Below are 72,089 nucleotides of genomic sequence, written 5' to 3'. Positions count from 1 at the left end.
ATCCGATAACGTGTTCTTCCCCAAGTCGTAAGTACAATTTACTACACGATAAGATTATAACAATAATAAAACATATATTTTACATGATTAATGATGGGTATTTTATTGAAGTGTATTCACTGACAATGGTATCACAGTTTCAGAAACCAGCGGGTACATCTCGGGGTATGACAGTGAGGCGGTCTCCTCGGAATGTCCCTCTGTGGAAGAGGCGAGCGAGGGGGAGAGAGACGGTGGCCAACGACGTGTGCGTACTAGGTTCACACCGGAGCAGATAGAAAAGCTGGGGAAGATTTTCAACAAACACAAATATCCAGATGCTGGAGAAAGAGTCAAAACGGCACTGAAGTTGAAACTCTCTGAAACTCAAGTAAGAACATAAACTAAATATAAACTACCCACTGGACACAGATGTCAATTAAACGTCTATTCCACGTCTATTGGTTCAAACAACGTTGACTCAACCCGTTTGTGCTCAGTGGTTATGCACATTATTGTCATTAGGCCTATACAACGTGTATGTATATTTCATTCGATTACATTAGTGTTCATTTGGTTCTAATCCATTTTCATGTTATGTTTCAGGTGAGAACTTGGTTTCAGAACAGGAGGATGAAACTGAAAAGGGAGCTCCATGAGTATCCAGTTCAGTCTCAGATGATGTTCCAGCCCATTCGACCATTTCAGTACCACGGCTTCGGTGAACAGCAACTCTCCCCCGCTGCAAACCACGTGATATACCATCCCATGGTGCAACAGATCCCCATGGAACAGATGGTTTCTCATCAACACCCTTACGCATATTTATACTAAGGACATTAAAAGCTACAGACTGAACTTTCCACTCTAACACTAAATTGTGTGTGAAATCTCGTTGTTTGTTTTCTCTTGGACGTGACGTGACATGTTTTATATTTCTTTAAAGATGTACAGATGTTAAAATTATATTTATCATTCAATAAAGTCTATCTTATATCACAACCTTACTTTTCTACTTTCGTATGCAATGTCAACGTCAACATTTTCACGTTTGACAGCGGCAATAGTTGCTGTCAAGGGCCATATGGACAGATTAAATCAATTCTGTTAAATGTAGGATAATCGCATTATTTTGATTACATGATTAGGGGTACCATGAATAGATCACATTGATCTATCGTTCAAGAATAGATGCTCCAGGGTCATGAAACGCAGTGTGGTTGGGGATCAGTTGATTGGCTCTTGGGCCTGAGTTGTCAATCTGGTAGCTTCCCTGATCAAATAAAAGCAAACTTTTTTGTCACATGCGGCTGAATACAAAACCTTACCGTGAAATGTTTACTTACATTAAACCAACAGTGATATTTGTATGTTTTGTAAGGATCCCCATGAACTCCGTCTTGTCAGGTACAGCCTCCTACTTGCCCATCTAAGAATTCAATTATTTAGGCATTTAAATTATTTTAAAAGTATGACTTCATTATAGGCCTTTATGGGATTAGCGTAGACGCTGTTGAACAAAACTGCCAAGGCTCCTCTCCCTGATGTTGGCCCATGACTACCAGGTAACACATCTTAGGCCTACAAAACGAATTATATATTGGCCTTTGCATATAGCGATCTCAGGTTTGATGTTGTGCCTGGGGTAACAATGGGATTATGTGATACGATTGCTGAGACACTATGTTTTGAAGTAGGAAATAGATATAACTTTGTCTATATAAATACATGTGAAAACCAGTCATTGTCCAGTTGGCCGTAAACAATCATTTGAAGCGTGATCATTTAAAGGTGGTAGACTAGATCACAAAACCACCCATACAGACAGATACTGACAGATACGACATAGAGGGTAACTACTGTAGGCTATATTATGCAATTAAATCAAATCAAAGTTTATTGGTCGTGTACATATATTTGCAGATGTTATCACAGGTGAAGCGAAATGCTTGTGTTTCTAGCTCCAACCAGTGCAGGTATTATGAAGAAGTGCAGTGATGTTGATGTGCTGAATGAAATATAGGAACTGCATTGAGACCTGCTATGGAACATGGTTGCTTGAGATTCATGATTCGCCAGGGGCCTAAAGCAAAATGCCCTTTCAAATTCACAAGTAAACAGAGATCAAATGTGGTTCTCTCATTTTCCGTTTAGGCATGCTTGACAGCATTCACACCCACTGTGTCAGACATACAATTGGTCCTCATCAGCAATCAGCTTCATGTTGGTGAGCAGACAGCTGGGCGCTTCTGTCTACGTCTGGAACAATGGTCTCACAAATGCTAGTTACAGTAGCCTGACCCCATAGAATATCAGCGCAATAGAGAATTTTACGTATAGAAAAAGGCCGTATGCCATCATACATTTTGGGGTAATATTTGCATTGCATGGATATATAGGGCCTATATATTTCCCCGTTAGATTATTGTAGGCTATCAATAAATCATGTCGATGCTATTGACATAAAAAAAAGTATTTACTTTTCCAAATGACATAATGTAATATAACCAAAGCAGTGGCCTACAATTGAGTTTAACCCCGTCTACTCTAATCTCATAATGGCCTATCATAAAGTCATACTCTTTAGTAATTGACATACCTAAATAATTTCATTCTGAGATGGGCAACTAGGACTAGGACCTGACTAGACCGAGTTTCATAGCCTACTCAGACATGGTGGCGCTGGGACACATCAACGATTGCAACATCTATTAATATCCATTACACAGACCATCACGGTTTGTATCGTTCGGTTGAGAGACCTTTGCATATGCAAATACAGTGGGGTGTCTCCTATATAGAGCGAGGACCCGAGGTTCGAGGCCTTACATACAATAGACCACCAGATCGCACCAACAAGAGGGCACACCATGGCGAACTTCTCAGTCGAATGGCTATCTCAAAGTTTTTACAACACTTCAACGGACCAAGTGGACATCGAAGAAGACACAACACATGACAGGACAAGGTCCAGCATGCCTTGTGTAGTTGTTCCCCGGGCTCCATCAACGTATAATCAAGTTGCAGTTGAGCCAAAAGGACCTACTGAAGTGATCCTTCATGTCGACATGAACGAGCTTGCTGCTAAAGACGACTACACTCCATCATCTCCAAACAGTTCGTGTATAATTTCCCCCCTCAAAACAATCGATTTGAGCATTTGATGTTGGAGTGTGTTACATATACGCCTACTTGTGATTTCTGGATGAATGACTTGACTATTTTGTTTGTTTACCTTTCCAGATAGCTGTGGCTACACGTCGGGCTCTGAGAGCGAGGTGGGGGACGATAGCGACGGCGAGTATGCACTACACCGCAGGATGAGAACCAAGTTCACCTCTGATCAGATTTGCAGACTAGAACGAACATTCAACAAACACAAATACCTCGGTACAACTCAGAGGAGAAAGATTGCTGAGAAAATGAAGCTCTCTGAAACTCAGGTAAGGACACAAGCCATAGCCTAAGCTACGACATGTCTTCTCGACTTGGATTTAGTGGTTTGATCAAGAAACACCATTACAACGTTAGCATTCATTAATATATAATATATTTCATTTCAGGTGAAAACATGGTTTCAAAACAGAAGGATGAAGCTGAAACGCGAGGTCCAAGACCTGCGACCAGAATTATTTTCTACTCCAGCATCTCTGCTGCCTCCACTGGTCTTCGCCGCTCCGTCATTTCAGCACCAAGCGCCTGGTGGACAGCTCCACAACTTCGCCCAGAGAACACAAGCGCTCTGCCCACATCACATCCCTTTGCAACAGATGATTCATGGAAAACCAATTCTCCCCATGATGTTGGCGCCCTGTTACTACTGACTGGACAGCAATCCTAAAGACGGTTTCTTAAAGTATAACTTCTGTTTTAATAGTGAACTTCTGTTTAATTATTTGACTCGCAACTGGTTGATTACAATTGGGGAATTTGTATCTAGAATCTAGATCTGTCTCCATCGTTGTCTGTTTTGAGGCTATTGTAGACATTTTAATTACTTGCAAAGTACTACGTTTGATGTATATATAAATAAATATATAAATAAATAAACATTTGAATATTACGTTTTTCACAAATAAAATGTGTAATTGTCACCGGCTTCTTGCTTTTTACCTTGTGCTTGTTTTTGCCATTATGCATGTACTATTCCATAATAGTTTCGGTTCAGTCCTTGGAATAATTGTCTTTTAATCAGACAGTTCCCCCACAATCAGGGGCACATTTCATTCACACTTGCGTCCACTAATCTTCCAAACACTGGATTGTCGCTGACAATCGGTCTGTTCTGCCCCTGAAAAAGGCAGTTAACCCACTGTTCATAGGCGTCATTTAAAATAAAGTTGGTTTGTTCTTAAACTGAATTACCTAGTTGAATAAATCAATACATAAAAACATAACATAAAAACCACTATAAGTGGTTATATAGCTATGAGACGAGTTATTGACACGGGACGTTAGCGTGGCTTGTGTATGCTTGGTGTTTAAACACCTGTCATATGGTCACGCAACAAGCGGTATAATTCCAGAAAACTTATGGCAATAACTTGTCGTTGATTCCTCGTTGGTGCTTATTTTGCCCATTCCTTCTATAGGTTTAGCAAATATTCCGTAGGTGTCAGTGGTACGTTTCTTCAACCCAACCCAACCCTTTACATTGTGAACATGATCACAATTGATCGTATCTAGGGTTAGGGCGGCAAGGTAGCCTAGTGGTTAGAGCGTTGGACCGCAAGTTCAAGCCCCCGAGCTGACAAGGTACGAATCTGTCGTTCTGCCCCTGAACAGGCAGTTAACCCATTGTTCCTCGGCCGTCATTGAAAATAAGATTTTGTTTTTAACTGACTTGCCTAGTTAAATAAAGGTTAATATATATATATATATATCAGTAGGCAGTATAGGCCACTGGAATCTGTCTGCAGCAACATGTAGTGGCATACAGATATATACGTCTGTATGCAGTTAGATACGTCTGTCTGTATGCCGGCTGCTGTCGACAAATATTTCCGATGGCGTCCGGTGGTATGGTGTGGCTCCGAGCCTTGCCTGCACTCCGCTAGCAGGAGATTTGCATCTTCAAAGAGGTTGAAAGAGACATCAAAGAAGAGGTATCTACAAGATCATTGAGCTCTATTGTCTCTCAATCGAAGGATTCGCACTTACTCGAGAGGTGCGAGGGAACGGCGCCCTAAAGTCTGCTAGAGGTGTATATTAACTCAAGTTAAAGTCATTAGTTGATACCAGCCAAATAGGTGGCTGATTGAGTAATTCCGAATTTCCGTCATAAACAATTCTGGAGTCATTTAAGGGTCCATCCCATTTACCAATGGGACATTTATGTGGAAACTAGTCTATTTATGTCCCCTCTAATCGGATGATATGCTCACTCTATCTCAACCAGTTCTGAGTGAAGTTGTTTCTGAAAAACAGAACATCTGACACAACACTCAGGGCAGTGCATCTGAGGTCAAATATGCCCAGATATTATCGAGGAGTAGTATGAAATGTACATGCATGCACTCACTACAGTATGGAAATGTATGTTCTCACTACTGTAAATCGCTCTGGATAAGAGCATCTGCTAAATGACTCAAATGTAAATGTCAAAAAATGTAGCCAGTCCAGCAAAATCACAGCTCTGGTATTGAGTCACTGACTGTGCACTCTATTAAACAAAGACATTTAGAGTTTCACGTTTCCAAACAATAGGCCTAAATGATATATTATATTTTATATCTATGGTTTATGCAAAATCTAAGGGATACTGACACCTATTGCTGTTGGTATTGGTCTATTGAATACAGGACTGGTATTGGGCTCTGCAAAAAAAATCCTCATGATTTGTTTTGCTTCTTGCATTAAGTTTGGTAAGGCACAGATAACAACCAATAGTTAAACATGTTATTGCTATTCCCACTTGTCTGTAGACTGAGAGGCAATGTTTTTGCATGACCAAAATGGTGATCTGCATATGAGTGTGGTGTTGGGGACCTAAAGGAACTCAGGGGTAACTGTTTGGCTACTGGAAGTTACTTTGATTGACATTCATTATCAAACATGAAATATTATGGTATTGTCTAAGCTAAATGGAAAGGATAAGTGTTGGCATATTTTTTAAAATATTTTTTAGATTTGTTTAAATCACTGTATTTTTAGTACAACAAAAAATTAAATTCATCATTCCAAACAGTCAATTTCTGAGTGAATAAGCTATTGTTAATATCTAAAGCCAGCTGAATCGGAATCAGTCCATCTGAGTTTGTTTGATCTGAGGGTGGGTATTGGGTAAGAAGGGATTGTCTTTAGGTTGAACCAGATTGTTTCCGGGTGTTGAGGAGACCTGGAAGAAAAACATTTTATTTAACTTATTTTGTAAGTGCTACTCATCCATTTACTGTATGAGTTGTATCATCCATTTACTGTATGAGTTGTATCATCCATTTACTGTATGAGTTGTATCATCCATTTACTGTATGAGTTGTTTACTAAAATTGTGTCAAGAACACAGTTTGTTGTAATTCAATAAATCACAGGATGAAGTAAATCAAAAATACTACAAACTGAGCACCAGACATATCATTTAAATACATTTTCTGTCATTGGTTGACAAAACATTATTCTGGTAATACCCACTAGGAGGCACAACATGAACTGTTATTACAGTATTTAAAAATGAACTGCAGTTTACTTTATGGTTAATGTTAATAATTCACCATTGTGACAAACTAACATGTGTAGTAATGTCAGAATGTGCTAACTGCCCTGCTAAGAGCTGACTGCTCTGTGGCTGAATGGCTACAGACGGAGGGGAGCCGACAGGACTGAGGAGGGTGGGAATAGTAGTCTCAATGGCTGTATTCTGCATAATGAGCACTCATGTTATTCTCACATCACTCACTATTCCAGTTTATTCTTGGCTACAGATGGCTCTGTTACAGGTCGATGTTATTCAAGAAGTACAAGCATCTATTGCAACTGAATTCTCAGAATTAAAGGCAAGATTCTTAGAACCGTGCATAGTTCTTAGAAACCAGCATAGTTTTAAGAACATTGCGTAATTTTGGAAAATCACGGAGATTCCTGTTTTTTGGAAAATGTGTATGATAAGATCAGAAACACACTATTTCAACCCTTTTTCTTTTACCATAACTACTTTATATTCTTCTTTACATCTCATAGGCTTGAGGAAACGCGGCGGTTTAATTATTAAAGTGTAACCTTTTCATAATTAAGCTAATGGGGGACTTTACTGGGATCTAAATCATATTGTGCAATGCCCTTGACCTTATAAAGATGGCCATTCCTCGAAATCTTATTCATTTGTGAATGTTCTGTTAAAATCGTCTTAGTGTCGTCTCTGCATGGTATAAGGTGGTATGGTGTTATTTAAACTATGTCAAAGAATAACTCAAATGTAAATCTATTTAAGATGCGATTGTCTGATTACTCACTAACTATTCATGGTTATCCAATTGAAGGGATACATTTGTCCTGTAACAGAAAATAAGACAATTGAAGATCAATAATTGGTTCTTCATCCCAACATTTTTTTATAGACTGTTACTGAACAACAATTCCACCCACTAGGTGGACAACACATCAATATAGAAAGCAGGCAATAAAACAACAACTTGGATATCGACGAAATATACTATAGTTTTATCATCAAAAATACAAAATAAAGGAAATGGCAATAGAATATTTCAGGACATTGTAAAACCCAGTTTCTCGTGACGAGGTATGGTACAGTCTCTCCACTGAGTTCAGGGTTTCTTGTTGTGGTTTTGTTTTCTGCCGTTCTCTGGTTCAGGTCCAAGATGGGGGAACAGGGAGAACTTAGGGCTGTGCTGGTTGACCAGGGGCAGTCCGGTCGGTGAAATACCTCTGCAGCCCCATTTTCCCATGCCCTATGCCTCTTTAAAGCTAGATCTCAAAGAGGTATATGCATAGGAAAAAGGAACAGCGAGTACAGATACCCCCCTCGAATCGGCCGCTGTGTGGACCTAGAAGGGAGAGACACAGACAACCCCACAGAATTAACTCTTTGGATTTGAAAACTTATGCAATGTCATTCATATAACATCAAAAAACAAAGTGATTCATATTTGATCATGTATCGGCAACTTTGCACAAGTAAATAATACTTTAGAATACGTTGAAAAAAAATCAGGACTTCACTCATTGAATAAGACAATAACTGCAATTAACACATTCTTAATAATTATATGCTTAACAGCACATGTGAAAAACCTAAAATAATAGACTTTATTCTCTGCCTGAGCCTGTAGGATAGAGTTTTAGGTCTATACTATTATCAAGTGAAAATCATCCAAAAGAAGCTGACTTACCCCGTGCAGATCCAGAGCTCTCTCCCCAAAGCAAACACCTTCTCGTGGGCATTTATCCCTCCCCAGAGACCTTGAAGATGTTTGAGAAAGACAGAGTAGCTGTTTTCTGAGCTCCGTCAGCACTTAGCCCACCTCCTTGGTTTCAGGCCATGGCATAACATGCACCTGCAGGGGCCAGAGCAACCCCCTAAAAAAATAGGTACATTACATAAAGTAACCAGCAACAAGAACGACAAAGCCTCAGTGTCTCAGCTAAGGCTGATTGGCTGTCATTGCTCGCCATGGTAGTGGAGGATAAACTTGCTACATAATCTGCTATCTTCCTCACAGACATCAACAGCACAGCGAGGAAGGAGGGAGAGGGTTAGGACACCTCGTTCCTACGGGCTGAAATGTTTCTTATCGGTTCAGGGTCTCTTTCTCTCCCCCTCCCAGGAGAGGCCCCATGCTTTAGTACTCCTCAAGGTCTTCGGACAAGGACTCTCAGGATGTGCTGAGGTGAGACATTCACACACGAGTGTGTGTGCACGCACCAATGTAGTATACCCATGCACACACACAAATGCACACACATTCATACAGTACACACACATGCATTGCACATGCACTGATGTGCTCTCTCTCTTTAGCGCACGCACGCACGCACGCACGCACGCACGCACGCACGCACGCACGCACGCACGCACGCACACACACACACACACACACACACACACACACACACACACACACACACACACACACACACACACACACACACACACACACACACACACACACACACACACACACACAGTGTAGCAGTAGGGGCGTTCTGGTATGTCAAGGCCAGAGGCCAACACATACCCTCTCACCAGACCGAAATGAAACTGTGTGAAACTGCACTCCTCTTCTGGTTTTGTACTAAGGGGTGTTCATGTATCATAGAAGTTGTTATCGGACGTCCTTTCATACATGACCATATCCTCATATGACCATATCCTTACATGACCATATCCTTACATGACCATATCCTTACATGACCATATCCTCACATGACCATATCCTCACATGGCCATATCCTCACATGACCATATCCTCACATGACCATATCCTCACATGGCCATATCCTCACATGACCATATCCTCACATGACCATATCCTCACATGACCATATCCTCACATGGCCATATCCTCACATGACCATATCCTCACATGACCATATCCATATCCTCACATGACCATATCCTCACATGACCATATCCATATCCTTACATGACCATATCCTCACATGACCATATCCTCACATGACCATATCCATATCCTCACATGACCATATCCTCACATGGCCATATCCTCACATGACCATATCCTCACATGACCATATCCTCACATGACCATATCCTCACATGACCATATCCATATCCTCACATGACCATATCCTCACATGACCATATCCATATCCTCACATGACCATATCCTTACATGACCATATCCTCACATGACCATATCCTCACATGACCATATCCTTACATGGCCATATCCTTACATCACCATATCCTCACATGACCATATCCTTACATGACCATATCCTCACATGACCATATCCTCACATGACCTCATGACCATATCCTCACATGACCATATCCTCACATGACCATATCCTCACATGACCATATCCTCACATGACCATATCCTCACATGACCATATCCTCACATGACCATATCCTCACATGACCATATCCATATCCTCACATGACCATATCCTCACATGACCATATCCATATACTCACATGGCCATATCCATACATGACCATATCCTCACATGACCATATCCTCACATGACCATATCCTCACATGACCATATCCTCACATGACCATATCCTCACATGACCATATCCATATACTCACATGGCCATATCCATACATGACCATATCCTCACATGACCATATCCTCACATGACCATATCCATATACTCACATGACCATATCCATACATGACCATATCCATACATGACCATATCCTTACATGACCATATCCTCACATGACCATATCCTCACATGACCATATCCTCACATGACCATATCCTCACATGACCATATCCTCACATGACCATATCCATACATGACCATATCCATATCCATACATGACCATATCCTCACATGACCATATCCTCACATGACCATATCCTCACATGACCATATCCTCACATGACCATATCCTCATATGACCATATCCTCACATGACCATATCCATATATCCTCACATGACCATATCCTCACATGACCATATCCATATCCTTACATGACCATATCCTCACATGACCATATCCTCACATGACCATATCCATATCCTCACATGACCATATCCTCACATGGCCATATCCTCACATGACCATATCCTCACATGACCATATCCTCACATGGCCATATCCTTACATCACCATATCCTTACATGACCATATCCATATCCTCACATGACCATATCCTTACATGACCATATCCTTACATGACCATATCCTCACATGACCATATACTTACATGGCCATATCCTTACATCACCATATCCTCACATGACCATATCCTTACATGACCATATCCTCACATGACCATATCCTTACATGACCATATCCTCACATGACCATATCCTCACATGACCATTTCCTCACATGACCATATCCTCACATGACCATATCCTCACATAACCATATCCTCACATAACCATATCCTCACATGACCATATCCATATCCTCACATGACCATATCCTCACATGACCATATACTCACATGACCATATCCATACATGACCATATCCTCACATGACCATATCCTCACATGACCATATCCTCACATGACCATATCCTCACATGACCATATCCTCACATGACCATATCCATATACTCACATGACCATATCCATACATGACCATATCCTCACATGACCATATCCTCACATGACCATATCCATATACTCACATGACCATATCCATACATGACCATATCCATACATGACCATATCCTCACATGACCATATCCTCACATGACCATATCCATATACTCACATGGCCATATCCATACATGACCATATCCTCACATGACCATATCCTCACATGACCATATCCTCACATGACCATATCCATATACTCACATGACCATATCCATACATGACCATATCCATACATGACCATATCCATACATGACCATATCCTCACATAACCATATCCTCACATGACCATATCCATATCCTCACATGACCATAACCATATCCTCACATAACCATATCCTCACATGACCATATCCATATCCTCACATGACCATATCCTCACATGACCATATCCTCACATGACCATATACTCACATGACCATATCCACACATGACCATATCCTCACATGACCATATCCTCACATGACCATATCCTCACATGACCATATCCTCACATGACCATATCCTCACATGACCATATCCTCACATGACCATATCCATATACTCACATGGCCATATCCATACATGACCATATCCTCACATGACCATATCCTCACATGACCATATCCTCACATGACCATATCCTCACATGACCATATCCTCACATGACCATATCCTCACATGACCATATCCTCACATGACCATATCCATATCCATACATGACCATATCCACACATGACCATATCCATACATGACCATATCCATATCCATACATGACCATATCCTCACATGACCATATCCTCACATGACCATATCCATATCCATACATGACCATATCCTCACATGACCATATACTCACATGACCATATCCTAACCAGGCCAGGAAAATCTGTTCAAGTGTAGCTTTTGAACAGCAGTGTGGGGAACTATTTAGAATGGACTCTGACAGACTAAGAACACGGTTCAAACAGTGATTGGCAAACCCTCAATCAATATGTTTCAGGCTATTCTAGTGATGTATAGATTTATTCGATTTCACCATGGACATGTGTTTGCATCATGACAAGCTGGCAAAATATCCCATATATAACAATACAAGGACATTTGATTTGAATAACTTTGTCAGATGTGAATGTGTCAGCCTAGTCATACCCTTCACAGGACCCTTGATGAGGCACACATACCCTGTTGTGAAAACCACCGCTCTGGACTCTTGTCTCCACCATCCATCATGTTCAAACTTTGACAGCTTTCCACAATCGCCACTGGGAGGCAGCAGATTCAAACGCTGGATGGTAGCAATGCTCTTATGCACAAATCCATGTGGCCTATGGCCTACGGCCTTTCCTTTCCTTTCCTTTCCTTTCCTTTCCTTTCCTTTCCTTTCACCCTCTCTCTCAGTCTCTCTCTCTCCTCTTTCTCTTCCTTTCCATTTCCCACATCCTCTCTCTTTCTGTCTCTCTCGTTCTGTCTCCCACTCCCCCCCCCTCTCTCTTTCCCTGTCTCTTTCTCTCTCTAGTATACTGTACTGTATGAATGCCTGCTAAACAGATTAGTTACCTGTCCTGTTGTTGCTTACAGTTCACTTTGATTGAATACCCTGACTAATTTTACTCCCAGTCCTCAAGAGACCCCTTTGAATTGGCTACCCGTAAACATGCAGCATTTCTCCTTTTGTTTTTGCTGAGTTTTATATTTGATGGAGTTAAGTGAAACTGTCTTCCATCTCAGAATTGGGCAACAAAAGGGGCTTGGCATTATATTTTGAAGGAAGTAACAGTTTGAGATATTAGGTTGGTGACATTACCTTACATTACCTTTAATTACCTTACATAACCTTACATAAACTTATATTACCTTACATAACCTTACATTACCTTACATAACCTTACATTACCTTACATAACCTTACATAAACTTATATTACCTTACATAACCTTACATTACCTTACATAACCTTACATTACTTTACATAACCTTTAATTACCTTACATAACCTTACATAAACTTATATTACCTTACATAACCTTACATTACCTTACATAACCTTACATTACCTTACATAACCTTACTTGCTACACAGCGTAAACATGTTTCTCAGCATTTTTAGAACCCATTTGAAGTGTTTGTTGTGCTCAAATTAACAATGACTACAGAAGTGTTAATTTGCCTAATATACATGTGTTTTGATTGGACCACAGATGATATATCTGCCATTGCTTCAATTCGTGAATTTTTGGGCTTTTTCAAAGCATTTGGTTTATGGCTGACACTGACATGCATTCACTAACTATGTTTTCTTGGTTCATGGTGTTTTTACAGAACAGACCACTTACAATTCCAATGTTGAACTATTTATCTTTAATTCCTGCAGCAATGCTGAGAGGGAAAGGTTGAGATAGGAGAGAGACTAGGTGGCCTGAGTCGAACCTGGTAAACGGTGTTCTTCTTGCTGTTTGAAGTCTTGTAGAGAGAGAGAGAGAGAGAGAGAGAGAGAGAGAGAGAGAGAGAGAGAGAGAGAGAGAGAGAGAGAGAGAGAGAGAGAGAGAGAGAGAGAGAGAGAGAGAGAGAGAGAGAGAGAGAGAGAGAGAGAGAGAGAGAGAGAGAGAGACTAAGCTTCAGAGACCAGCGAGAGAGAGCCAGACAGACTAATCGTCAGTGATCAAGCCTAAACTCGTGACCTCATCAGTTCAAATCATTTCTGTACAGTAAATGAGGAATGAGGGGTAGTAATGTGTTATAGTACAGAGTGCTCATAGCTCGGCCTTTCAAGTGAACCGTGCTTAAACTCATTATACAGTCTGATGAATATGTCACTTATTTAATATGGTAATAATGTAGCTGCTTCCTTGTTTGTAAATACCTTTTTCATGGCCCTTCTCATTGTAGTTCACTGACTGTTTCACTAGCAGTAGCTTTTATGCAAAGCTACTTCCGGAAAGTACATTTTTATTTAGTGTATGTGTTCACTGTGGGAATAATAATACAAGTAATTACAACTGTTTTTATTGTCACATAAAAGGGAAAGGTGCAGTGAAATGTGCCGTTTTACAGGGTCGGCCATAGTAGTGCGGCACCCCTGGATCAAATTAGGATTAAGCTCAAGGGCACATCGACAGACTTTTCACCTTGTCGGCACAGTGTATTTGAACCAGCAACCTTTGGGATACTGGTCCAACAACTATGCTACCTGTCACCAACCGTTGTGTTGCTCTTACCAACTGAGACGCACCAGTTCACTTCATGTTGAAGTGTTGAGGTCGAACCCCCTGCTGTCTCACAGTCAGAAGTGTTCATGATATCAGCAAAACTATATGATACTGTATACTCCCCCTGCTAACATTGCTGACAAGACCTTCTCTCTTCCTGGCTGAGTTAAAGTTACTCCTTTTCCTTCTCCTGTCTTCTCTTACCTTAGTTATCAGATATCATTACCCAAGTCTTAAAGGCACATTACAGATAATACTAATTCAACTAAAGGCCTTGCCTGAGGTCAAAATCATTGCAGGCCCTCATTTAGACAGATCGTGGTCAAGCGTTCTCTCTGGCTCATTCACTTGACTTTGTTCTTCACCAGATTTACCAGACTAAACCAAATCCCTGTCAGTAGCCTACCGGACCGACAGTGTTCAATTTGGTGGAGGATGTTTTGACTTGTGAAATCCGCTCGGCGTCTCTCCTCTCTCCTCACTTCCTGCCCGAAGGTGGTTCAGATAGACAACAACACCTGTCAGTGCTGTCAGTCCCGCGTCAAAGACATTTCAATTTAATCGCATGCCTCCCTCCGGCCTGGGCAAATTACCACTTTAAAGGCAGAGGGTCCCCAGGTTTCCCCTGGAGCGCCAGGCGAGGGACTCTCTCTTTCACCCCACTGTTCAGCAATGCTGATGAGTACCTTGGCGCCCCTGTGGCACGTCTGTCCCCATCCAAAACAAAGGACTCTCAGATGGATACAGGAGCACAGTGAATCAATCTGTATGAATAGAATAACATCTTAATTGCAGTGTGCCGAATGGAATGTTTACAGCAAGAACTATGCAAGTGGAGACAATTTGAATTGTTCAAATTTTTATTACGTGATGGAGCAGCTGGGATTGTTGTAGAAAAGTTACATGCTGACAGTGAAATCCACATGAGGTTTTAGTCACTGTTATCTAACAGGTATCATTCAATCGAAAGCTGTAATGTGCAGTGAGAGTGGACATTTCTGAAGGTACATGACATTGAGTCCACTTCTGGTTCCACACAGTAGATGTTGCATTTTTGAGTAGATGAATTCCAACATGCCTTCTCGTGATTGAACAAGGGCCTCCCCAGCACAGGAGGCTGCTAGGGGAACGGGGACGTCTCATAATAATGGCTGGAATGGAATAAATGGGATCGTTTTTCAACACATGGAAACCCTGTGCAAAATGAGCTTCATTACCATTCCGTGAACGCCGTTCCAGCCAGTACTATGAGCCCGTCCACCCCAATGAAGGTGCAATCAGCCAACTGTGCTCCCCAGTATATACTATAGGGCGAGAGAGATGGGAACAACGTTGACATGACTGTAGTGAAGTGAGAACATCAGGCTACTTGGCGTACTTCTCCACTGTTGCGATAGGTAGAAAGTGAATGCACCCTCTCGTTTGAGACGGCACCATCTGGTCCTTGAGTCCCGATACGTCAGTTTCACGATGATACCTGCGCCGCCTCGCTTAGATGGCTTGACTTCCGCTAATAGTGCTCTAACGCTGCAATTGAAGATCAAACACTGATTAACGAAACATGTAGAGTTCACACATCCTATACGGTCTAGCTTGTTCTTTCCCTCTGTACGCCTTTAAAAGTCTTTGACAGGCAGCATTATATTTATCCTTTCGTGGGCATCGAGGCCCCCACGTTTCCCTCCTCTGCCCTTCTTATGTCATATCCTCACCCCTGTCCTCTGATCTCTCGTTTCCCTCTCCCTGCGCTATATTGAATTTGAATAGTAAGTATTTCAATTGGCTGTTTTAGATGTGTTCAAGGCTCTAAAAGGCATGTGAACTGAGACATGAACAGAACAATTGAGTGGTTGTTGGAAATGGAAATCTTTAATCTCTCTTTCTCACTCCTTTTCTCTCCCTCCCCTCCCGTCGGATTGAAGAGGGGAGATGTGAAGGTCGCTGGCTGTTTCTTGTTATGACATTCCTCCAGTTCTGAGCTTTCTCTTTCTCCAGTTCTCAGTTCTCCAGCCCCCCCCCCCCCTGTGGCCCACAGCGCATTGAGAGCTGTGTGCACCAAGCTCTAGCAGGCAGGCAGCGGATAACTCACGGACATGGGAAACACAGGTGAAGCGTTGTTCAGCGGGACTCCCAACTCCCCCCTTTCCCCCTTCCCCATTCAACCCAGTGCAGTGATAACATACAGTCCTCACCATATGCATTTCGACAGTGAACAAAAACATTTACATTTTGGCTCTATACTCAAAGCAATTTGGATATTCATTTGCTATCAAATGATGAATATGAAGAGACAGCACAACATGTCACCTTTTACTCCGTGTATTAAAGTAGTCAAATGTTGAGTATATGGGCCCGTATACTTTGCATGCTTGTGACTCAGATGCATTTGCAGTTGGTTTTGGCTATGCTTTGGCTCATGTCTCATCCAATAATAACTGTTTTTTGTCAGTGAATATAGAAGATGTTTCTGGTGGATGCTGCCATGATTAGGAATCATGAATGGATCACAAATAATGATGGGTGAGAGAGTTACAGAGCCAGAAAGACCACACTCCTCCCAACATGCTAACCTCCCTTGTCATTGGTGATGGTGAAAGGTTAGCATCTTTTGTTGTAGCCTCTGTAACTGTCTTACCTCGTGTTTTTTCCCCGAATCATGGAATTACCGGAATTCTTTTTGAAATATTCAGAAAGATCTTCTCTCCTCACATTGAAAGAAATGACTCCAGACATCATCCGCCATTCAGTTACTATTGTACAAAACCAAAACATAGACAAAACAAAACTGCCACTGCATCCATCCAACGAGTATGCAGACGCTTGACGCGGGTCGTTGTGTGCAAGAGATATGGGACCAAATACTAAACTTTAGAATGCTTTAGTACAAGGTAGGTGAAAAACTTATTCCAAATACTTATGACTTCTTCAAATGGGGGAGCCGAGATACATAAAGTGAATGCTTTTGTGTCTAAATGGTATGAAACATAATGGTACATATGACATATACTGTATGAAAATACCCGAAAATGAAAGTTGACATTCTGTACTAAAAAAAAAACATTTTTTAAAATCTCAAATACAAAATGCCGGAGTATAGAGCCAACATTTCAATGTTAGTTTCACTGTCCAAATACATATGGTGAGGACTGAAAGCGCTTCTTTCAGTGATGGGAACCCATAGATAAGGTGATGTGGCTGGGTCGTCTCCAGGGAACAGGGCGTTCTAAGACACTGATACTGGTTGAGAAGGAAGGAGGGAGGTCGACTGCCCAGGCTGGGTGGTGACACCATGTACAATGTACTGCTGCTAGTGTGTGTGTGTGTCTGTGTGTGTGTGTTTTTCTTAATTTTTACACTCTTGGTATTCTCTCAACCAGCTTCATGATGTAGTCACCTGGAATGCTTTTCAATTAACACATGTGCCTTGTTAAAAGTTAATTTGTGTAATTTCTTTCCTTCTTAATCCGATTGAGCCAATCAGTTATGTTGTGACAAGGTAGGGTTGGTATACAGAAGATAGCCCTATTTGGTAAAAGACCAAGTCCATATTATGGCAAGAACAGCTCAAATAAGCAAAGAGAAACAACTGTCCATCACTACTTTAAGACATGAAGGTCAGTCAATATGGAAAATATCAAGAACTTTTAAAGTTTCTTCAAGTACAGACTGGCTCTCATGAGGACCGCCACAGAAAAGGAAGAATCAGTTACCTCTGCTGCAGTACATTAGAGTTAACGGCACCTCAGATTGCAGCCCAAATAAATGCTTTGCAGAGTTCAAGTAACAGACACATCTTAACACCAACTGTTCAGAGGAGACTGTGAATCAGGCCTTCATTGTCAAATTGCTGCAAAGAAACCACTACTAAAGGACACCAATAAGAAGAGACTTGCTTGGGTCAAGAAACACAGGCAATGGACATTAGACCAGTGGAAATCTGTTGTTTGGTCTGATGAGTCCAAATCTGATATTTTCGGTTCCAATCACCATGTCTTTGTGAGACGCAGAGTAGGTGAACGGACGATCTCTGTATGTGTGGTTCCCACAGTGAATCATAGAGGAGTTGTGATGGTGCTTTGCTGGTGACACTGTCAGGGATTTATTTAGAATTCAAGGCACACTTAACCAGCATGGCTACCACAGCATTCTGCAGCGATACGTCATCCCATGTGGTTTGCGCTAAGTGGGACTATCTTTTTTTTCTTCAACAGGATAATGACCCAACTCACCTCCAGGCTTTGTTAGGGATATTTGACCAATAAGGAGAGTGATGGAGTGCTGCATTAGATGACCTGGCCTCCACAAATCACCCGACCTCAACCAACTTGTGATGGTTTGGGATGAGTTGGACCGCAGAGTGAAGGAAAAGTAGCCAACAAGTGCTCAGCATATGTGGGAAGTCCTTCAAGACTGTTGGAAAAGCATTCCAGGTGAAGCTGGTTAAGAGAATGCCAAGAGTGTACAAAGCTGTCATCAAGGCAAAGGGTGGATAATTTGAAAAATATAAAATATTTTTTGATTTGTTTAACACTTTTTTGGATACTACATGATTCCATATATGTTATTTCATAGTTTTGATGTCTTCATTATTATTCTACAAGGTAGAAAATAGTAAAAATAAAGAAAAACCTTTGAATGAGTACGTGTGTCCAAACTTTGACTGGTAATGTACTGGTACTGTGACATTTCAGGGCTATTTCACAAGAAACTTGCAACCAGTTGTGATATTACATAACAAATCAAGGATAATCAAAGCATAGGTCAGGATGACCCTGCCCAGAGCAACCTCCCAAGGCCGGCCACAGTGTTATGTTCTCTTTTCATCTATCTCAATAGCCTAGTTTATACATGGCGCGATCACACGTCCTGTGTCTTGATATGCTCCACCATTTGATTGTGGCCCCATTTAAAAAAATGTGTCTACACATGGTATTAAAACTCTTATCCGTCCACTGTGTCTGCACTGTGACCAGACTTCCTGGTTTCTCCCAGTAAGCAAATTATATTGACAGATATTTTCAAAATAATATTTCTTTATTCTAAAGACACATATTGTTGCCATAGGTCAGTAGTGCCACCGGTCAATGATTCTGGAGGACTGTAGAATGATGATTTAAATGGTTTAACTATCCAAATCTGTCTACACTTGTAAGATATCCAGACACAAGGGCTATGTTTCCACAGGCAACTCAATTCTGATATGTCCGCCCAATTACTGGCATTAGAGCGGATCTGATTGTTAAAAAAAGAAGAAAAATATTAGAATTGGGCTGCCTGTATAAACACAGCCAACGCGTGCCTGGCGACCTCTGGAGGAGGTCAGGAAGATCGGATCAAAGTCAGATCACAATGTGTCTTTTAATTGTCTACATCGGTCTAAAAATGTGGGCACAATCAGAATGTGGACAAGATCAGGACAAAGGGTGCATGTTAGAACCAGGTATAAACGGGGCTAAAATGTAGTCCTTCAATGTGTCCCCTGTCACTTTACCACCACCTGGAAGGCATCTGTAAAAACACACACACACACACACACACACACACACACACACAAAAAAAAAAAAAGTGTTACTTTGATTTCAGATACTTTCTCCCTTTCCAAGGTTGTTAATGAGCTGTCAGTCAAATAACCGGTTTGATCCACAGGCTACAGTGTCAGGGACGTGTTACTGCTCTACTAAAACCTGTAACTGGCTCTGTGGCGGCTGACACGACAACAAACAGGCAAATTTGTGTCTCTCTGTTTAGTTGACCTTGAATCTCATATTCCATTTGGAAGGGGGTGTTATTAGCCTTCCCTTATGTGGTTTTGCCACAGGGTTCATTTCGCAGGAGGCCATAACAAAGAGGAGACATTCACAGTGTTTTTATTCGTGGTGCAGGAGAGAAGCTTGGTGAAAATATCTGATTTAACTCTTTGGTGCACGTGGTTTAAAAGGGACCTGGTAAAACTGTCCCACGTTGATATTCAATTAATTTGAACAAATCTTCAATGTGGAAAATGTTTTTTTACATTTTTTAAATCTTCTCAATTCATAAACAAAGGGTCTCCTTTTACTTTGAGCCTGGCGACTTCCCATTGTGCTGTTGTTTTTTTCAGAGTGCCGTCACTCACATGTCCACAAATAACCCTGGCACACAGTTGTTGATACCAAACTCTGAACACTAAAAGGGCTAAAGGGAAGAAACAACCTTTTCTCCTTCCTTCGTTGTCTCCTTTTAAATGTCCTTTTTAACGAGGCAGTGGTCGGGTTGGCCAGATACCACACACAACCGACCGGGCAGGTTTATCTTCCAGATGTGACCCGAGCTGGGGTTATCATTAAATCTGTTATTGTGTGTGTGAGACTGCGTGTGTGGGTGCATGCTCGGATACCAGCTAACAATTCCAGGGAGAGAGAACATTTTTGTAATGTCACCCGTAATGTTCCCATAATGTTTTGGTCCTTTTTTCAATTTAGTTAGGGGGAACATTCTATCAATGTTAGCAAAAGCCTTTTGAGAACATTTTTTTTTAGAATGTGTTGGTGTTAAAGTTAGATTAACATTCCCTTAATGTCAAGCAGAACTGACCTAGAACGTGTTCACACTATTCCCAGCATATACAATTATGTTCTAGACACTTCATGAGAATGTTGCAAGAACACTCCTGTGTCCAGTTTTCAAAAGGTTAGGAGAATACTCCATCATCATTTATGCAATTATTAGTCAATATGTCCTCACCTGGGATTTCAACTCCACAACCTCTCGGTTAACAACATTCAGCTCTTTTTGCAACTCCACTACATCTCTGTCAGTTAGCACTTAATTGGACTATTTTCTCATCATGGATATGACTTACTTCAACAATTTAAGGGCTTTCTGAATAGTTGTCTAATGTTGGTGGGGCATATTAACCTGTTTCAACGATAGCTCCTGAATCACTATGAGCATTAAAAGGTTTTTCTTGAGTTTACTTTTAACAGAGCGGAGATGTACTTTACTTAAAAGTGCATTCAACCTGTTGCTTACACCTATCAAGTTGTTTCAGATCTACAACAAGTAGATAGGGAGCAAGGGTTTAGTGTTTCTTCTGGACAGGGCCTAACTTTACTGGCCCAATAAGCACAGGCCCTAGAGATCCCCGATTGGGACAGTGGTTGGTTTGTTCGTCATTAGTGCTGGTGGCCTGGTAAATATTTCCAAGTGTTCCAACAAAATGTTCATATAAACAATTGAAATGCCTGATCAATGCAATTCAAAATGGCAATAATGACATTAACATATATTGCTAAGAATGGGAAGGTACGGTGACTCCCCTAGCAGGTGTCAAATGCAGGGCAACAATGCCCTAACCAGTATTTTTAGGCCAGTATAGTTAGGCCCTGTCCAGAAGAAACCCTAAATCTTCCTTCCTAGATCTAAAACAACTTGATCGGTGTAAGCAATAGGGTGAATGCTGTCTTAAAAATACACTTAATCAAATATTTTCTTGAGTGTACCTTTAAGAGAGCATTCACCCTCTACACCTATCAAGTTGTTTTAGATCTAGGAAAGAGGGTTTCTGGTTTCTGGACAGGGCCTAACTATACATAGTGATTCAGGAGTATTAATAAAACAGGTTAATATGGCCCATCATTATTTGACAACTATAAAGAAAGCGCTTCAATTGCTGAAATGAATAAATAAAATCAATGATGAGAATAGATTAACTGATACCTGAGACGGACACGGTGGCATAGCAGGAAGCTCGGAGTACTGTGAATCAAGAGGTTGTGAGTTCAAATCCCAGGTGAGGACATGTTAAATAATAATTACTGTATAAACACACAATGTAATATGGTATGCAAAGTTAAAAGCAGTGTCTGTGAGGATCCCTAACTTTGCCAACCGATAAAGAGCTGTGACTGGATCTGTGGTTTACCTTGATTGGCGTGTCAACAGTGACATGTTCAATGAATGTTCTCATTCATTGTGTCGAGAACATGGCAACCATGTTCTGTGTATGTTGGAGTCACATGAATGTTTTAGCAACATTCCCATGAAAGGTGTCTAGAACATTAATGTCTTAAGTTCTGAGAACATGGTAACCATTATTCTGGGTAAGTTATATGACATTAAGAGAATGGTTTCTTGGAAATATTCCTTGAACATCACTGGAATACTCCTATAACAACGTTAGTTAATTAACAAATGAAACTATTAAAAGGGACATTCTTTAAAGTTGTGGGAACGTTTGTTGTTAGCCAAGACGTGTGTGCGCACATTTAGTTACCTAATATGAAATCCCGCTTCTTTCCCCATTGTCTAACAAAACAGGGCAAATCAGTCTGATTTGACAACACGTTTCAAGTCACTGGACACATTTTGGGCAATTCATTTTGTCATGGGAATAGTAAATGGGTCACTGTGAAGGCTACTGGCCTAGTTACAACAGAACACTTTGAGCTCCTTCCCTCCCATCAAGCTCAACACGTTCATCTTTTAGATGACCAAGGAGGTCAATCAGTGCTGGGTTGAATGGACGGTGCAGCCCACACTGAGATCAATTGTTGGTAACACACAGCACATTCATATCTGGGTATGTTTGATGTGTATGTAGACCTGTGCTTTTCCTCCTGTCTGATGTAACGGTATTGACAAATCGTTACAATGGAGGTGACTGTTTGGTGTCTCGTACTTCAGCGGTTGTGCAGTACAGTGGTCAGCTGTTCTGTACTACGCTGAGCTTGAGCTGAGCGGTCTAGCTTTAGAACGTCTCACGTCGGGCTGCTGGAGGTTCCAAGACTCAACACGTCAGTACTGTGCTGTGCCGATCAGTGCTTGGTTAGTGCTCGGACACTCTTTTTTGTCATTTTAGCCCTCAGACATGACTGTAGACTCCCATGGCTTCCAACAACTGTTAAAAAAAAAGAGTCATCGTTACAGTGGAAACGGTTTCAACTACGCATCTCATCTTTTCTGATCTGAATGCCCCGTCTGCAGTTAACTGTTCGACAACACAACATTCTAAAACTGGCTAATTTTGAGTCATCCTATCGGTCCTTATGTCGACTGTTGGATCTGAGGCTGGGCTTAAAAAGGCTAAAATCCTAAATCAGCACTCCTACTCTGTGAGATATGTGATACATATGACCCATGCTCTTTTCCTACCCATCATCCCCCTGGAGCTCACCCCCTCCCTTAGCCCATTTGCGGATGGAAATAGCTTGTCTGTGACACTTGGCTCCTGAGCGCCAGGGCAGCTTTAAATCAAATCAAAATGTTTTTGTCCCATGCTTTGTAAAACATTAAGTTCAGACTAACAGTAAAATGCTTACTTGCGGGCCCTTCCCAACATTGCAGAGAGAAAACCTCGGAAAATTATCTAAAAATAATAACAAGAGGAATCGAAATACAATAAGTGATGATAACTTTTCGACACAGACAGGGTACCAGTACAGAGTCGATGTGCAGGGGTACGACGTAATTGAGGTAGATACATTATTTACATATACAGTAGGTTGGTGTAAAGTGACTTGCCAACAGGATAGATAATAAACAGTGTCACCAGCAAAGCACCCCCACACCATCACACCTCCTCCTCCATGCTTCACTGTGGGAACCACACATGCGGAGATCATCCGTTCACCAAGTCTGCGTCTCACAAAGACATGGCGGTTGGAACCAAAAAAATAAATAATTGGACTCATCAGGCCAAAGGACAGATTTCCACCGGTCTAATGTCCATTGCTCGTGTTTATTGGCCCAAGCAAGTCTCTTCTTCTTATTGGTGTCCTTTAGTAGTGGTTTCTATGCAGCAATTCGACCATGAAGGCCTGATTCACGCAGTCTCCTTTGAACACTTGATGTTGAGATGTTACTTACTTGAACTCTGCAAAGCATTTATTTGGGCTGCAATGTATGAGGCCGCTAACTCTAATGACTTATCCTCTGCAGCAGAGATAACTCTGGGTCTTCCTTTCCTGTGGCGGTCCTCATAAGAGTCAGTTTCATCATAGCGCTTGATGGTTTATGCGACTGCACTTAAAGAAAATTTCAAAGTGCTTGCAATTTTCCATATTGACTGACCTTCATGTCTTAAAGTAATGTTGGACTGTCATGTCTCTTTGCTTGTTTGAGTTGTTCTTGCCATAATATGGACTTGGTCTTTTACCAAATAGGGCTGTCTTCTGTATACCATACCTACCATGTCACAACACAACTGATTGGCTCAAACGCATTAAGAAGGAAAGAAATTCCACAAATGAACAAGGTACACCTGTTAATTGAAATGCATTTCAGGTGACTACCTCATTAAGCTGGTTGAAATAATGTCAAGAGAGGGCAAAGCTGTGATCAAGGCAAAGGGTGGCTGCTTTGAAGAATCTCAAATATAAAATATATATTTAATTTGTTAAATACTTTTTTTTGGTTACTACATGATTCCATATGTGTTATTTCATAGTTTTGCTGTCATCACTATTATTCTACAATGTAGAAAATAGTAAGAATAAAGAAAAACCCTGGAATGAGTAGGTGTGTCCAAACTTTTGACTTATTTTAGATACATTTCACCTTAAGATCGCTGGGGACAAATGTGAAACCAGTCATATGGCAGCAAATTGAAGCATATCAATGTATCACCTTTTCCACAGCGCAGTTTATGAAACGCTGGCCTCATAACTTGGGGTGAAATTTTGAGACCCAGGCTATAGGCTTCTGTAGCCATGCGCAAATGACAAATGATAGCGCCAAACCTGTCAAGTTGATTCATGATTTCTAGAATGTTTTTAATTATATGCCTAGACTTATCAGCATTTTTTCAAGTTGTAATGTATTAGCCACTATCGGTAGGCACAGTCAGTTTTACCCACATACATACATGTATACCAATCACGGACTTTAGTGTTAGTTCCATTACATCGTTAGTTGACCTTTCGTTCCTCTGTCACGTTCGTGTGGTTGCTCCAGAGGATCGCTAGCAATAGTGGACCATATTAGGATAATGTATTACAAGTTGTGCAATCATTTTGGTACACGCAGCCTATTTGACTCATTATGGAACGCAAACCATACGTAGCAGTTTAAACCTGGAGCACGCTTCACAACGACTCAACTATTGCCATCACAGATCCATTAATAGTGAGAATAATTAGGGTAGATATATATATATAAAAAAATAAAAAATAAATATTTACCAATATATTTGTCCAAATTACTTTTTGTATTATTCAGAAATAGTTTAACCCTTAATAATATACAAGGTCAGGGTATTTTTAAAACGTTTAGTTAGTGCTTAAGGTGACAAATATGCATATTTGCATTGCTTTCTTTAATTGATCCCTAATATCCTTAAACCGTTCTCTCCATATATTTTTTGTGAGTCCGTCGAGAATTTTTTTCTTAAATAAAAAAATGTTTCACCAAATTTAAAGGGATGGCTTTAGATAATGCACTGAAAACCCTACTAAATGAAAACTCCACGAGAAAATCTGGTGGCCAGCAATTTGGGACTATTTTCAGCAGTTGAGTAAATTGTATTCAGCGTGCCCAAGGAAACCACATGCAAAGCCCATTATGCACCTGCATAAGGAAAGTCTGAATACCTACTAAAAACTACTAAGAAGTGCATTAGAAAGGCGTACATTTCCTAAGTCTGAATCGGGCCCTATGCGAATTAGAGTGGGTCCAGGGTGTCTGGGATGATGGTGTTGATGTGAGCCATGACCAGCCTTTCAAAGCACTTCATGGCTACAGATATGATTGCTACGGGGCAACAGTCATTTAGACAGGTTACATTGGCGTTCTTGGGCACGGGGACTATGGTGGTCTGCTTAAAACATGTAGATATTACGGACTGGGTCAGGGAGAGGCTGAAAATGTAATTGAAGACACTTGCCAGCTGGCCGGTGGATGTTCTGATTACACGTCCTGGTAATCCATCCGGCCCAGCGGCCTGGTGAATGTTGACCTGCTTAAAGGTCTTACTCACGTCTTTACCTTGCGTTGAGATGATACAGTTTTCCATGACTAGCCTGTTCACTCAGACGGTTGTTGTTTGGCAGAGGAAAAAATCTGAGCAGGACTAAAAGCTAAACAGTTCGCTCAGATGGGAACTGATTTCTCATTCTGGAGTGGAATCCCTCCCGCCACATTTCTGCCAGCCCAGAATGTAAATAGACAGGAACTCCTGGGGTAGGGGTGAATTGTGAAGTGGAGAAAAGAGAGAGAACTGAGGGGTTTCAGCTCCAAAACAGAGTTTATCTATCAACATTCAGACATTATGCTGAGAACATTTAGTATGCATGAGCCCATCCATTCACCACATGAAAGCCCATTGGGAGCATTGCCCAGTGATCACACAAGGAAACATCAGTGTCAATGGTGCACTTGACTGTCGGCCTACTCTCTTCCACACAAAACACCCATCCACACAGCATGTCTGACTTTCACGCTCTCCACTCATTAACAAAAGATGGTATAATAAGACAGTATGGTAAGGAATACTTTTTTTGGGGGGGGGGGGCTAAATATGAGAGGTAATTCAGTCACCCTCATAAACACAGTCTGGCTTTTTACTGCAGCCAGTCAGGTTTTTACTTGCACATTTACCCCGTGTGCACCTGATGTTACACCTACTACTCTAACATCTACATGTTCCCTTGTCATCTAAATGAATAAATCACAGTGTTTTTATGCTGAGGGCCCAGATGAGCAGAGACAAGCCTCCTTTCCCCTCCCTGTGACCTAAATGCAGCTGCTTTCCCCCTCTCAGTAAAGGCCGCTATGGGATCACATCAAAAACCAAGCCCTCTGCACTGTGAAGGCAATTTAATATCCACAAACAAATGAATAGGTAAACACACAGAGCGGAGGTGTAAACCTTATGAGGTGCAGTGTTTCATCATTTACATATGATCAGTTTAGACATTTTCTCATCTCTCAATCTCTCAGCCCAGCTAACAATTCTAGGGATGTATTTGTAATGCTACCCGTAATGTTCCCCTAATGTTTGAGTGTCCAGTTTTTCCATTAGTTAGGGGTACATTCTGTTTGCTAGAAAACTTTTTTAGCATGTCCTGGTGTTAAAAGTTGTTTTACATTAAGGGAATGTTCTCTTCTCTTATCTAGGACATTGTTCAAATGTTCTCAGAATACACAACATTCATGTTCTAGATGCGTTTTATGGGACGTTTCAAGAACATTCATGTGTCCAGTTTTCTGAGTGTAAGGAGAGTATTCCAACAATGTCACATCAAACACACACAGAACATGGTTGCCATGTTCTCACAACATAATTTAAACTCATCAAAAAAAGAAACGCCCTCTAGCTGTCAACTGTGTTTCATTTCAGCAAACTTAACATGTGTAAATATTTGTGTGAAGATAACAAGATTCAACAACTGAGATATAAACTGAACAAGTTCCACAGACATGTGACGAACAGAAATGGATAATGTGTCCCTGAACAAAGGGGGAGGGTCAAAATCAAAAAGTAAGAGTCAGTATCTGGTGTGGCCACCAGCTGCATTAAGTACTGCAGTGCATCTCATCCTCATGGACTGCACCAGATTTGCCAGTTCTTGCTGTGAGACCTTACTCTTCCATCAAGGTTCCTGGACATTTCTGGGGGGAATGGCCCTGGTCCTCACCCTCCGATCCAACAGATCCCAGACGTGCTCAATGGGATTGAGATCCAGGCCCTTCGCTGGCCATGGCAGAACACTGATATTCCTGTCTTGCAGGAAATCACGCACAGAATGAGCAGTATGGCTGGTGGCATTGTCATGCTGGAGGGTCAGATCAGGATGAGCCTGCAGGAAGGGTACCACATGAGGGAGGAGGATGTCTTCCCTGTAACGCACAGCGTTGAGATTGCCTGCAATGAAAACAAGCTCAGTCCGATGATGCTGTGACACACCGCCCCAGACCATGACGGCCCCAACGACAAATGCGAATCCGACCATCACCCCTGCTGAGATAAAACCGTGACTCGCCAGTGAAGAGCCCTTCTTGCCAGTCCTGTCTAGTCCAGCGATGGTGGGTTTGTGACCATAAGCGACGCTGTTGCCGGCAATGTCTTGTGAGGACCTGCCTTACAGCAGGTCTAAAAGCCCTCAGTCCAGCCTCTCTCAGCCTATTGCGGACAGTCTGGGCACTGATGGAGGGATTGTGCGTACCTGGTGTAACTCAGGCAGTTGTTGTTGCCATCCTGTACCTGTCCTGCAGGTGTGATGTTTGGATGCACTGATCCTGTGCAGGTGTTGTTACGTGGTCCGTCACTGTGAGGATGAGCATTTGTCCATCCTGTCTCCCTGTAGCGCTGTCTTAGGCGTCGCACAGTACGGACATTGCAATTTATTGCCCTGGCCACATCCGCAGTCCTTATGCATGCCTAAGGCACGTTCAAGCAGATGAGCAGGGACCCTGGGCATCTTTCTTTTGATGTTTTTCAGAGTTTGTAGAAAGGCCTCGTTAGTGTCCTAAGTTTTCATAACTGTGACCTTAATTGTCTACCGTCTGGAAGCTGTTAGTGTCTTAATGACCATTCAACAGGTGCATGTTCATTAATTGTTTATTGAACAAGCATGGGAAACAGTGTTTAAACCCTTTACAATGAAGATCTGTGAAGTTATTTGGATTTTTACAAATGATCTTTGAAAGACACTGTCCTGAAAAGGGGACATTTATTTTTTTGCTGAGTTTATTAGTGTTCTAGACACATTTCATGGGAATGTTGCATTTCTGTGTACTGGATCAGTTGTCAGGACATTGCCCGATGGCCCTAAATGAACATCGCCAACATTTAACTCAACATGTCCTCCTCTTAGATTTGAACTTACAACCTTTTGGATGTAAGATCATTCAGGTCTTACTGCTACAATGTCTCTGTCAGTTAACAATTAAATCAATCTTTGATCATTGACTTGATTTACTTATTTCAACAATTGATTGGATTTTAGGATAATGGAGATGGCTGCCGTTTTACGGTCCCCTAACCAATTGTGCTATTATGCATTTTTCCTGCGTTATTTGTAACTTATTTTGTACTTAATGTTTCTGACAACATCTCGTATGTCCGAAAATAGCTTCTAGATATCAGGACAGCGATTACTCACCCCGTACTGGAAGAATATTCTTTTTATTCAATGAGTCGGACGCAAAGGATTTACTCCAGACACCCGGCAAGGCCCTCATCCTCGTCATTCGCAGGAGAAAGTAACAGAGATATCGGGTCACGTAGGTCTGGGTGCCTTGTAAGGATCCGACGGCGAGTGGGTTAAATCTGCCTTTACCATCGATCCTATTAGCCAGCGTACAATCACTGGATAATAAAATAGACTAACTACGCGGACATTAAAAACTGTAATATCTTATGTTTGACCGAGTCGTGGCTGAACGACGACATGAATAACATACAGCTGGTGGGTATTACGCTTTTTCGGCAGGATAGAACAACAATTTATCATCAGGTAGAACGGAAAACCAGCAAGCACCCTGTAGAGTAATAGTTTAATTCCTAGTTTAATTCCTCTGCCCTAGAGGAGGACAGTGAGTGGTCATCATTGGTGCCTGTGATCGAGACCCGCTAAGCAAGTCACCCTACTCTTGTATTCTTAGCAGGTGTAAAAGTGCATCCATCTAGGTCGACGGAGGAAGAAACAGGCGCAATAGATTATGGTCATTGTAGTTAATTACCACATTCTAACGCTGAACGTTGATAAGGCTTGGAGTTGCTGTGGCACAGTAGTTTGTGCTACTCAACAGCACCTGTATATAACAATTTGTTTTAAGCCAAATAGACTTATGTTTAAAAACAGTGAATATCAGAGTATCTGTCACTGGTACTATGCTGGTGGACATATCTTACAAATGGAAAATAGTTGGCAGGTACCTGGGGTTTGAGTCTGATAATTCAACTTGGTCTGGTCCACAGAATTAATAGTAGTATTTTTTCCCCCACAGATGGCCTGCTTAGCTGCTTAAAATTCTTACAAGCTTGTTTTGGCTGGTCTGTAGCTTACTCTTTACATGTTTGGGGCTGCTGGTGAACCATGATGTGCAGGCATAATCAAAAGTGACAATGGACTAGCGCACTTGCCAGTCTTTAGGGTGTCGTTGTCAGCCCGTTTCGAGGATGCTGGAATTATATTTTGGATGACGTGTGCATGCCTACAGGAGCCGTTTGAAGTAGCCTAATCAGATGAACACATTGTGACTGGTTGTGCTTATTATGCCCTATATCAAATGTAATACATTTTAAAAGTTAAAATGACAGTATTTAGGCTTTATTGAAGTCTTGGGTTCAAGGTGCGAGAGGAATACCCGCTCGGATTGGAGAGGAGGGAGAGCAGGGCATGCAATAAGCCTTCATGAATAACTGGGCCTGCCCGGCCTACAACAGACAGCACATCTCAGTATTCAAGGGAAAAATACAGCCGGACTGGCCTGCTACTGTGCCTTTCTAGACCTTATAAAAACTGTGGAGAGCACACCCACAACTGATCCAAATGGAACGAAACATCGAAAAATCACAGGGCTGTTGGGCCGTTATTCAAATGACATTTTTTTCCCACCTGCAGTGCCTCCATTGTCACTATGACTGGTGGATAGAGGGCCAGACGGAGAGACTGGTAGACTGTATTGATCTGTGGTGTAGTAAAAAGGTAGCGTGCGGAAAAGCGTAGTGCATCAGGGAAGCACCTGAACCCCTTGATATGGGGAAGGCGCGTGAAAGCAGGTGAGGACATTAGTCGAGGATGGAAGAACTTGGATGGTAAAACCAGCAAAAGAGCAAACAGACCAGGGGACACACACACACACACACTACCCTCCCGTGTCCAATAATAATAAAAAATAACACACACACACAAACCTCCCCCCCAAAAAAATAACACACACAACCCTCCCCCCATTGTTCATTTCTCAATCAACTTGCATGAGAAAGAGGTCGTTTAGGGTGACGATCTACAGAGTTAATGTCTCTGTGGTGAACACCTCTCCCTCAAGGCCGTTTGCATTCAACCCAACATGCAACAAATCGACTGTCCTCCTTGCCTGTGGTGACATTGTCGCAACATGAAAAAGCTGAGCGATTTCATACAGCTGAATATCACTCAGACATGTCTGAATTAAAAATATATTTTGTTGTTGTACCATATAGCCAGCTTTGTATTGAAAGGAGCTTGGAGTCCCAAGGCAGATGGTCACTGCTGTGATGTGGTGAAGCAGCGGTCGAGACGCTGGAGCATCAGTTGATAGAGGAATATATCCCAGACAAGGTTATTCATTGATCTCGCAGTGAGTTTGTATTAGAAACCCTGTGAAATGCCTTTCCCTCTTACAAGCATGCAAATGAGTAATGAAAAGAACATAAATCTAGCAATTTTATACAAAACATTTGTAGAGCTAGGATTTACTCAAAACGTACACAAAGTGTGACACACCAGGCGCGTGTCTACAGTCAGACAAGGGGTTGGTGGGTGGGTGCTGGGCGGGCTGGAAGCATGTACACACACGGCTGAGATGGCTCGGTGACCCGGACAGGGCTTCCTCCTTGTGGAGGCAGGGCAGGGTGTTCTCTTCCAGGTGAACAGGCACATGAAACACACGCGATGGGGCAGGCCCCAGTGAGGCCTTGGCAAGGGTCACCGGGTCCGTGTCACAGCCTCTTCACCTGCACCACTGACAAGGGGAACCCTTGAAAGAGCATGTCCAGACACATCACCTCATATTATTCCTGAAGGACCTATATGCCCCCTAGTGAAGACATAGGGTAATAACATCCCTTGTTCCAGTACAGCAATGAAAAATTACTTTTGAAACACTATCAGCTCCTTTAAGTCAAAATAAAATACTGAGTATTCTGAGAGCATGTGCTGGATGGAACCTTAGAACAAGACTGAATTGAATAGTTGAATACACTAATGGAGATATCAATAAACACAATATAGTATCAGTAAATGTGAGATGGTAAAGATTGAGTGTAAAAACATTGGCTCCTATTTTTAGTGTGGACCGACCAACACACCCCTTTATTCCTGCTGGCCAGGGAAGAGCCACCAGCATCGATGTCTGTCACCCCTGGGGTGGGAGAACTTATTTAGCCTCTGTCAGAGCCAGCAGACAGAAGGGAGATCACATAATCATCAGTGGGTCTCCCTGGCTTCGCCTGCACTTTAAAGCCTAAATCAACAAGGATAATAATCCTGATGAAAATAGTAATGGCTCCTCTTATGTTTATGTTGAACTCCAGTGAGAACGTCTACAATACATATGATTTACTGGCTGCCTCTACAGCCTGATCAAACTGTTGAACACTTAACAGTGCTAAAATACAGGAAGAGCTCAGACTTCAGCTTGCTGACTCTCGTGATTCGGCCCCTTTTGCTGCAGGCACTACCTTCAATGTCCAAACCATTAGTGATTTCTGTAATGCTAAAGTGGCGCTCTAGGGCAACCATTTCCCTTGCATTAATGTCCTACTTCCGCTGCAGTGAAACAAAGGCTTATCCTAATGCCTCAGTCTACCGTAGCATGCTCCCTAAACAACTCCGGTTAGGATCTGGAGGGCAGCACAAAGAACCAAAAGGAGAAACGGATCCCGTTCCACATGTACATTTTTTAAAGCAGAACAATTTATTATCAAGTACAAGAATATCAAACAAAGCAGAAAAAAATCCATCAGGTTCACAAAATTGTTTTGCCACAATCTGCGTCACTTTTGTTCGGTACAGTACAGAGAATGACTTATCAAGATTGCCGATTTTTCCACGTTAGCTTATATTTTAAGTTCTTGCTTTATTTTGTAAATGTGGAACTGCGCTGCTGACACCAGAGCAGAGTAAAAGGCGATTGACAGGAGTGTTTGGGTGTCAAGAGTTCGTAAAGTGCTTTTGCCCCTTTAATACAGGTCAGTCAGTCCTTAAACAGGGCAATGGTTCCTAAGTCTTCTGTGGGCCAGGAGAAACTAGTCCACATAGGAAGAGGGGTGCCCTGCCTTACTGCCAGTCAAAGGAGCGCTTCACCAGGCGGTAGAAGTTACGATTGTGCTCCCGGAGGTAGGAGCGTAGCTGTTGCAGCACGGTACTGTTGACGGCCGGGTGGGGACGCCCTTTGGACTCGTGCAGGCAGCGTTCTCGCCCCTCACTCCGGATGCAGAAGAACCCCTTGGTCTGGTTGAAGTAGAAGTTGGACGACATTATCCTGGGGGGCAGGTTGAGGAAACGCTCTACTTTCTGCAGCTCGGGAAGGGGGTCCCGGATCAAAGTGTCCCCATCAACGATGTGGATCTGCTCCAAAGGGAAGTGGCGCAGCCAGTTCCTCATATGCACGTCGTAGAAGCTACGCTGGATGGCCTTGTAGCGGGTGTTGAGAGCTCCGCTGCGCACCAGCAGATTCTCAATGGCCTGCACTGGCTTGTGGTTCTCCAGGCGGTTGAAGTAGACCTGGGTGTAGTCTGAGACGACGCGTTCAGTTGGGTCCCGCAGGATCAGCAGCAGCTTGATGGAGGAGTTCATGGCACGGATGCGCTCTGGCGCCAGGGAAGAGGTGAAATAGCCTGGCGTCTTCTCCACTGTGATCTGGTGCGGGTAGGAATAGGGCATCAGCTCACGGTACCAGTCAAAGCCCTTGGCGTAGTTCTCGTCCCAGTCGAAGAAGTGCACCTCTGTGGCGGCGGCAGCGACCTCAGGGTGGATATCTAGCATCTCCAGCAGGGCGCGTGTCCCCCCCTTGCGCACCCCAATGATGATGCTGTGGGGGGCATGTTTGCTAGTCCCCGGGGGTGGAGACAGAGTGACATTGGCAGTGAGTCCAGGGCCCAGATCCAGACTCTGAACAAACTCCGATGGGGCAGCATAAGTCTGGAGAACCAGGAGGAACACTGACACCAACAAGCAGGCCATGGTGAGGGAGGTTGACGAGAAGAGAAAAATAGAGGAGAGGGGATGGTCAGAGAGACAGGAGAGCAGTGGATCAGGTTTAGCTGTGGATCAGAGCCATCTCTTTGTGATCAAAGCTCACATGAACAGAGCGGCTGTCTTCGTCTGCCATCGAGCATGAGGAGGAGAAATCACAGCCAGTCCAGAGCACATCTGCAGAGACAGAAGGAAGAAAAATGTACTTAGGTCTTCCCATTTGATTATCATGAAAAGCTAGCATAGCCCAAAGGCAATTTCTCTAACCTGGCAAAGCTTTCCAGTAATTAATAGAATACAAGTCTGTCTCAAGTGTTTCCTCTCTTTTCGTTATTATTATTCATCTCACTCGGTTTCAAATGTTTTCCTTCCATCTCCCCCTCGTCTCTCTCCTTTCCGTATCAGGAGTCACTTGTTTTAATCATATGGTGTAATTTCACTGGCTGAAAAATATTTAGATCTCTCAGCCACATTTGTGGGATGAACTATGCAAGTGTCTGGCTCTGGGCCAAAACATAGGCCACACTACTTAAATGTTGTTTTACCGGGAGTCATAATCCTCACTCAAATCAATACACTTAACCTTCAACCGGGAACATTTCAATGAAGACAGCAGGGGTAAGTGTAAAGGACAAAGTGTGACTGTAGAAATAAGAGAAGCTTTTAAGTTCTGGATACTGTACCTTCTGGTTTTCTATACATGTGAAGCAAGATCAAAAACAAGACCAAGAGAACTAGGACAGGAGGACTAGGATTGAAAAATACTGGATAGAGTCTGAACAGCCGTAACATGAGTCCTCCTGACCTTATGTCTTCCCAAATGCTTTCATCAGGGAAACAAACTACGGGAGAGGTCGATTCCTCCATGCAAGTCAAAATAACTGCTCTGTTGCATAAACATTAAATACCAGCAAAAGGTCATGGTAAGGCTCTCTAAATAAACTCCCAGAATCATTATCCGGCTGAAAATAGGCTTCGCTGCTGGAAAAAAAAACCCCCAGCATAGGCTGGTCGTGCTGGTGACCAGCCGCCACCATGTTATGGACACTGGTAGTCTCTCGTGGAAAGACTACGTAAACATAAATGGTACCATAGATCAGTCACGATACGTGATGCGTGAGATCCAGTAGTATTAGTTCCGGTGTTCGTTTTTTTTTACGCCACTGGTTATTTGGACAAAAATAAATAAAAAATTATTATTATTATTATTATTTTTTTTAATCACACTTTCATAGGTGTTAGCATCTTTCGAATATCGGAACGGGAGGGAACATTTGTCCCATAAACATTTGTCCATAACCAACAAAGAGAGAGGACGGAGCTCTTCCTTCTGGTTCAGATCCTCATTCTAGTTCTTCTCAACACGTATGGACCCAGAACTTAAATTATACTTTCGTTCTGTGTTAATTAACCGAGATAAGGACATTGGTGACCAGCTGTCGCTGTGTTTTGGACACTGGTAACTAAGCTGATCACAAGCATACCAGTCATGCTGGTCACCAGCAAAACTAGCATCAATTCAGCTTGCAAAGTTATGTTTTATTCCTATTGGGATCCAGTCAAAGTGGGGATATCCAAGAATCGGAACGTGTATTCACCCACAATCTGCATTCAGAATGACAGCCAGGCTTAGAAAGATTTATAAATACCTAAACCATCTAAAACAGGAACAACCATTTCAGCAATGGTTGCAATAAGTCCAACTAACAGATTGGATTAGTTTAGAAAAATCTATATGTTAATCATGTTTGTGTAGCATAAGATTGAATTAATTCAATGTATACGCAAAAGAAAAGGTGGAAAAGTACCAAATTGTCATACTTGAGTACAAGTAAGACACCTTAAAAGAAAGACTCAAGTAAAAGTCACCCAGTAAAATACTACTTGAGTAAAAGTATTTGGTTTTAAAATGTACGTAAAAGTATAAATCATTTTAAAATGTCTTATATTAAGCAAACCAGAAGACACGTGTTTCTGTGTTTTTTAATTTACGGACAGCCAGGGTCAACACTCAGACATCACTTACAAACGAAGCATTTGTGTTTAGTGAGTCTGCCAGATCAGAGGTAGCAGGGATGACCAGGGATGTTCTCTTGATAAGTGAGTGAATTAGACAATTTTCCTGTCCTGCTAAGCATTCGAAATGTAACGAGTACTTTTGGGTGTCAGGGGAAATTGTAAGAAGTAAAAAAGCACATTATTTTCATTAGGAATGTAGTGGAGTAAAAGTTAAAGTTCTCAAAAATATAAATAGTAAAGTACAGATACCCCCCCCAAAAAAATGACTTAAGTAGTACTTTAAAGTATTTTTTTACTTAAAGTACTTTACACCACTGCTAAAAATATATTGAAACAAACTATTCTAAAAAGCTAACGGCAATAGACCATGCTGGTAAATATGATAATGATTTACATTTAAGACATTTAGTAGGACGCTCTTATCCACAGCGACTTACAGGACAAATTAGGGTTAAATGACTTGCTCAAAAGGTACAAGTAGATTTTTCACTATACTTTCGGCCCGTCATTGGACACTGTGCTATCAAACCTCCAAACGAGCTTCAATGCCATACAGCACTCCTTCCGTGGCCTCCAACTGCTCTTAAACGCGAGTAAAACCAAATGCATGCTTTTCAACCGATCGCTGCCTGCACCCGCATGCCCGACTAGCATCACCACCCTGGATGGTTCCAACCTTGAATATGTGGACATCTATAAGTACCTAGGTGTCTGGCTAGACTGCAAACTCTCCTTCCAGACTCACATCAAACATCTCCAATCAAAAATCAAATCCAGAGTCGGCTTTCTATTCCGCAACAAAGCCTCCTTCACTCACGCTGCCAAGCTTACCCTAGTAAAACTGACTATCCTACCGATCCTCGACTTCGGCGATGTCATCTACAAAATGGCTTCCAACACTCTACTCAGCAAACTGGATGCAGTCTATCACAGTGCCATCCGTTTTGTCACTAAAGCACCTTATACCACCCACCACTGCGACTTGTATGCTCTAGTCGGCTGGCCCTCACTACATATTCGTCGCCAGACCCACTGGCTCCAGGTCATTTACAAGTCCATGCTAGGTAAAGCTCCGCCTTATCTCAGTTCACTGGTCACGATGGCAACACCCATCCGTAGCACGCGCTCCAGCAGGTGTATCTCACTGATCATCCCTAAAGCCAACACCTCATTTGGCCGCCTTTCGTTCCAGTACTCTGCTGCCTGTGACTGGAACGAATTGCAAAAATCGCTGAAGTTGGAGACTTTTATCTCCCTCACCAACTTCAAACATCAGCTATCCGAGCAGCTAACCGATCGCTGCAGCTGTACATAGTCTATAGGTAAATAGCTCACCCTTCTTCACCTGCCTCATTCCCATACTGTTTTTATACTGTTTTTTATTTATTTACTTTTCTGCTCTTTTGCACACCAATATCACCAATATCTCTACCTGTACATGCCCATCTGATCATTTATCACTCCAGTGTTAATCTGCAAAATTGTATTATTCGCCTACCTCCTCATGCCTTTTGCACACATTGTATATAGATTGCCCATTTTTTCTACTGTGTTATTGACTAGTTAATTGTTTACTCCATGTGTAACTCTGTGTTGTCTGTTCACACTGCTATGCTTTATCTTGGCCAGGTCGCAGTTGCAAATGAGAACTTGTTCTCAACTAGCCTACCTGGTTAAATAAAGGTGAAATAAAAAAAAAAAAAAGGGATTCGAACCAGTGACCTTTGGTTACTGGCTCCACGCTTTTTACCGCTAGGCTACTTGGGCATGGTTTTGCAGACCAGCTTGACCATGCTGGACTAGCATAGACCAGCTTGGTCACCAACATCACCTGCATAAGGTCGTCACCAGCGTCACCAGCTGAAGCATCATGCTGGTCAGACCACCTTGACCTGCTAGACCATGCTGGTCAGACCAGCTAGACCTGCATGGTCACCAGCATACGCTGGTCACCAGCATCACTAGCTTGACCAGCTAGTCAGCCAGCCTAACCATCTAAACCATGCTGGTCAACTAGTATAACCAGCTAGACCATAGTGGACCAGTTTCAAATATATGCTGGTCTATGCAGTTGTTTTTCTTCTTCAGCAGGGTTGTTGACAGAATATGACTTTACTCCACCCACTTTGCTGTTGCCCAATATTAAAATCAACCAATAGCATGGCCATGAATGAATAAGCAGAAAGTGATTGTTAAAGAACAGCCACAGCTCACTCTGGATTAAGCTCTCTAGGTAGCTAAGGGCTTGGGCAATGTATAGGGCTGTGGCTAGGTAGCTAAGGGCTTGGGCAATGTTTAGGGCTGTGGCTAGGTAGCTAAGGGCTTGGGCAATGTATAGGGCTGTGGCTAGGTAGCTAAGGGCTTGGGCAATGTATAGGGCTGTGGCTAGGTAGCTAAGGGCTTGGGCAATGTATAGGGCTGTGGCTAGGTAGCTAAGCGCTTGGGCAATGTATAGGGCTGTGGCTAGGTAGCTAAGCGCTTGGGCAATGTATAGGGCTGTGGCTAGGTAGCTAAGGGCTTGGGCAATGTATAGGGCTGTGGCTAGGTAGCTAAGCGCTTGGGCAATGTATAGGGCTGTGGCTAGGTAGCTAAGCGCTTGGGCAATGTATAGGGCTGTGGCTAGGTAGCTAAGCGCTTGGGCAATGTATAGGGCTGTGGCTAGGTAGCTAAGCGCTTGGGCAATGTATAGGGCTGTGGCTAGGTAGCTAAGCGCTTGGGCAATGTATAGGGCTTGGGCAATGTATAGGGCTGTGGCTAGGTAGCTAAGCGCTTGGGCAATGTATAGGGCTGTGGCTTGGTAGCTAAGGGCTTGGGCAATGTATAGGGCTGTGGCTAGGTAGCTAAGCGCTTGGGCAATGTATAGGGCTGTGGCTAGGTAGCTAAGCGCTTGGGCAATGTATAGGGCTTGGGCAATGTATAGGGCTGTGGCTAGGTAGCTAAGCGCCTGGGCAATGTATAGGGCTGTGACTAGGTAGCTAAGCGCATGGGCAATGTATAGGGCTGTGGCTAGGTAGCTAAGTGCTTGGGCAATGTATAGAGCCGTGGCTCGATATGTTTGGGACTCGGAGTAGGTATGGCCGCTGGGGCAGGGGCTAGGTATGGGGACTGGGTTTAGGGAATGCAGCCCTGGGGGCTGGACCTGCCCTGCAGCACTGTGGGTAGAGGAAAAGGTGCTCTACTGTAAACGTCTGTGCAGGGAGCCACTTATGCGCTGTGACAGGCGAGCTTGCCTGTCAGTGTTTCAATAGTGGAGAGCTGCCAAGTCCAATGCTAACAGCCAGGCACGCTTCCTGTCTTATCAAATTCCCCTCGCTCCCTCTCAGCACACCGTCACCTGGAATGAGCCATTGTTTCACATCCCGCTGGGCCGCAATGCTTTATTCAAGACGTGATGCATATCTTCATGGCTTTTTTCCGTCACACAGCTGCCCGGCACACGATCTCAGTATCTGGGAGAGCATTTAACTAAAACTATTGGACTGAATACTGAGGGAGAGAGAAAGGGAGTACTGGCAGGTTACAGACAAGACACTGGCATTGATTTATAGTCCCAAAGTAGGTAAGAGGTCACGTTGTAGTTGGCTGAGTAAAACAACTACGATAAAATATACAGTGCCTTCTGAAAGTTCTCAGACCCCTAGACTTTTTCCACATTGTTACGTTACAGCGTTATTCTAAAAGGGATTAAATAACACAATTTCCTCAGCAATCTATACACAATACACCATAATGACAAAGAAAAAACAGGGTTTTAAAAACTTTTGCACATTAAAAAGAAAAATACCTTATTTACATAAGTATTCAGACCCTTTGGTATGAGACTGGAAATTGAGGTCAGGTGCATCCTGTTTCCATTGATCATCTTTGAGAGGTTTCTACAATTTGATTAGAGTCCACCTGATTTAAATTCAATTGATTGGACATGATTTGGAAAGGCACACCTGTCTATATAAAGGTCCCACAGTTGACAGTGCATGTCAGAGAAAAAAACCAAGCAATGAGGTTGAAAGGATTGTCCATTGAGCTCTGAGAGGATTGTGTCGAGGCACAAAACTGGGGAAGGGTACCAAAAAAAATGTCTGCAGCATTGAAGGTCCCCAAGAACACAGTGGCATCCATCATTCTTAAAAGGAAGAAGTTTGGACCCACTAAGACTCTTCCTAGAGCTGGCCGCCAAGTCAAGCTGACCAATCAGGGGAGAAGGGCCTTGGTCAAGGAGGTGACCAAGAACCCGATGGTCAATGACAGCTCTAGAGGTCCTCTGTGGAGACAGGATAACCTTCCAGAAGGCCAACCAGCGCTGCAGCTGGTTGGGCCTTTATGGTAGAATGGCCAGACGGAAGCAACTCCTTAGTAAAAGGCACAACAGCCTGCTTGGAATTTGCCAAAAAGGCACCTAAAAATACTCAGAACATGAGAAACAAGATTCTCTGGTCTGATGAAACCAAGACTGAACTCTTTGGACTGAATGCCAATCGTCACGTCTGGAGGAAACCTGACAACATCCCTACAGTGAAGCATCATGCTGTGGGGATGTTTTTCAGTGGCAGGGACTAGGAAACTAGGAAACTAGTCAGGATCGAGGCAAAGATTAATGGAGCAAAGCACAGAGAGATCCTTGATGAAAACCTGCCCAGGACCTCACTGTTAATTACGATAAATTAACTAATAAAAAATAAAAAAATGTTTTGCCTTGTCATTATGGGGTATTGTGTGTAGATTACAATTTAATTCAAAGCTGTAACGTGACAAAATGTGGAAAAAGTCAAGGGGTCTGAATACTTTCCGAAGGTACTAACTCTTAAGGCAAGTTAGTGTACTCGCCCTGAAAAAGAATGTGCTATAAACATCTTCATGTTTTACATCTGCAATCGTTTAGCTATGCCTACCTATGACAAATGACCCAACTATCACACACATACGGCACAATTCACTGACCTGTGATCTCATTTTACAGTTTGTCAGAGGCTGCAGACACTGTGGCTTATCTCATAGCATTACCACTGAGAGCCTGAGCCAGCGTAGCTCATGGTTCTACCCTACTATTCATCATCCTAGCAGGCACAGCGGGAGAAACAACAGGTTTTCTGCTCCACGGGAACCCAGCTCCCACTAATTACTCAAACCAGCCAGCCAGCTATATCTAAGGCAGGAGCCAGAACAAACCCTCATTCATATTCAGTGGGTTCCCCGTTCAGTAACATGTGGTGAGCAGCAGGTATTGTACTGCAGAGTTAGTTTTCTTAATGACACCTCAGAGGTCTGTTCATCCAGAACAATTATTGATTCTATGGAGCTTGATTACCAAACCCTTTGTGCAATCAAAACAGTATCATTTTTGTGCCTGGTTCAGTTGCGCCGATTTACTATTGATATGTAGAGATGCCCTCTTTTTCACACACACACACACACAGCTCAGAATATCGGCTGGTATTGCGTGAATGTAATCCATGTGTTTGATACCATTCTATTCATTCTGTTCCAGCCATTACTATGAACCCGTTCGCCCCAGTTAAGGTGCCACCAGCCGCCTGTGACACGCACGCACACACACACACACACACACACACACACACACACACACACACACAGTACTTAGTGATGAGAAGACTCGTTCAGTCAAAAAAATAAATAGACTAATTTTGTTCATTTGAGTCGGTAACGCCCAGCGTATGCAGGACCCTCTACCGGTGAACTGAAAACTACAAAGAAACATGATTCTCTCGATCACATGCCGTTCACCATAAGGGGCTTATTGGAGCTGTCGTTTGTGACTGAGACTTGTAAAAGTGTGCTTTAAACAACGTACATTTATTGATAGCTAGGGATACAAATAAGATGATTTTTTAGTACATTTTAAACAAGGTGTAGTTGTGGCCGCAAACTGGACTACATTGTGAACGACTAGGCGGAATTAATTACTTGATTGCCGTGAGGATGATTACATTATTTGTGCAACATTATTTGTGAACTGGAGCACCCCAAACAATTAGTTCTTGAGTTTGAGTTTGTTGAGCAGAGGCCGTGTATGTTTTGGCTCTACAAAATGTCCATCATCATGTTATATTAATTGCACCATGTGATCAATTATCAGCTCTAAACATGTTTTTTTTCATTCTCTATGCTGCCTGCAGCCTCATCTATTTTGCCTGTGCGCATACACAACCGTTGTTTGTCGGAGCACGTCTCCAGAGTCACCAGAGGGGCGCATATTAAAAACCCTGCTGTAGAATTCATTGAGGCCAGCAGGTCAAACTAAAACTAAAGACTCAAATGAATGAGCCATTCAGAAAAACAAATCATGACACTAGTCTGTATAGAGAGTTGTTCATAAAAAACTAAAATCATTCGCAAACTGCATATCACTAACTGAACTGTGCTAGACTACACTGTAGTCGCACTGGCCCTTTCTGTGGGCCACTGAGCCGTACTGTGCCGGATGGCCCTCGGCCAGGCTCCAGGGGCCTGTTACCATGGTGAGGAATAGCCAAGCGGACCGGACGCCAGCGGAGTGTGGTGATAGATTATGTTGGGAGGTGGGACTCAAGCCCAATCAAAAACGCACCACCGCTCTTCTTGCGGAGGAGATGGAATGATCAAAACCAACTGCAGCTCACACACACAGTGAGGTCAGGGCATGGAGCCATCCTTCCATCTTTCTTACACCCCCCCCCCCATCTCGTTCATTCTGTCGTCTGCATAGCGAGATGTTACAAGACCTTAAACCCAGTGCCCATTCATCTACAGTACAAGCAGAAAGACTAATTGTCAGCTTTCTCCATTTCAAACACCCTCTCTTTTTATCCCTCTTAGATGCCTGATTACAACTTCAAAAACACACACACGATGCCTTCATCGCGAAAGACCTGCAGTCCTTGACCCTAGGCTGGTTTACAGTTGGTCTATAGACATGTCTAAACAATTAGAATGTCTATTTTGTTTTTGATACCTTCTTTGCTTTCAGGCCCACGTGGAAGGGATGGTATGGGGAGGGGGGTTCCTGGGTGGAGACATTTTGGATGGAAGGGAGGTTGGAGGCTCACTTTGTTAATGTTCCTTGACATACTAGGAAAGAACAATAAATATCTTCTCTCTATTATATACACGCACACCAACACACTAGGTTCGCTAGGCAGCTAAAGTTAGCTAGGCTAGGTGTTACGGTTAGGGTGACGGTTAGGGTAAGGTCGTGGCGGGCTCCCGAGTGGCGCAGCAGTCTAAGGCACTGCATCACAGTGCAAGAGTAGTCACTACAGTCCCTGGTTCGTTTCTAGGCTGTATCACATCCGGCTGTGATTGGGAGTCCCATAGGGAGGCGCACAATTGGCCCAGCGTGGTCCGGGTTTGGCCAGGGTAGGACGTCATTGTAAATAACAATTTGTTCTTAACTGACTTGCATAATTAAATAAAGCTTACTTTTTTTTAAACAAGGTAGCATGCTAGTAGTTAAAGGGTTAGCTAACATGCTAGTTAAAATTTAGTAAGTAGTTGCAAAGTTAATATGTATCTAAAATGCTAAAGTTGTCCATGTGAATCGAACCCGGAACGTTTGTAATTTACAGTGCTATTATTGTCTTAATTTAGAGTTTTACGGATGAGAAAATAAAACTTCTAATTTTCTGCACATGCTGGGGAATTGTTGCAATATTCAGGAGTGATTTTAAAAATTTATCTAGGCAAGTCCGTTAAGAACAAATTCTTATTTTCAATGATGGCCTAGGAACAGTGGGTTAACTGCCTTGTTCAGGGGCAAAACAACAGATTTTTACCATGTCAGCTTGGCGATTCGATCTGCCAACCTTTCGGTTACTGGCCAAACACTCTAACCACTAGGCTACCTGCCGCCCCAAAAGGGTACTTTGGTTTAGATGAGAAGTTGCTCACATAGTTGATTAACAGTTAGTTAAAAACATGCTTACTGACTACTGTGATATTTACTGAAATATTGCTGCTCAGCCAGAATGTAGAGTTGCCAAGCCATGGCCAAAGGTAAGACAATGTCAATGAAAAAGTAGAGTCTACAGACTCTTCTCAACTCCCACCAGTCTGAATAAGCCCTAAGCAACAGTATGAGCTAGAGCAATGGACTAGTAACCGAAAGGTTGTAAGATCAAAACCCCGAGCTGACAAGGTAAAAATCTGTCGTTCTGCTCACTGTTCCTAGGGAGTCATTGAAAATAAGAATTTATTGCAAACAGACCCGAAAGAAAGACTGGGTCGTGTTTATTAAGACCTTGAAGCAAAACTTTTGTTTGCGCAACAGGAAACTGAAATTATATTTATGTCCAGGTTGTCCTTCCTTTTTATTCTTCCCCCGTTTGGTTACTAATAAATATAACCCTGAACTCCTCGGTTGTTGTGGTTTACTAGATATTGCTACACTGACGTATGCCACTAATGATGAATGTTTCAGAATACAGAAAGAAAAACATTTACACAGAAATCTACGGAGAAAATGTTAAGGACACATTAATGTATGAAAAAGACTACGTTTTTTTATTTATCATTAAGCGCCAGAGAAAGAGTACAGTACACAAGCTATTCAATAGCCCAGGTTCTTGCAACATTCCTTGTATAGACACTCTTTGCAAGGGCGGGAGGGGTTGGTCGGAGACTTGCTCGCTCATCAAATTGGCTTTAGACTCATGTATACCGTACCTACAGCGCCCCCTGGTGGCCAGCAAGTAAACATTTGGCCAATTCTACCCACTTGGCAGCAAAACGATTTGCCAAATCAAAGTGTGTTAATCGCATACACAGCTCATCAAGTGTTACAGCGGCTGCAGCGAAATGCTTATGTCACTAGCTTCTGACAATGCAGTAAGATGTCAAACAAGTACACAAATAATTCAATTGTGAAATAAACACAAAAGACACCAGAAATCAACAACGGCGGGACGGAATCCAATTAACAATCCAAATAGCACTGTAGCAGCAATCAAAATGCAATCTATACATATGTACACGGGGGAAATTTGCACAAGATATAGTACAACCAATATGTACAGCAGTATTAGAATGAGCTATGTCGAGGGGATACAGTCTTTAAATAGCTACACGGACCGATGTCACCTTGCAACTTTATTGACCTTTTATTTCAACATTTGCACTCCCATGTATACCCTACACACACACACACTCACTCACTCACTGTCACTCCAACGTAAATCTACCTCCATCTCTCCATTATCCCTGCACATGAACATATGGTATTGAAATTAAAGTATTTCCTGTATGTAGTATGCTTACTTACCTACTTTGTGCATTTCATATTTTTCCAGTAATACATTGTTATTCATTATTGAATTGTTGGGGTTTCAGTTAGCAAACAAGGCATTTAACCGTACTTGTGCATGTGACAAAACATGAACTTAAATACAGTGTCCAGTGGTATCAATGTCTCTGTAACATGTGACAACAGTGTTGGCGGCGTGTGCGTATGATAGCTTGCGTGCGTGTTTTGTATGAGCGAGTGTGCATCACCTGGTAGACGACTGGTGATGGCTGTCCAACAGTCTGATGGCCTGTTAATATCACTAGGCCCTGAAATTAGTGATGAGCTTGGAGGTCACTATGGCGTTAAAAGCTGAGCTGCAGTCGATTAACAGCGTTTCTCATATAGATGTTCCTATTGTCCATGTGTAATAGGGCGGTGTGCAGTAGAGTGCGTCGGGTATGTTCCTTGACTAGCCTTTCAAAGCACTTCATGATGACAGAGTGCTACAGGGCGATTGTCATTTAGTTCAGTAGGCTTGCTTAGGTACAGGAACAATGGTGGCCATCTTGAAGTAAGCAGGGACGACAGAATGGGAAAGGGAGAGGTTGAGAATGTCCGTAAACACTCCAGCCAGCTGGTCTACGCATGCTCAGAGAACATGGCTTGGGATGCCTTTCCGGGCCGGCAGCCTTGCGAGGGTTCACACGCTTGAAGGTACTACTCAAGTCGGCTACAGAGATCGGGAGCCCACAGTACTCGTCAGCAGTGGGGCCCCTGTCGGCGGCTCGGTGTCGTTTTCCTCGAAGAGGGGGGGGGGGACAAAGAAAAAAAATGTGTTCCGCTTGTCTGGGAGTGAGGCGTCTGTGTCCACGATTGTCTGAAGTCCCTGCCACATGCATATTGTGTCTGAGACATAGTAGAATATGTTTGTGAAATTCCAGGATAATTTCTTACATTTTCTTTTTTACATTTTACCTTTATTTAACCAGGCAAGTCAGTTAAGAACACATTCTTATTTTCAATGACGGCCTGGGAACAGTGAGTTAACTGCCTGTTCAGGGGCAGAACAACAGATTTGTACCTTGTCAGCTCGGGGGTTTGAACTCACAACCTTCCGGTTACTAGTCCAACGCTCTAACCACTAGTACCTGGCTACAATGAATGTGGCCTCAGGATATTCGGTTTCTGATTTGTTCAAAGTCCAGTGTAATTCCTTGAGTGCCAGCATAGTGTCAGCTTGTGTGTGGTATTCCAGGTCAGGGGAACAGAAACTCTTGAGGGTTGGTACATTCCTACAATCACACCATGGGTTGTTTATCATGAAACACACTCTTCTCCTTTTTAGCTTGATCAAGCACCTCCACTGTCAACAAAGTCTCGGTAAGGCAGAGTAAGTCACAGTCTCTCGTATCACTCTGGTAGGAGATCCACGCTCTGAGCTCGCAAAGTTTTATTGTCTAGAGACTGTACATTAGCAAGTAGTATACTAGAAAGCGAAGGGTGGTTTGCCCTTTTCCTTAAAAATCGGACAAGAACTCCCGCTCACCTTCCTCTTCTTTGGCGGTATCATTTTGGGAAAAAAGGCTTCCGTGATGAATGGAACTGGGGCTCCCGAGTGGCATAACGGTCTAAGGCACTGCTCTCAGTGCTAGAGGCTTCACTACAGACCCTGGTTCGACTCCAGGCTGCATCACAACCGGCCGTGATTGAGAGTCACACAAGGTGGTGCAGAATTGGCCCAGCGTCATCCGGGTTAGGCAGTCATTGTAAATCAGAATTGGTTCTTAACCTTTTATTTAACTAGGCAAGTCAGTTAACTAAAAACTGCTGTAGTGCAGACAAAGGATCCAGCTCCGTAAAGTGGTGACTAATCTTCGATCTGATGTCCAGAAGTGCTTGTCAGTCATATTAAATTATACTAGAAACTTTCTGATCAAATAATGTAAAAAAAAGAACACAAAAATAAACAATGACTGCAAAGTTCCCTGGGAGCTAGGAACATTGTCGGCACCATCTTGACAATGAACTTGTCACTCAATATTGTGTGAAACCTGGCTTTCCAGACTAGGAGTAATTCAGAGTAACCCAATAATTGATGCAAGCTTTGCTTCAACTCAAACCCACAAGCACTTCAACAACAAAACTTGATCCCAGTCTTCAAAACAACCAGCATCCCAAGATGTCCTTCTCTCGATGAAGATGGTACCACACACACAGAAATATAAATCTTTTCATTCTATTTATAAAAAGGCACCACTTACGACAGCCTTCCCACATCTCCACTCCATATGCTAATTTTTGAATGACAACAGGCAGGGCGAAGGAAGAAAATCTTTGTTTTGGCTGAAATTGGGGAGCTGTTGGCAGCACGAGCTGGGAGAAAAGCGAGGAGCGCCAGCTATTAGGCTATTTCTGTAGCGCATGAGTAAGGCGACGACCTAATCCGCACCCACATGTCAGCGGAGTCATTCATTGTGTGCTGCCGGTAAACTACCATTAACTGGTACAGACACACATGCCCTCGGCGCAGACACTAATTGTGGTGTTTTAACTCTAATCTGGTGTTCTCTCTGGTTAAGTCTATGGCGGAGTGCCGCTCTTTCGTTCATTTAACTGCAGTCGGCTCGACTGACGAGAGCAGCATCTACCATTTAGACACCCGTCTGCCCACCGCCATCTGTAGCTAGCAGCATTTATGGCTGGAGCTCCGTGTGTGTTTGTGTGCGTGTGTACATGCATGTGCGCGCCTGTAATCAGAGTGCTCCCTGTGGACCACGATACATCCAAATGCCAGAAGGCAAATGGGGATAGCCTACAACACTTTAATACATGCAAGTATTTCTAATGAGTTTGCCACTAGCAAGTACTGACATTTTGTGTATTTGTGAAATGACTAGATACCCTGTCAGCAGTGGTGTAAAGTACTTAAGTAGTACTTGAAAGTATTTTCTACTGAAGTTTTTTTTTGGGGGGTGTATGTATATTTCACATTCCTAAAGAAAATAATGTACTTTTTATTCCATACATTTTCCTTGACACCCAAAAGTGCTCGTTACATTTTGAATGCTTAGCAGGACAGGAAAAATGTCCAATTCACAAACTTATTGAGAGAACATCCCTGTTCATCTCTACTGCCTCTGATCTGGCAGACTCACTAAACAAAAATGCTTTGTTTGTAAATTATGTCTTAGTGTTGGAGTGTGCCCCTGGCTATCTGTACATTTAAAAATCTCAAAGTGTGCCATCTGGTTTGCTTAATGAAAGGAATTTTAAATGATTTATACTTTTACTTTTGATAAAGTATATTTGAGCAACTGCATTTACTTGTTATACTTTAGTATATTTAAAATCAAATACTTTCACACTTACTTTTGTAGTATTTTACTGGGTGACTGACTTGAGTAATATTCTATGAAAAAAAAGAAGGTATCTTCACCTTTACTCAAGTATGACAATTGGAGTACTTTTTCCTTCACAGACTGGCAGCCAATAAACATCCCTCACTCTGAAACAGTGGAGATATATGATAAACAGAAATGGATGACCGGTCTACCCAAAGCCATGTATTTATCTGATATGGCTCTACCCTTCTTCAGCTTGAATATATGCATTGCTTTACCATATAATGTATTCTCTTTTCCACATTTTGCTGTGTTACAAAGTGGGATTTGTCATTACACAAAATACTCCAATGTCAAATTGGAAGGCAAATTCTAACATTTGTAAAAATATATATTTTTTAAAATTATTTTTTTGTTGTTGTATTATCTTGATCATAGAAGTATTCAACCCCGAGGGACTAAATTATAAATTCACCTTTGGCCATGATTACAGATGTGAGTCTTTCTGGGTAAGTCTAAGAGCTTTCCACACCTGGACTGTGAAACATTTACCCATTATTGTTTAATACAATTTTGTCAAATTGGTTGTTGACCATTGCTTAAAAACAATTTTCAAGTATTGCCATAGATTTTCAAGCAGATTTAAGTCATAACTAACTCAGCCACTCAGGGACATTCATAGTCTTCTTGGTAAGCAACTCCAGTGTACTATAGATTTGGCCTTGTGTTTTAGCTTATTGTTCTGCTGAATGGTACATTCAGACATCTCCCAGTGTCTGGTGGAAAGCAGATTTTGCCTGTGCTTAGCTCCATACCGTTTCTTTTTTTGACCTGAAAAATTCCCCCGTCCTTATCAACTACAAGCATACCCATAACATGATACAGCCACCACTATACTTGAAAATATGGAGAGCGGTACTCCGTAATGTGTTGTATTGGATTTTGCGAGTAATTGAAAAACCTCCCTGGTCTTTGTGGTTGAATTTCATTTCGCGACTGAGGGATCTTACAGATAATTGTATGTGTGGGGTACAGAGATGAGGTAGTCATTCAAAAATCATGTCAGAAACACTAATTGTGCACAGACTGCACACAGTCCATGCAACTTATTATGGAACTTTAAGCACACTTTTACTCCTGAACTAATTTAGGCTTGCCATAACAATGGGATTGAATACTTATTGACTGAAGACATTTCAGCGTTTCCTTTTTAACACAATTTTGTAAACATTTCTAAAAACAAAATTCCACTTTGACATTACAGGGTATTGTGTGTAGGCCAGTGAGACAACCTCCATTTCAATCCATTTTAAATCCAGGCTGGAACAACAAAAATTCAAGGGGTGTGAGTGAATACATTCGGAAGGCACTGCACATACACCCGGAGTTGCTTTGACATTTGTCAATGTCTGACGATTTACTCCGGGCATCAACTGACGTCGACTCCCTAAGAGGCATTCTGGCAGACAAAACAGGCCGACTTACTCATCACCCCTGAATGAACGGCGACCGCTAATCAAAACGTACACCGACTCACTCAGGGAAGCAGTCCACAGTCGGTCAGATAGTGACACTGAGAAAGGCTCCGATCACAGAGTGGCCAGATGAGATTCATGCCATCTGTCAGTTCTGACAAAACAGCTAAGTGAGACAGAGACGCAAGCATGTGCACACAGACAACGTCGGTGACAAGCATGCCAACACAAACACATTAGCTCATCGCGCATCTTTAAGTCGTTGCAAAGAGTCCGATCTCCGTTTCGGGGTTCCTCTTAAAGTCATCGGTCCGGAGTTCTTCTAAAAGTGAACACAAAAGCCGAGTCGGAGACAACCACCCTCTCCCGCCCGACTTAATTAAAACAAATTCACTTCTGCTTTCTCTCGCTCTCTTTTCCCTGTTCACTCTCTAGAAGGCTGAGCCTGGCTCTCTCTCCAGACTCTCCAGGCCTCCCACAAGCTGCAATACACACATACATTATGGATTAATTACTTCATCAAATAAAAAGCAGGGCATCTTGTGATAAACTGCAGGGATACTTTTCATCGTTGATGAGGCCTATCTGATGAATAGTTTAACGAGGGAACTATAGCAGGGCCTGTTTAGTGCTGACAAAGTTTTCACAGCAAGCGGGAAGACTGCAGAAAGGAGTAAGACCGATCGGAGACTCACATAATCACTTTAGCGAATGCGTTTTTTTGTTTATCGTCAGTCCGTTTGTTTATCCACCACATCCAACCCACTCTGTTCACCGTCTGCGCAGAGCAAGAGAGTATGTGCATGATCTAGGATCAGTTAAGCCTTCTGTATCATCATGTACAACGAGTGTACAAATCTGCTCTTTCCATGACAGACTGAGCAGGTGAATTCCGGCTGAAAGCTATGGTCCCTTATCGGACGTCACCTGTTGAATCCACATCAAATGGGGCAGACGGGTTAAAGAAAGAATTGTACGCCTCGAGACACGGGTCGTGTATGTGCGCCATTCAGAGGGCGAATGAGCAAGACAAAAAAAACAAATGTAAGTGCCTTTGAACAGGGTACGGTAGCAGGTCCCAGGCTTTGAGTGTCAAGAACTACAACGGTACGTTTTTTTTTCTCCTTTTCTTCACGCTCAACAGTTTCTCGTGTGTATCGAGAATGGTCCAACCACCCCAAAGGACATCCAGCCAACGTGACAACTACGGGGCGCATCGGAGTCAACATGGGCCAGCAGCCCTGTTCCGGTGGAACTAAAAGAGTGCAACTCAATATTAGGAAGGTGTTCCTAACGTGTGTACACAGTGTATACGATTATATGGACAGGTGGGAACCTGATCCTGGATAAGCATTCCTACTGTGAGATGCTTTGTGGATAAGAGCCCAGTCACCCCGTCCCATATAACCTTATTCATTATGAACTAAATGGAGAAAAAAAAACTCATCCTAAATCTTTACTCCTACTATGAAAAGCTTAATGAATACAGGCCCGGAAGTCTCCAATTCTATGGACGTCCTGGTGTTGCTTCTTCCTCAACACAGCTTGCATGTACCCTCCAGAGATGTAGGCCTACCAAAATCCTACAGAGGGGTAAAACCAGTAACTTCCGACAGAGTTCACTTCTGATCTTCTACAAATCTACAGCTGGTACATGTCATGTTCCTCTACATATTGGACTCTGTTCCCTGTTCTGGAAACAATAGTGTCCTATTGGAAGACGCACACAGTGTGGCCCTGCCAGCATTTTCGTCGCGACAAATATGTACTTATCAGGCACTGCAGACAAGACATTTCTTGGGTTTTTGAGCTGGCCCTTCTGTGATCCAACGCTGAGTGCCAAGCACTGGAGCGCTTCGACGGCCGATGCAGCTGGGAACTCATTCTCCATAATAATCCATTGGATCCAAAGCATTTCCCAGTTTCCCACAGTGTTGGGTATCTTACTGCAGTGTGTGCTATCTGTAAACCATTCTAGCTGAGACTGAGATATGCAGATCATAAGTGGTATGGATCGGTATTGACAGAACCTGGAAGCACATTTGCACACAAGTGAGTGACCTTGATCTCATTGCAAACGATGTTCACATGAGACGATCCCGGTGTTGAGTTCTCAGATAAACCAGATGTTGTTGCACTATGTGCATGCATGCTGCCTATCGATTGTAACCTAAAAATAAATAAATAAAAAAAACACACGGCTCTGATGATGTAGGTCAAGATGGCGGAGGAAAAAAAAACAAACAAACATGAATCAGCACAAACATGCTTTGAATGCATAGGCATACTTCTCATGATTGTCGGTCTGTGCATAACGTATGCGTTTCGTTCAGCTGCTGTCTGAGCACACTTTGAATCCCTTTGGACACAAACGAACCGGTCCCTGTGCTAAACTTCCAGCGGCATCCGTGTAATTCCCCACAATTAAGCGGAATAGATTGCAGGGGACACGTTTATCTATAATGATAATCTCTAGCTCCATTTCGCTGCGTCCCAGCTCTGAAGCAGAGGTACAGAGAGCTGATTGGGCTGACACAAACAGCATCCGAGCTTCACCTGGTAAGTCGTGTTAGCAAGCTGGGCGCCACCATTAGATTATTACCATCAAGCCCTTCCCCGGTGATGCTGTACCCCCAGTTCCCATCTCTACGGCTGTCTGCCAGACATTTTCAAGGGAGATTTTGTGAGTGTGAAAAACAATCTAGCACTTCACTTAGAGGGTGTCTATGTTATCAGTTAAAAAAGTAAAAAATAAAAATAAAAAAGGGTGAATGTGTGAAAAAAATACATGGTAATTATTTCTGACTCAAAGTACATTTAATACCCAAGAGGGAAATAGCTAGTGATTCTGTTTGTGTAGCTTTTTACCGTCTGACAGAATGAGGTTATGACTGTGTAGTCAGGAATTGTTTGAGAGTGTTCTCTTTGACAATATCAGCGTTGGAGCTCTGGCCTCATGGACAACCACCAAGTCCATGTCAGTCATCCAAGCCCCAAAACTCTCACGTTCCCCTGCACGCTATTTGACCAACCCAAAGAACGAGATTTCCAAACATACACACGTCCATAAGCATTTTGTTTCAGAGCAGTCCGAAAGTCATCATCTCTAAAGTCAAACTTTTAAAAATCAGGTCACAAGTCTTTTTTTGTTTTGTTTTGTTTTTGACACGCCTTATCATAACTGTAACGACTTATCGCCCTAACCTTTCTCTGTCACTTTCATCCGTGGCCTCTTGTTCTGCGCTTCCTATGAATAAGTCATCGGGGCCTATGGCTTATTGAGCATCGTTCCGCCGCCTCCGTGGCCCTGTAAACCAACTGAAGTGTTTATGGGAGATAAGAGGCGGTGGAGGTTGCACACCCAATAACGCCTTTTATCATCCCACGTTCTGCAGCGATATACATTCGACGAGAGAGCCCGTACTGAAGATGAATCCTTTAATTAGAGGAGTTTGTGGACCCGACATCAGAGGCATAATATGGAGGGGGGATAAAAACAGCCATTGAAAAGGGCAGCATCTGCGGGATCTCTCGTTGGCCTTGTCTGGCACTGTGCTGTGTCTGCCGGCGTCGATGGCGAGATAGGAGCCCTGTAACCTCAAAGCAATATCTGTAAAAAAAAATTTAAAAAAAACTTTTTTTGCTTTTCTGCAACGCTTGAATGCCACGGGTTGCCTAGACTATTTCGAATAGATTTGTTCAGTTCATTGATTTTCTTGAAGCTTTATCTGTGCAAGTCATGTCTACATTATCGGTTGAATTACTGCCAAAGTCATTCATTTACTCTGCTCGGATTTCCTGTACGTCTAACACTACCCATGGAGCAGGAAAGGCTTACCAATATTACACATTTAAAAAAGAACGCATGTTCAAGGTTACTCTTGACATGAATGTGCCTTATTGGTCATGGTGACCATACAGAGGGAAACAGATGAAAAGACAACAGGAAATCCCGTCGCAATTCCTCCGATTTTGAGCACACAAACACATCTACTAAGCCTTAGATTACACAGACAATGGTCACCACCATACTTCGACCAGACAGGCAGACTCCAACATCCCGAATATAAAACACCTAGCACAAAACATCCTCTACCTCTGGCCAGTGCACACCACGCCGTCCCTCTTGACATCCTATGATACTTAACCTTTGACAATATTCAAAGGCAATTTTCAAAGGTTAGCATCACAAGGCCATTCTGTTTCTAACTCCATAAAAATGTTACCTTTCAGACCTCTGAATAGGAAGTAGTTAAATTTAATTAGCCAAGCAGACATGTGCCAAAATACTCAAGATAATGACTGCCGCTCCTATTCCCAGTCATCTGAATAATCATTGGTGAAATTTTTTTGGGGGGAATTAATTACTCACTCTCCCAGACTGAGGAAGAGCGATTGTGGCCTCGATTGCATAATTTACCAAACTCCATAATTATCTCCACTCCACAGTGAATATGTAGTAGTCAAGGGGACTCGCATACAGTTCCTGTTTGTCCCTTTGACTGCTCAAAGCCTGATTATCGCCTGTAGAAGACAACATGACCAACAAATAAAAACATGTTATGAGGGATTAATTGGCTTTGATTCCCACATTTTGTTTTTATTACACCTACAGTGTGTGAGTAAATCGTCAAGTCGCCATATATACCCCATATAACAGCCCCATGTTCAAACAAGTTCAGATATAGTACCACAGGTCTAAAATAATAGGAAAGACAGTAATAGCCTAGTGGGAACTGGGGAAAAGGGATGATGTGACCCCCTTCCTTGAATCTCCTATAAAACCCAAATGAACCATTCTGCATCACAAGCAAGCGCCAAAGCTCTATTGGTATTTAACAAAGATTAGCTTTAAATTGATGATTAACCTTTGTAATCCTATGTGCACATTGAGAATAGCTCCACTTGTCTCTTGCAAGAGCCACACTAAAGAGCTGCAATATTGTTCGGGGAAAATTGAGGCTCAGCGAGCAAATGAGGAAGCAGTGTTATCTGTAAAAATGGCGCTCCGGCGGATAATGAAGACGAATCTCCAGAACGGAGAGTCCTCTCAATGAAATCACAACAGAATTATTTCTCTCCCGCATTGGGCATCTTTTAATAAAAGCTCTACGTCCAATACATCCCATGACAATATTGCGGCCCTTATCTCACCAGGGAGCAGAATTAACGCCTGCCATTGCTTATGCGGCTGTATTAAGGACTAAATCGGACATTAAATGAGTCATTTCTTCATATTTAACTCAGACTGGGGAGGTAATGGTTTAATTTGCCGGGCAATGACTGTCCCCCGTGGATTTGGCTTTGCATTCAATCACATCCTTCTGCCTACCACTACTACGTTGTGTGTATCGCCTCCCTCTCGTATACCATCTACTGGACCACATCCCGTATACACTTCTGAAATGATCAAATATAGCACAAGTGGTAGGGAGAAAAAGGCATAGCTCAAGGCTAAGACGGCGCTGTCCATACAGACCCAAAGCTACGGACTTGAATCGTCCAGGTCCACGGAAAGCACCAAGTCAAGATTTTTTTTAGACTGTCACTCTGGCAAAGGGTAGACCATTTTAAAGCCACACCGAGATACTTCACAGGATACCTTTCATAACCTTGGCACCTCACCGCTATCAACAGGTGTCTCTTTAGATGCCACTGCCTTGGACCCCACCCTGACCACCTTGTGTGCCCATGACCCTTTTAACCCCCTCTGGTACCCAGCCTACTACTCAAACAATCTCCATACAAGTTGAATTACCCATACATGTTTATATCCGAGGCCTTTATGCAGCCCCATTTTGGCTTCAGCGATATCATTGTGCTGCTTCTTTCTGCCCCTATCCCAACGGCACCTTGTCACTGTCACTAACCCATACTACACCACGCTATGGAGTTCAATGGCAAGGCACAAACGGTGAAGTACAAGCCATTCATAAGAGCACAGCATGCATGTGGCTTGCCCTGAACTTGATTGACCTTTTCACCTACATAAACCTCAGTGCTTATAAATAGCACGTTTCAGTCCAACTCAAATCTTTTGCTCATTACAAAATGTCAAACGCCACTCCTGGTGCCATGTGAGAACCAGTAGAGTTGACATTGAGCTTTTGCTATAATTTGTTGTTCTTTTAAAATGATTTTATTAAGGGCCAACAAAACCCCCTAAAACTTTTGATAAAAGCCCCTGCTGAATTACAAAGCTACCTCCGATTTCATTTAAGAAATGAGTGACAACAGCTTGATCTTCACCTAACTGTTGCTATGACTACACCTCACACATGCATAATATGGGCATAAAGTGGCCCCTAAACGGGGTCCCTCCTAAATCACCTTGTCAAGGCGCCCAGACAAATGAATGCCCTTATCCTAAAATACATTTTTAGAAATGCCTCTGTGCTGAGCCTCAGTCAATTAAACCTATTTAAATTCAAAATAACTTCCGTAAATTATTTTAGGCCAAGAGAGTCAGAATATTGGCATACTCTATATACACGAGAAGAAGAAAAATATTTACAAATTAACAAACTTACAGCATCCATCACAAGGGTAAAGTATGTCTGGTGTCTACTCCGTAACACACACACACACTTCATTAACAAATGACATTCACACATAAGACCTGAACTCTGCTGAAATCCAAACAAATCCCCCCCACTCTCAAAACTCGATCTCTCCCCTAATGTGGCAGAAATGACATGGCACAGCTGCAACACAAAAAAGCCTGTATGCTACACAATACCCAATAACGAGGGATCTGCTTGACATGTACCTACTCATCTGACAGAGGAGATAGGGAGGGAACAAAAGGTAATGAATAAATTAGCTGCCAGTCATCAACAAGGGGAATGATACATCTACTTCATAACACACGGAAATTATGGTGTCTGCAGAGCTCAGAATCCCTGATGAAAAAAATTACCCATAAAATACATTCTGAATTAGATGTCAGAGCCTCTTCCCCATCTACAAGCGCCCTCACCCACTCCCTCTATCCCTTTATCCCATTATTCCAAAATGACAGCAAATTGAGCAGAACAAAGCCCATCGTCTGGTAGCATGGATCGTAGAATGCATCTAGGAAAACCTCATCAAAATCCATGTGCCTTTAACAAGGCTTTCCTCGGGCAAGACCACAGACGCTGGCTGGGCTTTTGAGGCAACAGCGTGGCGGCTCCCGAGCAACACGAGGCGAAAGACGGCGACAGTATCAATACTGCTTTTTCATATGGGCTTTCCTGGTTACTGGTGCGAAGGCAGGCGAGCCGGCAGAGTGGGATCAGGCAAAGTGGGATCAGCCAGAGAGACATAGACTAAGTAGCAATACGCTCCGCGCAAAACCCTGCGCCGTACTCATGAATAATGGAATGCTGTACAAATATGTAAATCTGGGCATTAGCCTAGTTATTCCCCTGTACTGTAACTTAGTGACTTGTCTATTATGAGCCGCCTATTGGAAGGAGGAAAGAAGGCCTGACAGCTAACTTCACGGTATCCAGTCACTAGCTAACTCACGCCCCCACACTAAATTGCCGTGCTACTTAAAGTAACAATTGCACAGGTAGGATTTAGAAGCCTATAAGATAGCGGGAATGAGCATGAAGTTGTCGCTAATCGCCCGATTCTTCTCAAAGGCTGGTATGAAGTGTTGATCAGTAATAAGCATACAGGGGATGGAAATTAAGGTTCTACAGGCAGGCAGAAAATAGGCCACTGTACTGTATAACATTGCCATCATAATGTAAGCCTATGATGAACACTCCCTGTTGAATATAGTCCTACAATTATGTGGTAGTCATCAACAAGGACCCACCAGTAGTACAGGTTGTTACTGGGTCCATGAGAGGTTGAAATCACAGGCCACATGAGGCTCCTGCCACGTTCAGCACAGGCCAGAAGCACAATGAATGAGTCACCATGCTTCTACGATGAGCGACATAATTATTAGCGTCAATCGAAGTAAATTGTTGAGGACATATAGGACTGCTCAGATTTGAAAGAGAACCTGACATGCAATACCTGCCCTCTCACCATGGCAACAGAACAGGCCACACCCCAGCCTCATATCCCTCCAGCATTCAAATATCCCTAAATAGCCAAATCAGGAAGATAGGCCTGCTTTTAACTGGAGAATATTAACTCCAGACTTTAGGGTTTGGAGATTGAATCTGGCACACATTACTGTTGAAAACACTTGATTTCATGATAGATACTCCACTTCCTGAGGGAGAATACCAAACATTTTCTCCCATACATTTTTTGGGGGAATACATTTACATGTTTACAAAAAAAAAAAACTGTGCCATTCCTCCACTGGTACAGTTATTATTTTAATTCAGCAAACACAACCTCATTTAATATTAATACCAATCTCGTGTTGTCTTTCATTGGTGTTGAAGAAAACTTGAAAAATATCATTTAGATCCAGCGAAATGTAATACAGTAACATGGAATACATCAAATGAAACCCTGGGGTTAAATTTTAGTACACCAGAGATGCTTTCGCTCACAATCTCCCCCTCTTTCTCTGCAGTGCTGCATATTTGGTGGGAGTAGCTAGTCCAGTGCCTTATTTTGCCATTGCTTGCTTCTGCATTAGTCTGTAGACTGCATTTGGCCTAACATGTATTCATGTGACATCCTGACACTGTGGGATTTAGAACGTACCTCATGTGTTGGTAGGCCGGATCACACTAACATCCTGTTTTTAATAACTGAATTCCAAATAGACCCTAGCCCATCCCCTAGGCACTCCTGTAGATCTAAAAGAATTGGATAGGTGTAAGCAACAAGAGTGCCTAGGGGTCCATTTGGAATTCAGCATCTGAATCAGTCACCCTCCAGCTATTCTCCGTACTAACCCATCCCCAATTCCCTTTGCTCTCTGCTCAACCCTGCATGCCCCGATCTTGGCTACTATAGAAAGAAAGAAAAAAGCCAACAAACAAACATGACAATGATTCTGCTGCAGAGAAACAATGAACCATTCATGGTAATCAGTGAAGTACGAAAATAACGAGCTGAGCCCGACCCTCCATCCTGAGTGGTTGTCCATGAGGCGAAACCTTGTCTTCTCAGACCTGCTCAAGTTCAGTGTGCTACTAACAACCCGCTCGCAATGGTTCCACTACAATACCTTGTAGGTTATGCTTCAGCTACATGCTAGAACTGTTATTTAGTCTAAGCAGCGATCTAAACTTTATTAGGCGTGGTGGAATTACTGACAAGGCGTGCAGGGCACATACTTTGGGTCCCGGACCTCCAGGGTCTCCCCATTGACATTGCATAAGTCATGGCAAAAATGTGGAAAAATTTGAGGAAATTAGCTTTTAAAAAATAGATGCATCTCCACCCCATGGCAAAATTAGTAGAATTGCCTGAGACTACTTAGAAAAAAAGAGTGTAGAATTGCAGCAGACTTGCTTTAAAAACAGCAACATTTTCTCTACGCCATCAAGGGGTTGGGGGGTCACTGAAATGTTTTTTGTTAAGAGCCCCCCCAAAAGGCTAGGGACAGCCCTGAACACAGGACTGGATGCCAGATGAATTTAATCTTACACTGAAGACTTAAAATACTTTTAAAAAAATTAAAAAAAGATCTTTCCAAAATCAAACTGCATTCATTTGTCTACACCACCCACACTATTCTAATTACAGGCGAATGAGACAACCCATGGCAATAACGAATAAGTCTAGCCCTGTCATAAGTGATATAGGAAGCTCCTGGCTCATCTTAAAGGAAAACTCGACACTAACCATATTTTGGTTTACAGTCACTAAATCTTTTGCATGTCAGCAGAATAACTGATGCGGGGCAATCTCTCATTGAAGCCCTCTCGACCAACCACCAAGAGAAAAATGATGATAAAGTCCCCCAAGTCCCAATATTCATGAACTGAAATAGGCAGCAGGAACGGAGCTCTCACACGGGGTAATAAAGTTGATGGAAAGATCACACCACCGCCGTAAACGCAGCACACGACCGCACAGGTGCACTCACGCCCTTCTGAGCGCACAGCCCATTGTTCTTGTGAAATCCACACCTAGTTTGTACGACCCGCTCACTCCAGTTTCATCAAAGACTTACATATTATGTTATCTTCTGCAGCAGAGGCAACTCTGGCTCTCCCTTTCCTGTTGGAAGTCCTCATTAGAGCCAGTTTCATCATAGCGCTTGATGGTTTTTGTAACTGCATTTCAAACTTGAAATGTTCCGTATTGAAGGACCTTCATGTCTTAAAGTAATGATGGACTCTCGTTTTTCTTTGCTTATTTGAGCTGTTTTTGACATAATATGGACGAGGTCTTTTAACAAATAGTGCTATCTTCTGTATACCACCGTTACTTTGTCACAACACAATTGATTGGCTCAAATGCATTAAGGAAAGAAATTTAACAAGTTGACTTTTAACAAGGCACACCTGTTAATTTAAATGCATTCCAGGTGACTACCTCATGAAGCTGGTTGAGAGAATGCCAAGTGTGCAAAGCTGTCATCAAGGCAAAGGGTGGCTACTTTGAAGAATCTCAAACATAAAATATATTTAGATTTGTTTAACACTTTTTTGGTTACTACATGATTCCATATGTGTTATTTCAAAGTGTTGATGTGTTCACTATTATTCTACAATGTAGAAAATAATAAAAATAAAGAAAAACCCAGGGGATAAATAGGCGTGTCCACACTTTTGACTGGTACTGTATATACAAACAATATATCTCACACACACATCCAAAAGTATGTGGACAACACTTCAAATTAGTGGATTCTGCTATTTCAGCCACACCCGTTGCTGACAGGTGTATAAAATCGAGCACACCGCCATGTAATCTCCATAGACAAGCATCAGCACTAGAATGACCCGTACGATTTCAGTGACTTTCAACATGGCACCGTCATTGGATGCCACCTTTCCAACAAGTCAGTTCATCAGATTTCTACCCTGCTAGAGCTGCCCCGACCAACTGTAAATGCTGTTATAGTGAAGTGGAAACTTATAGGAGCAACAATGGCTCAGCCGTGAAGTGGTAGGCCACTGACGCGTGTAAAAAAAGAAATAGTCTGTCCTCGGTTGCAACACTCACTACAGAGTTTGAAATTGCCTCTGGAAGCAACGTCAGCACAAGAACTGTTCGTTGGGAGCTTTACGAAATGGGTTTCCATGGCCGAGCAGCCGCACACAAGCCTAAGATCACCATGCACAATGACAAGTGTTGGCTGGAGTGGTGTAAAGCTCGCCACCATTGGACTCTTGAGCAGAGGAACCTCGTTCTCTGGAGTGACCAATCACGCCTCATCATCTGGCAGTCGGACAGACTAATCTGGGTTTGGCGGATGCCAGGAGAACGCTGCCTGCCTCAATGTATAGTGCCAACTGTGAAGTTTGGTGGAGGAGGAATAATGGTCTGGGGCTGTTTTTCATGGTTCGGGCTAGGCCCCTTAACGGCAAGTAGCCCAGTGGTTAGAGCGTTGGGCCAGTAACCGAAAGGTTGCTGGATCAAATCCCTGAGCTGACAAGGTAGAAATCTGTTGTTCTGCCCGAGGAAGGCAGTTAACCCACTGTTCCCCGGGCGCCGAAGAAGTTGATGTCGATTATGGCATCCCTCCACACCTCTGATTCAGAGGGGTTGGGATAAATGCGGAAGACACATTTCAGTTGTACAACTGACTAGGTATCAGCCTTCTCCCTTTACAATGACATGCTATACAATTCTGTGCTTCCAACTTTGTGTAAACAGTTTCCTATATCAGCAGGACAATGCCCCCTGTGCACAAAGCAAGATCCATACAGAATTGGTTTGTCGAGATCGGTGTGGAAGAACTTGACTGGCCTGCACATAGCCCTGACCTCAACCCCATCAAACACCTTTGGGATGAATTGGAACGCCTACTGTGAGCCAGGCCTAATTGCCCAAAATCAATGTCCGACCTCACGAATGCTCGTGGCTGAATGGAAGCAAGTCCACACAGCAATGTTCCAACATCTAGTGGAAATCCTTTGTCAAGATAATCCATTCACCTGACAGGTGTGGCATATCAAGAAGCTGATTAAACAGCATGATTACACAGGTGCACCTTATGCTGGGGACAGTAAAAGGCCACTCTATAATGTGCAGTTTTGTCACAACACAATGCCAAAGATGTCTCAAGTTGAGGGAGAGTGCAATTGGCATGCTGACTGCAGGTATGTCCACCAGAGCTGTTGCCAGAGAATTGAATGTTAATTTCTCTACTATAAGCCGCCTCCAATGTAATTTTAGATTATTTGGCAGTACGTCCAACGGGACTCACAACCGTAGACCACATGTAACCACACTAGCCCAGGACCTCCACATCCGGCTTCTTCACCTGCAGGATTGTCAGAGACCAGCAAACCGGACAGATGATGAAACTGTGGGTTTGCATAAGCTAAGAATTGTTGCACAAACTGTCAGAAACCTTCTCAGGGAAGCTCATCTGCATGCTAGTCGTCCTCAACAGGGTCTTGACGTGAATGCAGGTCGGTGTCGTAACCGACTTCAGTTGGCAAATGCTCACCTTCGATGGCCACTGGTACGCTGGAGAAGTGTGTTCTTCACAGATGAAACCCGGTTTCAACTGTATTGGGCAGATCACCAGGATGGAAGCTGAAAATGTCCCAGTTCTTCTATGGCCTGCATACTCACCAGACACGTCATCCATTGAACATGTTTGGGATGCTCTTGATCGACACTGTTTTCTAGTTCCTGCCAATATCCAGCAACTTCGCACGGCCATTGAAGAGTGGGGCAACATTCTACAGGCCACAATCAACAGCTGGATCAAGTCTATGTGAAGCAGATGTGTCGCGCTGCCTGAGGAAAATTGTGGTCAGGCCAGATACTGACTGGTTCTGATCGACGCCCCTAGATTTTTTTTATTTTTAAAGGTATCCGTGACCAACAGATGGATATTTGTATTCCCAGGCACGTGAAATCCATAGATTTGGGTCTAATACATTTATTTCAATTGACTGATGTTCTTATATTAACTGTAACTCAGTATTAACGTTGTCACCAAAAAAAAATATTTTCCAAATGGAAAATATACACTCAATGTGCACTGTTTTAACACAGTTGCAGCCAACAGTATATTCCAGTTACAACAGAGCTATATAGCTAATTAGAACAGGTGGGCGCCTCTCTCTTCCAATCGATCATGTAGCCTTTTGTTTTTAGAAAATGATTTCTCAATGATATGAAAGTAAAGTTCCAAAGGTGTTCTAAACTGTATTGCAAGCTATGATTATTGTGCAGACAGAGCGTTGGGACTGTTGTAGGCTATACATTGGCTCTGCCCTCAGCAATGCTTAAATTGAGAACCCAATAATAGGCTTTTTGGGTGGAGAGCTGCTGCTGCCCGGGAACGACGACTGATTTATGCAATTAAACCGCAATCATTTGGAATGCTCAATCGCGGACACAGACAAGGCCATTTACCACTTAAAGCCCAATTATCAGTGTGGTTATAGCAGCGTCAACGTAAAAACGAATTTGGGGTGTTAAAAGTTTAACTCCATTGTTTTTTGAGACGCAAATGATCTGAAGGCCTCAGTTTATGTCAACATGTATTTAATACAACCACCCTTATCGTATCTAGGAAGCCAATGTCTACTACCAATTATTAAAGTTACACTGTATCCTATATACACCACGAGATACGTTTAAATACAATAGTCTAGATTTAAAAAAAATAATTCATGCGCATGAATAATGTAGGGAGGGATAGTACATTAATATTAATATAGAATGGATATGTTAATATAGAATATTAGGTTTGTAAACAGGTTATATATGATAGAAGATCAACATTTATCTGGTTTGAATATACAGTAGGTAATGGATCGAATGTCATCCCGAATTGTCCAACGACGAATGAGGTTAGATTACAAGAATATGACTACATATTTCACAAATAACTCGGAAATACATTGATCTGGAACTACTCACGACTTATCCAAAAGCAAGAAGGAATTCTATTTCAGAATGCAATCACAGATCATTCAACCTGCGTCCCAATTCCTGTCGCAAACGAAGAGAGGGATATTAGACTGGAAGGCACGAAAAAGTAGACCACCCTAGACCTAGGAGACAAAATCTAGTTACCTTGCATGAGGTCGGCGATAGTGATGGAATCTCCGAGACTCATCGGTCTGGCTCGAGTTCAGTCACAGATGAACCAACGGATTGCACTTTTACACCAGCAGCTGACGACAAGAGCCTAAAACTGTCGTCCTTTATCCCTCACTGAAATACACTCAGAGCATCAGCCACTCTCATCACTTATTAATTTGAAGGAGGACATTAGGGAAACTGAGCCCCGTTTTTTTTCAGAGCTTGTTTTGACTCAATCCCTCGAAACAGACAGGCAAACCCCACTCCATCGGAACGTGGTGAGATTTGTGCGAAGCGCTGCCTTGCGTAGCACTGTGGGAGGAGTCGTGTCAGGTGACCAGGTAAATTGCTGCGGTACTAATTCAAAAGGTGCTATTTAAAAATATATATATATATTTCATAAATGAATCATTTAGTTTACTATTAGGAGCGCTTAATGTTAACTCATATATTATTGTAGGCTACTTAATTATGGGCATCTACAGATTTTATTTATGTTATACACTGCAGGTTAGTATGCCGGGAGCATCATTGATCGAATTGCACCTCTGATAAACAAAATGTGATTCTGAGAACATATTTTGAATGACTCATCAAGCACACATTAAGTGCTGAGATGTTGAGGAAATGATTAATGCCTTCTCAGTTGATAGTGAACATGTCTCCTTTGAAAACATCTGTAAACTCTTTCAATAGAGGAGATCAAACAAGCCTCGAGGCTATCGCCTGCTATTATTACAAGCCTTTCCTCCAGTGCAGCGACTTCCAATTGACAGCACATTCACCATAGACATGGAAGGTGTACGCCACCTTCATCTCCGTTCACTATAGTAACTTGAACCTACAAAAAAAAAAACATGTGTCATAATAGTTGGCTAGCCCTGCTGCCTCCTCTGAGACAAATAGAGGGCAAACAGGGGGCACATCTATATTTCAGCAGTCCTATGCCAGAGAGAGAGAGAGAGAGAGAGAGAGAGAGAGAGAGAGAGAGAGAGAGAGAGAGAGAGAGAGAGAGAGAGAGAGAGAGAGAGAGAGAGAGAGAGAGAGAGAGAGAGAGAGAGAGAGAGAGAGAGAGAGAGAGAGAGAAAATACTCCACATGAGTATTTGATTTGTTAAAAAGGCATTCTGTTGGTAAGGCTAAAGACAGGAGCTCCAGACAGACCTCTCTGAGCTCTGACACTGCAAAGGGAAACGACTGGATGAAACCACTGGATAATAGTGAGAGCAGTAACCTATGTGCAGACTTTGCTAAAGACATCAAGTGAAATGTTCTTTTGAGCAGTGGTGATTTGCACAGACACCTCTCTGGGTCCAGGGGATTCAGCTAAAAGGTGGCTTCCCGAGCTGTGAAAAAAATATGTATTGCTCACTCCCATGGTGACATTTTTCAAAGTGGCCATCAAAGGAAATTAGACTTGATTTCAAAGATAATAATTGAAAAATAATTATATTTGAAATCAGTCTAATTTCCTTCCCGTAAGCTCTGAGTGTTAATCGTGTTATCTGATCGCATGAGATTTTGTGTGCATGTCTTTGTCGTGTGGTGGTGCTACTGTAATCACCATCCGTAGCAGAGCAGGGGCGACAGCAGGAGTGTTGGCCTGTCCTTGGACTCCAGCTGATACATTTTGAATTTCGCAAAAAATGTTAGGCAGTTTCAGAATAGTCTTAGGAATACATACACTTATATTAATACCGTTCCATCGAAATACCGCATGAGAAGGTAAAGATGCCCTAGCGGCTGAAAGAACCTCTTCAGGTATGTGTTTAGGCTTTTAGGTCGACTATGATTTCCTGAACAGTTATTTTGTTTGTGACATGGCTGCATCACTCTACTGACTCCATGACAAACGTGACATTGTCACACGCCCGTTAATGTCAACAAGCGGGTAAATGGTGACGAGGTTTCATAGCGATGGCTGTGAGCTCAGCTGGTTCCATTGAGAGTTGGCAGACACACTTCAACAACCTGACCACTGACCCCCATTGGTTGCTGTTTAATCCTTGAGCTCAATCCTATTTTCTAAATGTTGGGTTTTTTTGTTTAGTTTGTGAGCTGCCTTTAAGCCTCTGAAATCAAATTTGAGGTTAATAAAAAAAAAAAAATGTACGGAGAACATTTTCATAGTATACTCTCATCACCATGTCTTGTCAAATAATGAGGGAAGTGTGCCTCGTGTTTATAGAACAGCAGATCCCATTCGGTCATCAGAGCTGATACTGTTAGCCAGAGTTGAGTTAGTTTGAATTTCTCCCCGTTTGTAAGAAATGGAACATCCCAAATCACAAGAGAGGGACCCTCTCGTATTTGAGGGTTATCAGTTGAAAGTGAAAAGGAAAGCTGTTTTATTCATTCCACTTACAGGGGAACTCGAAACTCATTTACTAGCTCTTCACCTCTTTTGCACAAATTGCAAGCAGGCTTACTTTAAATGTCTTATCAGCCCAAAAAAATGATTTAATGAGTGCTTCATCTTAAATTGGGGCCCTGGCTAAATATTCATTCATGTTTTAGAGATTAAACACATGTGGGAGGTGTTGTCCAAAATAAATCCTTATCATGCTAACATTCGGATGTAGCATGTCTCATTCCTATCCAATGCAGGCACTTAATAAAAGAGTATTTGCAGTTACAGTTTCATCATAAAGAATAGCCCTAACCCTGAGCCAGTATTATCTACATCACATGTTTGTTGGAGAGGACCCCAATGTTAATACTGTTAAATATGGGTTATATAGGGTAAGCCTCCTCTCAACAAACGTGTGACTAGTTCAAGGCTAGGGCAGGGCTATTCTCAATAGTTTCGAGTCTCATTGGTCGTACGGGATATGCTTGGTGTACATCATCCAACGAAATGTTTACTTGAAGGTTTCTCGTCGACAATGCAACAACAATAAGCATAGTTAAAGACATCAAAAACAAGAATATGTACATAAAGTCATTGGCTCAGTAGAATAGAATAAACATGTGACTTTATGATGAAACTTTGCAACTGCTAATACTATTGCATTAGCTGTCTGCATTGAATAGGAATAGTCATCCCACTTCCCAATGTTAGTGTGATAAGAATTTTGTGGGTAACACAAAACAAGCACACCAAGCGATCAATCAAATGCATTTTTTATAAAGTCCCTTTACATCAGCAGTTGTCACACTTGCTTTACAAATCAACTCAAAACAAGGCATTTTGACTCCATTGTCTTAACCCTTTAGACTTGTGGGAATGGGCTAAATTGAAATGTTTCTTACAGAGGAAATGTGAAAAGCATTAGCTTAAAGCATCATAGCAATTGAAAGGGAACAGCTTGGAGATGATTGGGGAAATGATTCGACCAAAGTTGAGGACACAACAGTCCACCTGACACAAGACTGAATCCAAAACGTGACACTGTTGATTTGATGTGCATTTTACATTTACTCTACTTTTCGCCGCATTCGTTGAATTGTGGGGTAGGTGAAATTGTGGGGTAGGTGCAACATAAAGACCAACAAAAATGACAAGGATTTGAGTGAGAGGACTAACTGTTGTCTCCAAGTCTCCACACACCTATCCAAGTGTGCACAGCTTCCAAAGTAATTTCAATGCAATTTTATGACTCAAAAAAAAGTATCCAACAACAAGGTTATTTCTTGAGCTCTCCTAGTTGTGCTGTTGAGGAACTAGAGCAAGTACACTTGTAGTTGTTGTTTTTTTGGAATACAACCCTGCATCCCCGCCATCACACAATCAAGGTTGTTGTTGACGCAATCATTATACTGTAAATTGAGATCTGGATTAGGTGGGTATCATTTGAAAGCTTGTTCTATTGCCAATATGACTAGCCAAGTTATAAAATACGATTTTACAGTGTTAGGCTTCCCCAGGGCAGTTCAGAGATAGAGATTGTAATTTCTGTGCGCAAAGAAAGAAGTCATGCGTGCCTTCAGATGTGTTCAGCGGCAACATTTTCTTCAGAATCGACAAAACGTAGGCTCATTCTGTTCAGAACAACCCAGGGCATAATGCCATGTCATCTTGTAAATGTACATCACACATAGTGATCATACACTTTGACACTGTATATGCTATGACATGAAGTGCATATTTGGACTTGCATGTACGATATCAAAGTGGTATTTATTATACTTCTCAACGTCTCATCTTTCAAAATACACAGAGTCCTCTTAATTTACAGGATTTCCCTCACTCAGACAACAAAACAATCGCAAAAGTTGCGCAAATAGCGGGAGGGATGAGGGCAACTTCTTGTTGCGTGCGGTGCTCAAATTCAGAAAGGCTGGCAAATTCTATCCACGGCTGTGAAGCGCAGAGCCTTGACTCTGACGTCATTTAGAGCGTGTTATTGCACAGACAGTGCGTTCCAATTTAGGCCATTGTCAGTGCCCAAATCTGCCATTTCAACCGGTATACGGGTTATTACAAGATAAGCAATCTTGGTAAAAGTGGCATTTTTTGTAGTGTGGCATTCTTTGCTGTGATTGGTAAGTGCCCGAAGGTTCTTTGCTGTGATTGGTTGCTGAGAGATGAAGAGAGAAGAGCTACCAGGGGGGCTGGTACATTATAATGACTCAATCGCCATGGTGACAAAGAGGCCATCTCATCAACCCCTCACATAGCGATGGAATACTTTTCCTTCCTAAAAGACAGGCTCAAGAGCTGTGAACCCTTGTTCCTCACTCCCACTCACACTCCCAATTCTGCCTCTCTCACCCCAACACACAGAGAGGACACATAATGGAAAGCTCTCCCCTGCTATCCTGTTAACAAAGCGCAATCACTCCATAATGTCAAAAGGTGACCTTTGAATGTTTGAGGCTTGCACTCCCTTCCAGTGTACTATCCTGGAGGGACTGCTGGAGCTTCAAAATAGTTTAGAGTGGTATCATTCCAAATATTCTGCATGTAGAGGAAAATCATCAGCCTTGGGTTGTACATAAGCACCCTGCTCAGGAATGTGTTTTGTTGGAGGAGGTGAATCACAGCAAGACACTTCACCTTTCCAATGTTGGACCTTCATTTAGTGTTTGTTTGGCACTGATGGCAATCCACCATTTACAGTGACTTTAGAAAGTTTTCAATCCCCTTGGCATTTTCCCTATTTTGTTGCCTTACAACCTGGAATTAACCTGTATCATTTGATTTACACAACATGCCTACCATTTTGAAGACGCAAAATATTTTTTTATTGCGAAACAAACAAGAATAAGACAAAAATACAGAAAACTTTAGCTTGCATAACTATCCCCCAAAGTCAATCATTTGTAGAGCCACCTTTTGCAGCAATTACAGCTGCAAGTCTCTTGGGGTATGTCTCCATAAGCTTGGCACATCTAGCCACTGGGATTTTTGCCCATTCTTCAAGGAAAAACTGCTCCAGCTCCATCAAGTTGTACTGCAATATTTAAGTCATACCACAGATTCTCAATTGGATTGAGGTCTGGGCTTTGACTAGGCCATTCCAATACATTTGACTGTTTTCCCTTAAACCACTCGAGGTTCGCTTTAGCAGTATGCTTAGGGTCATTGTCCTGCTGGAAGGTGAACCTCCGTCCCATTCTCAAATCTCTGAAAGACCGAAACAGGTTTCCCTCAAGAATGTACCTGTATTTACATTTACATTTACATTTAAGTCATTTAGCAGACGCTCTTATCCAGAGCGACTTACAAATTGTGCATACACCTTATGACATCCAGTGGAACAGCCACTTGCATCTAAATCTTTTTTTTAGGGGGGAGAAGGGGGGTGATTACTTACCCTTACTTACCCTATCCTAGGTATTCCTTGAAGAGGTGGGGTTTCAGGTGTCTCCGGAAGGTGGTGATTGACTCCGCTGTCCTGGCGTCGTGAGGGAGTTTGTTCCACCATTGGGGGCCAGAGCAAAAGTTTTGACTGGGCTGAGCGGGAACTGTACTAGTGGTAGGGAGGCGAGCAGGCCAGAGGTGGATGAACGCAGTGCCCTTGTTTGGGTGTATGAGGCCTGGAGGTACTGAGGTGCTATTTACAGATTGGCAAGCACCATGGTCTTGTAGCGGATGAGCTTCAACTGGAAGCCAGTGGAGAGAGCGGAGGAGCGGGGTTGGAACTTGGGAAGGTTGAACACCAGACGGGCTGCGGCGTTCTGGATGAGTTGAGGGGTTTAATGGCAGAGAGCAGGGAGCCCAGCCAACAGCGAGTTGCAGTAATCAAGACGGGAGATGACAAGTTTTGGACAAATCATTCTGTCGGATGTTGTAGAGCATGAACCTAGGAACGGGACACCGCCTTGATGTTAGTTGAGCCAGGGTGTTGTCCAGGATCACGCCAAGGTTCTTTGCTCTGGGAGGAGGACACAATGGAGTTGTCAACCGTGATGGCGAGATCATGGAGCGGGCAGTCCTTCCCCGGGAGGAAGAGGAGCTCCGTCTTGCTGAGGTTCAGCTTGGTGATCCGTCATCCACACTGATATGTCTGCCAGACATGCAGAGATGCGATTCGCCACCTGGTCATCAGAAGGGGAAAGGAAGATTAATTGTGTGTCCTGCATAGCAATGATAGGAGAGACCATGTGAGGTTATGACAGAGCCAAGTGACTTGGTGTATAGCGAGAATAAGAGGGGCCTAGAACAGAGCCCTGGGGACACCAGTGGTGAGAGCGCGTGGTGAGGAGACAGATTCTCGCCAGCCACCTGGTAGGAGCGACCTGTCAGGTAGGACGCAATAAGCGTGGGTAGATGCCCAACTCGGAGAGGGTGGAGAGGAGGTTCTGATGGTTCACAGTATCGAAGGCAGCCGATAGGTCTAGAAGGATGAGAGCAGAGGAGAGAGAGTTAGCTTTAGCAGTGCGGAGCGCCTCCGTGATACAGAGAAGAGCAGTCCAGTTGAATGACTAGTCTTGAAACCTGACTGATTTGGATCACTCATTCTGAGAGAGATAGCGGTAGAGCTGGCCAACGGCACGCTCAAGAGTTTTGGAGAGAAAAGAGAGAAGGGATACTGGTCTGTAGTTGTTGACATCGGAGGGATCGAGTGTAGGTTTTTTCAGAAGGGGTGCAACTCTCGCTCTCTTGAAGACGGGAGGGACGTAGCCAGCGGTCAGGGATGAGTTGATGAGCGAGGTGAGGTAAGGGAGAAGGTCTCCGGAAATGGTCTGGAGAAGAGAGGAGGGGATAGGGTCAACTGGGCAGGTTGTTGGGCGGCCGGCCGTCACAAGACGCGAGATTTCATCTGGAGAGAGGGGAGAAAGAGGTCAGAGCACAGGGTAGGGCAGTGTGAGCAGAACCAGCGGTGTCGTTTGACTTAGCAAAGGATCGGATGTCCAACCTTCTTTTCAAAATGGTTGACGATCATCTGCAGAGAGGGAGGAGGGGGGAGGATTCAGGAGGGAGGAGAAGGTGGCAAAGAGCTTCCTAGGGTTAGAGGCAGATGCTTGGAATTTAGAATGGTAGAAAGTGGCTTTACCAGAGACAGAGGAGGAAAATGTAGAGAGGAGGGAGTGAAAGTATGCCAGGTCCGCAGGGGAGGCGAGTTTTCCTCCATTTCCGCTCGGCTGCCCGGAGAACCCTGTTCTGTGAGCTCGCAATGAGTCGTCGAGCCACGGAGCGGGAGGGGAG

General features: G+C 42.8%; 3 protein-coding genes and 1 long non-coding RNA gene across 7 annotated transcripts in view; 2 read left to right on the top strand and 2 right to left on the bottom strand.

Moving 5' to 3' along the window:
* vox (ventral homeobox) overlaps positions 1–979 on the top strand; it is a 3,683-nt gene extending 2,704 nt beyond the window's left edge. Inside the window, exons 1-3 of the mRNA XM_035754021.2 lie at positions 1–27; positions 138–370; positions 586–979. The exon at positions 1–27 is cut by the window's left edge and continues 2,704 nt beyond it. Of these exons, the coding sequence (XP_035609914.1) occupies positions 1–27; positions 138–370; positions 586–813 (488 nt within the window). The 3' untranslated portion in view covers positions 814–979. The remainder of the gene's footprint in view (positions 28–137; positions 371–585) is intronic.
* A 2,068-nt stretch (positions 980–3,047) lies between these two features.
* vent (ventral expressed homeobox) lies at positions 3,048–4,070 on the top strand. Its single transcript, XM_052498241.1, has 3 exons — positions 3,048–3,096; positions 3,223–3,422; positions 3,543–4,070. Exons 1-3 carry the CDS (start codon positions 3,048–3,050, stop codon positions 3,801–3,803), a joined length of 510 nt encoding a protein of 169 aa, XP_052354201.1. The 3' UTR covers positions 3,804–4,070.
* Positions 4,071–7,502: 3,432 nt separating this feature from the next.
* On the bottom strand, positions 7,503–8,747 carry LOC118369895 (uncharacterized). Its single transcript, XR_004822703.2, has 2 exons — positions 8,325–8,747; positions 7,503–7,979 (listed from the first exon to the last, which is right to left on the bottom strand). It is a non-coding gene; the product is annotated as an uncharacterized LOC118369895 (long non-coding RNA).
* A 24,264-nt stretch (positions 8,748–33,011) lies between these two features.
* Positions 33,012–64,819, bottom strand: LOC118369543 (heparan sulfate glucosamine 3-O-sulfotransferase 1-like). 4 transcript variants are annotated; one of them, XM_035754013.2, is made up of 4 exons: positions 64,488–64,819; positions 64,332–64,403; positions 34,421–34,491; positions 33,012–34,280 (listed from the first exon to the last, which is right to left on the bottom strand). In XM_035754013.2, the coding sequence occupies exons 3-4, from the start codon at positions 34,455–34,457 to the stop codon at positions 33,397–33,399; spliced, it is 921 nt and encodes a 306-aa protein (XP_035609906.1). In that variant the 5' UTR covers positions 34,458–34,491; positions 64,332–64,403; positions 64,488–64,819; the 3' UTR covers positions 33,012–33,396. The 4 variants fall into 4 exon arrangements, with proteins under 4 accessions (XP_035609906.1, XP_035609905.1, XP_035609908.1 ...); XM_035754012.2 differs by lacking the exon at positions 64,332–64,403; XM_035754015.2 differs by having other exon boundaries at positions 33,012–34,491; positions 64,488–64,818.
* Between the last annotated feature and the right edge of the window lie 7,270 nt (positions 64,820–72,089).

This window comes from Oncorhynchus keta, chromosome 36 (assembly GCF_023373465.1).
Source record: "Oncorhynchus keta strain PuntledgeMale-10-30-2019 chromosome 36, Oket_V2, whole genome shotgun sequence".
NCBI classification, from domain to species: domain Eukaryota; kingdom Metazoa; phylum Chordata; class Actinopteri; order Salmoniformes; family Salmonidae; genus Oncorhynchus; species Oncorhynchus keta.
Note: the sequence above shows the minus strand (reverse complement) of the source record. Positions and strands in the feature narration are given on the sequence as shown.

Bases quoted from the DNA above. Each gene is read 5' to 3' on its own strand.
- LOC118369543 (XM_035754013.2), bottom strand. From the start codon at position 34,457: ATGCTCGATGGCAGACGAAGACAGCCGCTCTGTTCAT. The intron at 34,281-34,420 runs GTGAGCTTTGAT...TGTTGGTGTCAG, and splicing joins AAGACAGCCGCTCTGTTCAT to TGTTCCTCCTGGTTCTCCAG.
- vent (XM_052498241.1), top strand. From the start codon at position 3,048: ATGAACGAGCTTGCTGCTAAAGACGACTACACTCCATCATCTCCAAAC. The intron at 3,097-3,222 runs GTTCGTGTATAA...TTACCTTTCCAG, and splicing joins CACTCCATCATCTCCAAACA to ATAGCTGTGGCTACACGTCG. The intron at 3,423-3,542 runs GTAAGGACACAA...ATTTCATTTCAG, and splicing joins TGAAGCTCTCTGAAACTCAG to GTGAAAACATGGTTTCAAAA.